Here is a 70,650-nt window from a genome sequence, read left to right as displayed (position 1 = left end):
CCTAAAATGTGAGTAAAGACTATAAAATGAACTCAGGCTCCTCATGAGCTCTAATGGAGACAGAGGCCTCTCACCTACCTGAATCTCATCAACTTTTCTTTTCTAAACATTTGTTGTTAAACACTGTCATCTCTTTTTGGACTTTCAAATTCAGTTCATAAGGTAGGCAAGGGAAGGAATCACATGAGACTGGACAGGACTGCGTCTCAGACTCCTGCAAGAAATATAATTATAATTTACCTTTCCATATTATTTAAGGTTTACAGAACCCTTTCCTTACAATAATCCTTGAAGTTGTTAGGTAAGCGTTATTATCTCTCCTTTAAGAATAAGAAAACTTGGGGCAACTAGGTGGCACAGTGAATAGAGAACTGGCCCTGGAGTCAGGAGGACCTGAGTTCAAATCCAGCCTCAGACACATAACACTTACTAGCTATGTGACTGTGGGCAAGTCACTTAATCCCATTGCCTAGCCAAAAAAAAAAAAAAAAAAAGAATGAGAAAACTTAAGGGGGGAGGGGAGAATGACTTGCCAAAGGACAGGAAGGAACAAATAATAATAATAATAGCTAGCATTTACATAACCCTTTAAAGTTTGCAAAAAACTTTACAAATAGTATCTCATTTGATCCTCACAACAACCCTGGGTGGTAGACGCTATTTATTATCCCCAACTGAGAATGAAGAGATTAGGTGACTTGCCTAGTGTCATGAAGCTAGGAAATGTCTGAGCCAGGATTTGAACTCAAATATTCCTGATTTCCAATCCAACACTGAGCCACCCAAGAACAAAGACAGGAAGGCGGCCAAGATGAACAACCCACTGAAATATCAAAAGATTCACCCTGAATGGAACCCAGAACCCAGAACTGAAAGTAATAGGGAAGCAAGTGGGGCAAAGTTCACTCCTGGAAGTAGTAAGCAAAGACTGATTTTTCTCATTGATTGTAAAAGTTGGTTTCCAATCCCTTGGGGTACCTGTTGATGTTTTCAGGTCTGGACAGATACTGTGGTTTCCATTTCTAGGAAAAATCAATTCAACCCATCAAACATTCAGTGCACCATGCTAGGCACTTGGGATACAAAAACAAAAAGAAAATAGTCTCTACCCTCAAGGAGCTTACATTCTACTGGGGTGAAACAACATGTACATAGGGAAGTATATAAAAAGTAAATACAAGGTAAGGGAGGTGGGTGGTGCAATGAATAGAGTGCTGGGCCTGGAGTCAGGAAGACCTAAGTTCAAATCCATCCTCAGACACTTGCTAGCTGTGTGACCCTGGGCAAGTCACTTAATCCTATTTATCTCATTTTTCTCATCTGTAAAATGAGCTGGAGAAGGAAATGGCAAACCACTCCAATATATTTGCCAAGAAAACCCCAAATGGGGTCATGAAGAGTCAGACACAACTGAAAAATGACTCAACAAAAAAGTGGGGGAAAGGGAAAACCACTACCAACTAGAGTAGGAGTTCTTAACCTTTTTGATACATGAAACCCTTTGATAGTTGGAGAAGTGTGTGGATCCCTTCTCAGAATAATGTTTGTGGCTTCCATTCATAATTGAAGGAAATGCTAAATTCCAGTTAGAGGTGACCGAATATATACATACATGCACACATAGATACATACATACATACATGTACATACATATATATTCATTTTTATACATATATATATTTTTCCTATCCAAGTTCATGGACCCTCTGAAATCTGTCCATGGACCCCAGGTCAAGAACCCCTGAACTAGAGGGCTCAGGAAAGGTCCCATGTAAGAGGTGGCACCTGAGCTGAGCCTTGAGGAAGCTCTGTATTCCAAGAGTTAGAATCAAGAAAGGAATGCTTCAGACTTGGGGACCAAGACATAGAGGTGTGACAGGAATGCTGAATTCAGGAACAGGCCAATCTGGCAGCAAAGTAGAATATGTGAGGGGGTGTAATGTGAAATAAGCCTGGCAAGGTAGGCTGGAGCCACGTTATGAAAGGCTTTTCATGCCAAGATGAGGAGCTTTTATTTTATCCTAGAGGCATGCATGAGGGAGTCACTGAAGGTTCTTGGGGGAAGGGAGAGGTTATGGAGTACAAAACAATACACATTTACCAAGCGCCTACTATATGCCAAGTACTGTACTAAGTGTTGGGGATACTAATAAGAAAAAGAAAAGAGGAGGGGTTGACACGGTGAAATCTATGCTTTAGAGAGATTATTTGGGCATCTCTGTGATAGATAGTCAAGAAAGGAGCCTGGTAGCAAAGAGTCCAATTAGGAGGCTTGCTGCAGTAGTCCATATGAAAATGAATGAATGAAGCATCCCACCCAATCCCAGACAATTAATAAGCAAACATTTATTAAACACTTAATTATATGCCAGACACAGCCTGGGGATGCAAGGACAAAAATGTAATAATCTCTATCCTCAAGGAGGATATATTATTTATATTCTATAAAGGAGGAAACAATACACACACAGGAGATTGGTGATTGATGATGAGGCGGGGGCGTGTTTGGTTTTGGAAGTTACCTGTATTCAACACATAGTGGTTAACATTCTGGGACACGGAGTCAAGAAGGTCAGGGTTTAAACCTTGCCTGGGCCTGGGCAGGTTATTTAACCTCTGCTTGCCTCAGCTTCCTTATCTATAAAATGGAGCTAATAATAGTACCTACTTCATAGGGTTGTTGTGAAGCTTAAATGAGATAGTATATATAATGTGTCTTGAAAATCTCAAAATATGTTATAAATGTTAGCTCTTGTCATTATTTAAGAAAGAAATTTTGAGGAGGGGGTATATTTAGGAAAGATAATGAATTACATAGTGGGCATGGTGAGTATGAGAGTCTATGGGACATTGAGAGAAAGATTGCTAGCAGTCAGTTAAGGTGTGAGACTGGCATGTGGAATAGAGATGAGGGCTAGATGTGTAGATCTGAGAAATATCTCCACAGAAAGATAATTGAAGCCATGGAAGCTAATGAGATCGCCGAGAAAGCACAGAATGAGAAGAGACAGTTTCACAGGATACTCACCTTAAAGGGAAGGAAAGGGAAGATGAGGCAAACAAAGAAATTTGATTTTTTTGTTTTGTTTTTCTTTTTTTTCCTTAATAGTATTTTTTTCCAATTACATGTAAAGATAGTTTTCAACATTCAGTTTTGTAAAATTTTGTGTTCCAAATTTTTCGCTCATCCTCCCTCTCCTCCCCCCTCCCCCAAGACAGCAAACAATCTGCTCTAGGTTATATACATTCGATTAAAACAAAGAAATTTGAGAAAGAGCAGTCACACAGGTCGGAGAAGCACCAGAAGAAGGAAAGGAAGAAGAGAGAGCATGTAGGAGGAATGGGTGGCCAACAGTGTCAAAAGCTCAAGAAGGATAAGGATAAGGAGTATTATATTTGGCATTTAAGTGATTGTTAGTAACCATGGAGAGGTCAGTTTCAGTCCAGAAATGGGATTGGAAACCGGAATAGAATGTAAATGGTTAAGAAGTGGGTGGGGCTTAAACTGAGTCTCAAAATAAAGGATTCTACCATTGGAGATGAGGAAAGAATGCATTCTGGGCAACGCTAAGCAAAGGTGTAGCTATGTCATGGGCCATGTCTAAGGACCATGCGCTTAAAAGTGAGTAGTGTTTGCAGTGTGTATAATTTGTGCACTTCTCAAGAATGAAATTCTGAAGACACAAAAAGGACAATTCTGATGAGGAAGATCAAGGGGGTTGTCTAAAAAGGTCCATGTGGATGCACAAGGAACTCACCAACCAATCTAGATGTTTTAAAGATGTGGTCAGAAGAGAGAAGCAAGGAAAGGTAACAGAGCATGAATACAGTCCTGGCACAGTCCTGCAAGAATAGTTCAGAATGAACTAAGTCTGGCAAAGACAAGTATATATAACCTAAAAGGGTTTTTTGTTTTCAGCTGTATTGTGGAAGAAAGGAAGATCCAAGAGAGGATAGCCCTGCTGTGTGGAGGGGGATGGGAAGGTGAGGACTGATCACAGAGAGGAAGCAGAACTTCTCCATTCTTTATTTCACTTGTTTTCCCTACCAGAGAAAGAAAGGGACTAGAAAGGACAGAACAAACATGGCTAATAGAGGGTTGATATGCTGGATAATTAAGGAGATAGTAATAAAGCACCTAATTAAAGTACCTATTTTTTTTAAAGGCAGCATGACACAATGGCTAGAGAACTGACCTCAGAGTTAGGGTGACCTGGGTTCAAAAGTCATCTCTAACACATACTGGATGGGTCACACAGGGAAAATCACTTAACTCCACGAAATTTTCTAAGACTCTACATTGCAGGACAATTGCCGTTTGGCATTAGTAGATGACGTTTCCTCACCTGGAGGATGATTCCATCCCTCTAAGAATGGAATCACAGGTCCACACTTTAAAAAAATGATTAAAAGAGAAGTTAGTGAACATTTAAAAAAGGAAGTAGTGATCCCAGCTTGGCGATCTGCTTCATCAAGAACAGGTCATGCCAGACTAACCTTATTTCTTTTTTTTGACAGTGTTACTAAACTGGTAGAACAGGGTATATTGCTGTACATACACATTACCTTCATTTTAGCAAAGTATTTGGTAATATCTCTCACTATTATTTTTTTGAGAAAAGATGGACAGATGTGTGCTAGATAATAGCATAATTAGATGGATTTGAAAATGGTTAAATGGCCAGACCCTCAAAGTAGGCATTTGGAGTGAGATTTCAGCTTAGGGGGAGGCTTATGGTGGAATGACCCCCAAGGATTTGTGCTTTGTTCTCCTCCACCAATTACCATTTTTATCCGTGTTTATCAATGATTTGAATAAAGGAATAGATGGCATCTTTGGTAACATTTTTTGTTGCTGTTGTTGAGTCATGTCCGACTCTTTGTGACCTCATTTGGGGTTTTCTTGGCAGAGATACTGGAGTGGTTTGCCATTTCCTTCTCCAGCTCATTTTGCAGATGAGGAAACCGAGGCAAATAGGGTTAAGTGACTTGCCCAGGGTCACACAGCTAGTAAGTATCTGAGGCTGAATTTGAACTCAGGAAGAAGAGTCTTTCTGACTCCAGGTCCAATGCTGCAGCCATTGAGCTGGCTAGAGGCCCCCTTGATAACACAGAACAATGCAACAAATCAAGTAATTGAGAGCTCTGAACTCTAATAGAGATAAATGTTTGAAGCCTTGCTCTTGGAGTCCAAAAATCAACTTCACAAGTACAAGATGGGGTAGACATAACTGGGAAGAAACATAATAAAAAGGTCAGGGTTGTAATCAGTCTGGGATGCTTAAAAACATTTTTTTTTCCCAATTAACAAGCATTCATTTTCTCTCCCTTCCACCTCACCCCACTCTGCCCCCAACTGGAAAAAAAAAGAAAAAAGAAAACCCTTACAACAAATATGCATAGTCACACAAAACAAATCCCCATATTGGCCATGTCCAGAAATATGTGTTTCGATCTGCACTGAGTTTAACACCTCTCTGTCAAGAGATGGGTAGGATTCTTCAGCATTCTTCCTCTGGAGGGTTGATCATTGCATTGCATTGATTAGAGCTTGTAAGTCTTTCAAAACGGCTCCTTTTTTTTTTAAAGTGTAGTTAATGTATATATTGTAAATATCAATTAAAAAAAAACAGTCCCTGCCCTCAGGGAGCTTACATTCTAGTGGGGAAGACAACCTGTAAATAAGGAACGACATACAAGGTATATGGAGAATAGATGGAAGGCAATCTGAAAGAAGCGTACCAGGAAGGGCCTGATGGGATTCTAGCTGAGTCTTGACAGAAACAGGGGGCAGAGGTGAGGTGTGTGGGGTTTGTGCATAGTGTATACATGGGAGTATGCATCGGGTGTGTGTATGGTGTCTGTGGTGCTGTTTGTGTGTGTAGTGTCTATGTGTGTATGTACAGAACGTGTGTCTATAGAACGTATTCATTTGGAGGTGTGTATGGAGGTGTGTGCAATGCAGCCATGCTGGGATATTTGTATATTACGAGCTAGTTGGTAAATAGTGGGGGTGTGGCCATGTCAGGTGTGTGCCCTGTGCCATGAAGTGGGCGTAGGGGGCGGGGTGGGGAGGGAAGAAGGTGTGCCCCACCTGTCTGGTTCTCCTGGTCTGGGACATGCAGCAAGTGGGTGGCTGTCACATGGGTCCTGTTTGTGGGGTAGACGCTGAGTGGGACCGGCGCCAAACCAAGTCTGCTTGTTCTGTTCTCAGCATGTCTGTCCTACCCTCAGCCTAGGGAGGCAGATCCAGCTACAGGCAGGCTGGGGAGGTAAGGCTGATCCGCAAAGGGGACACAAAGTGACAGCCACACTGATGGAGTTTTACTAGCTGGGTTACCAGGGCTGGGTCAGGTCAGGAGAAGGACTCCAGGCTACCTGGCTTAGTGACTGGCTGGGTGGGGTGCTCCCGGATGTCAGGCAGTAACTGGTCTAGGCTGTGGTTTCCCTATTCCCACATAAGCCTCTTAACACTCAGGACTCTCCCTTCCCTCTCTTGGGAACTCTTTTGCCAGGTGTGGCATTGAGGGGGTCTTTCTGTCACAATAAGCCTTCCCCTTTTCACTGGATGTGTTCCAGGCTGGAGTTGAATAAGAATAACAAAGAGAATTATCAGAACAAGGTACTTTTGAGACTATCTGGTTCAACCCCCTCATTTTTACAAGTGAAAAAAGTGAGAGAGAAGCAAAGTGACTTCTTTCTCAAGGTAACACAGCTAATAAGTGTCAGAACCAGTACCAAAACCCAAATCTCTTGAGAGACAGTCCAGTGCTCTCTACTATATCGATAGAGTGAAGACACATTGGTACCCAGCTTTCCTTCCTTCCTTCCCTCCTTTGCTTGCTTCTCTTTCCTTCCTTCCACTCTTCCTTCTTCTCTTCTTTCTTCCTTCCTTCCCCTTCTCTCTCCCTCTTTCATTCCTTCCTTATTTCCTTCCTTCCTTCCTCCCTCCCTTCCTTCCTCCTACCCTTTCTTCTTTCTTCTCTCCATCCTTCCTTTCCTTCTTTCCTTCCTTCTTTCTCCCTCCTTCCCTCCTTTCCTTGATTCTTTCTTTCCTTCCTTCCTCCCTCCTCCCTCCTACTCTTTCTTCTTCCTTCCTTCCTTCACTCCCTTCCTTGCTTCCTTCTATCCTTTCTTCTTCTTCCTCCCTCCCTCCCTTCATTCCTTTCTCCCTCTCTCCCTTCTTCCCTTCCTTCCTTCTTTCTTTCCTTTCTTGCCTCTTTTCTTTCTTCCTCTCTCCCTCTCTTCCTCCTACCCTTCCCTCTATCCCTCTTTCCATCCTCCCTTCTTCCCTCTCTCCCTCCCTTCTTTGTTTCCTTCTTTCCTTCCTTTATCCTCCTTTCCTTTTTTTCCTTCCTTCCTTCCTCAAACATTTATTAAGCACCACATATAATACAGGGGAAATAAGGTGCAAAACCCAGAAATGAGACATCACATGAAAAGAGTTCATGAGAGAGGTACAGAATGAATTTCTGGGTGAAATTTGAGAAGAAACTTTATTAGAAAAGGTGGCATGTTACAGAATCATAGAATTTCAAGGTTGGAAGGGATCTCAATGGCCACCTAGACCAACCCACACTGGAGCAAGAATCCCAAGAAGTAGTCACCCAGCCTTTTTGGAAGGTCTCTAAGTGAGGGGAAATCCACTCCCTCTAGAGGCAGCCCATGCCACTCTGGGCAATTCTAATTGACAGGACATTCTTCCCAACACCCAGCCAAAATTCACCTCTTCATTTTCGACCCATTGCTCCTATTTTTCTCATTGACAGCCAAGTAGAACAAGTGTAATCCCTCTCCCAGACGAGGGTCTTTCACACACTTAACTAGAGCTATCCCTCTCCCCTTGAATCTTCTCTCCAGGCTCCACATCCCCAGTTCCTTCAACCAGTCCTCATGTGGTATGATCTGGAGGCCCTTCTCTGGACGCTGGGTGCTTACCAATGACCCTCCCAGAAGGTGGTACCCAGAAATGAACAAAGTCTTTAGATGTCATATAATGAGGATGGAGTACACCAGGACGATTACCTCTTCAGTCCTGGGCACTAAAGCTTGGCCTTTAAAAGGTAGAGGAACATTCAACAGGCAAATAAGGGGAAAGAGGATATTCTAGGAGTAGGTCAAGGCATGAGCAAAGGTAAGGCTCAGGTCGTTTTCAGGACTGAGGAGCAACTAGCCCTTTTGAATGGAGTGTAGAATGAATAGAAAGGGAGTAGGGGTACAGGGCTGTGGAATTATCTATATCAATTCCCTATTTTACTGTTAACTTTGAGAAGACCTCTGAGTAAGGCTGGAAAAGTGGAATGGCACCAGATCATGAAGAGCCTTGAATGCCAGACACAAACTTTAATTTCTGTAGCTCTTTAAGGTTTACAAAGTGTTTCTCCCCTGCAGTGGCCCTGGGTAGTAGTTAATACAATTATTACTGCACTGTACTACTTTTACAAATGAGGAAACCAAGGCTCAGGGGAGTTAAATGACTTAGTCAAAGTCATCCTCCTTTCAAGGAGGAGTGTTGGGATTCAAACCCAGAATCTTTCCATAATGCCAGACCACAGGTCCCAAAGGAGCCATTCAAGGTGTCTGAGTAGAACAGCGACGTGACCAGCGCTGGACCCAGGGCTCCTGGGCTTTCCTTCCTTCTGAGCGACCTGCGGCTGATTTGGCAAACCTTGGCTGCTTCTCACCCTCTTGGCACACTCCTCAGAGTCTGGCTCACCGGGCTTCCTGTTGTCTGCCCCCAGTAGGTTTCATCACAGGAATCCCAGCCCCTACAGGGTCAATAAATCTTTCAAGGTACCTAGAGCTGACCTCCGGGCCCCAGGGCCAGGTGCTGGAGCAAGTCCTGGCAGGATTTCACAATCTGAGCTCCCTCCCACCTCCCCTTGCTGGAAGCTGCCCAGTCACCCTCTGGAGGGATACATGCAAAGCAGCTTCAGCAGAAGGGTTAGGGTTTATGGAGGTTTCCCAGGATCAGAGTATCTTATTTGAACTCAGATCCAAGACACTTTCCACTGTATCATGGGGTCATCACAGTATCTTAATATTGAAGGCTGGAAAGGACCTTAAGATCATCTGGAAAGGACGTCGGTTCTGGAGTCAGGAGACCTGGGTTCAAATCGGCCGATTACTACCTATAGGCCCTGGACGAATCACTTCCTGTGTTTAGACCTCAGTTTCCTGAACTGTAAAATGAGGAAATTGGATGCAATGGCCTCTGAGGCCCCTTCCAGTTCTGGAGCCATGATGCTATGACCTAGTCTGACTCTCTGCCTTGAAAGGTGGGGAAACTGAGGCTCGGAGAGGGGAAGTAAGCTCAGCCTCACGCAGGAGCCCATAGCAACTCTGAGTCCTTTTGTAACAGGCCTAATAATAAAGGTCTCACTCAGCTCGGCAAGAGCAGACTGACAACTTGGGCTCTCAGGATGCGTGCCCAAGGCACTTCAGGCATAGGAGAGGAGATTTCCCAGCACCCATCCCATTATATGTCTGCCCCTTCTGTTTCCTCCTATGTGGCAGGGACGTGCCCCTGACGCCTGCATTGGCACAGCCTGGGACAGCACTCCCTCAGGAGTCCAGCTCTACAGAGAGAGTGGAGAATGGCCTTCCTGAATCACTTCCTGGGGCTTCAGGGCGCCCAAGTATCCTGCAAGAAGGTTGACCAAGCTCCACAGGAATGATTGTGGTACCACCAGAGTTTCAAAACTTCAAGGAACTCCTGAGGACCTCAAGTCTAACTCCACATCACAATAGCCCCAACAAATGGTCACCTAGCCCCCAAATGAACATTTTCATCATTGGGGAACTCACTATCTCCCAAGGAAACTCATTCTACTTTTTGGCAGAAAAAACGAAAAGGTCTCCTTTAGGCTGAACCAAAATGGGCCCATTTGTAGCATCCTCATCGATTCTTGTTCTGCCTGCTGGTGCCTCACAGAATAATCTCTTTCCACTTTCCCGTGACAGTCCTTCGGACATCTGGAGACAAGGCTCATGTCTCCTCTATGTCTTCCCTTCTCCATAGTTAACATCCTTAATTTCGTCAACTGATCTTTTTATGATCTTATGTCCAGTCCCCTTCTCATCCTGGCCATCTTCCACCGGCATTGTTCAGGCTTTTCAGTGCCCCTGCTCAAATACAGTAGACAGAATTGCACACAGAGTCCCAGATGTGCTCTGACCAAGGCAGGACTATCACCTTGCTGATCTTGTTTAGGACATTATGCCTTTATTAAAGCAGTCTGAGATTATAGCTAGTACATCAGCCAAGCGGCGCAGCGGACAGAGCACCAGCCCTGGCGTCAGGAGGACCTGAATTCAAATCTGAACTCAGACACTCACTAGCTGTGTGACCTTGGGCAAGTCACTTAACCCCATTTGCCTCAGTTCCTCATTTGTAAAGTGAGTTGGAGAAGGAAATGGCAAACCACTCCAGTACCTTTGCCAGGAAAATCCCAAATGGGGTCATGGAGAATCAGAAACAACTCAACAACAACAAAAAAGATTGCACTAACATTTCTAGCTGCCACATCCTATTGTTGAGTCACAGTAAGCTCTCAGTCCACCAAAACCCCCAGGTCTTTTCATCTGAACTGTTGCCTAGCCATAGCTTCCCCATTCTTTCCTTGTGCAATTGATTTTCTTGAACCTAAGTGGAAGAGGTAGGATGGCGTAATCAAAACAGCATAAGATTAAAGTCAGAAGACCTAGGTTCAAATCCAGACCGTATCACTTACTTCCCATGCAACCACTGGCAAGTCACTTTCCATCTCTGCGGCCTCAGTTTCTTCCTCTGTAAAATGAGGAAATTGGGCTAGACAATATCTTAGGTCTTGATGATCCTGTGATTTTACCTTTATCCCAGTTAAGTTTTACCTTAGTGGTTTTCCTTCCATCTTTCTAAATGGAGACCTTTGAAGATATTGGTCCTATTATGTCACTGTGCTAGTTCTCTCTTCTACCATTCCAAATGCAGTAAGTGGGACTTCAGTCTGACTCAACAAAGTCATTATGTGTGCCTTATGTGTAAGGTTTCTGGGTAAGATACAAGTAGGTACAGATACAAAGACAAGACTTTGTCCTTAAGGAGCCTATTATTTAGTGGATAGAGGGCTAGGCCTGCAATCAGGAAGATCTGAATTCAAATATAGTCTCAATCACTTACTAGCTATATGACCCTGGACAAGTCACTTAACCTCTCTTGCCTCAGTTTCCTCAATTGTAAAATGGGGATAATGTTAGCAACGACCTCCAGGGTTGTTGTGAGATCATATCAGATAACATTTGTAAAGCACTTAGCACAGTGCCTGACATATAGTAGACACTGAATAAATGCTTGCTTCTTACTTCCTTAGTAGGGGAGAAAAGATATAGCACAAAACAGAACATGATATAGGAAGATCCACAAGAATACAAAGGATGGGTGGATAGATCCATTCTGTCCTGTGTGGGAACTTGGATTAGTGAAGGCCTTGGCCTTAGGGAAGAGGTGATATCTGAGCTGGGCCTTGAAAGAAAGGTAGGATTTCAACAACTAGAGATGGGGAGGAGAATGTTTCCGTGTTGGGGATCAGGATGAACAGAGGTACAGACGCAGGGGTGGGGGATGGGACAGAGTTCAGTGAGCAGTCCAAGGTTACCAAAATTTGAGTTTCATGTTGAGTAAAGTCATGAATCTGGAAAAGGAGTTTATAGAGCTAGGTTGTGGACACTTGAATGCCAGACTAAGAAGTTTTGCCAATAAAAATCATTTTTAAGTATTGAAATTGGATAGAGCCCTAGATTTTGAGTCAGAGAGCCTACAATCAAAGTCTGGCTCTGTTCCTTATTTTGCATGACCTTGGTCAAGTCACATAACTTCTATGGTCCTCTCTTCCCTCCCTTGTATAACGAAAGAGTTGGACCAGATGCCCACTAAAAATTCTTCCACCTGTAAATCCTATGATATACATTGAATAGAATTAGGGCTAGGAACAGACCCCTAGGGTTGCCCCAGAAAGCATCCTCCAGGGTGACATTGGCTTATCAATTCACTCTCTTTAAATGTAGTTGTCCAATCAGTTACTACTTAGTAATAAATAAGTAGCATTTGCCTTTTAATTCTGACTACTTCCAGATGATGCAAAGGTCTAGAGGTAAGAGAGCCCTAGCTAGAAGTGACTGACAGGCCCTTTGGGGTTGGCAGAGGTGAGGGAGGTTCTTGGCTAATACAGAACAGTATCTCTCATTCCCCCTCCTTCCCTATGGGATGGGCAGCAATCCCAGAGTTCTTGGCCCACACACATTACACCATCTTGCCCCTTGCTTCCCTGTAGGGATAGTGGGGCCTCAGCCATCCAAGTGTTCATTCTGAGATGCTCTGACTTTCATCTAACTCTCATTCCAAACAGGGCTAGGAGTTGGGGGGGGGGGGACAGAGAAGAAGAGGTAAAGAGAGCAAGAGGGAGACAAAGGGGGAAAGGAAGAAGGAGGAAGAGAGGAAGGGAGAAGAGTGGGAAGGTGAAAAGAGGACAAGAGGGAGAAGGGGAGGAGGAAGAAAGGGAGAGATGGAGAGGAGGAAGAGGAGAGGAGAAAATAAGAGGAAGAGGGGGGAGGTGGAAAGGGACAGAGAGAAGGAGAGGCAGGGAGAAAGGGGGAAAAGTAGGGGGGGAAGAGAGAAAGGAAGAGATAGAGACAGGAAAGACAGAGACAGATACCCACTCAGGGTCTCAGTCTTCTCATCTATAAATTTAATAAGTAAGACTAGATAATCTCCAAGATCACTTCTCAGCCCTGAGAATCCCTAGTTCTTTGAGGCAGGGGTCTGGTTGAGTCTTGAAGGAAGAGTAGATGAGTATCTTTGAGTAGTTACAGAAGCGAGAAGAAGAATTCCAAGTTGTGAGAAAAATATGAGCCAGTTCATGAAGATGGGGATTGGGATGTCAAAGATAACAAGGTCTCCCTTTCCCAGGACCTTGTTGGGCAAGGTGGTCTGGGTACAGTGATTTCTGAATTCTCTGAAGGCTGCCTCTGTCCATGGGGCCAGAAGAGTATTGGCTGGCTTTTCCAGTGGTGGGATGGTGAGGATGGGTGTACTGCAGAGAAAATTGGAGTAACGTTGCCTCCCCTTCCATCCTACAACTCCCTGCACATGGTTAGCCACGTTTCTTCATCACTAGGCCCTCTAAAAGCTAGCGGATTGTTCACAGACTTGATGAAAAATCAGATAGGTCCAGGCAGGGCAAATGGACACCATTCATTTTCCCTTTCTACCCTGCCTTCCTCTACTCCAGGCAAGCATAATATCTGAATGTGAAGGTCTTGGCTTGATCTATAGGGAGGCTGCTTCTGGTGGTTTCTAGTACCATGGGCACAGCTTTCCCACAAGGTTCCCTTCCTCATCTTTGCTGTCAGTCGGCAGCCTGTGTTTTGGCTCTCTTACCCAAGGAGGTGAAAGCTCTCCCTGAGACAGAGAGTGATCCATTGTGGGGGCAGACAAAGCACTGAGCTAGGAGTTAGAAGGCCCCGAGGTGCATTTCTTCCCCTGGGTTTGTCCTGCCAAGTTCCTTGGCCCATTGCTGTTTCTCTCTGGGCCTCACTTTCTCTCCTCTCTGTAGAATGGAGGTCATTGTCTCAACACTTTCTCTCTCTATCTTTTAGAATACTAGGGCTAGGAGGACCCTCTAGTCAACTGATTTTCAGAGCATCGCCTCGGGATTAAAGCTGGTCTACGAGGGTCTTCTAGACCCTGGATTGATCATAGCAAGGATTACATAATGGCACGCCTCAGACTTCTGTTTCTGGCATAAATTAACTAAGTCAGGAAAAGTTCAGGAGCACTGACTGGATCTGGAATCAGAGGTCCTGGGTTCAAATCTGTCTCTATGTCTTGTGTGCCTTTGGGCAAGTCATTTAACTTTTGTATGTCTCGATGTCTTCACCTACAAAAGGAGGCAGATAGATTCAGTGATCTCTAGAGCCTCTTTTAGTTCTAAGTCCTAGGAGCCTACACAACAGAGATAGTGACAGAGATAAGGACAGAAAAAAGGAAAGATGCAAAGCCACGTGAGGCTGTACATATTGCCTTCTGGTGAGACCTTAGCTGTCCTTTGACCTCTCTCAGTCTCTGGCGCCCCCTCCCCGCCCAATACCATAGGACTCAGAGTTGAGTCACTATGCCGGGTGATGACATAGTGCCCTTTACTGCTCAAGCCTCTGGCCCACCTAGCCAAAGCAAAATATGGCCTGAGGAGGGGGAACCTTATGATATTTACCCAGTTTTTTTTTCCCTTTAGCCACCTGCCCTAAACTCTAGAGTGCTTCCTCTCTGTCTACTGTCCTGAGTTCCCTGACATGTCCTTCCTTCCCTTCTCCAGGAGGCTTTGTGGTCCTGTAGTCCATACCTGAAGCCCTTCCTGCCTTCTCTCCATTCCATGTCCCCCAACATTCATGCAGTTGAGAGTCCTGCCAATTCAATTCTTCCCAAAATCTAATAATTTTTAGTAGGAAGAAAGTAGGTAAAGAAGGAAACAGGCATTTATTAAGTGCCAGGTAATGCACTAGAGCTTTACAAATATTATCTCAATTCTTATAACTACCCTGGGAGGTAGGTGTCATTATTATCCCCATTTTACAGTTGAGGTAACTGAGGCAGACAGAAGCCAAGTGACCTGCCCAGGGTTACAGCTATTAAATGTCTGAGGCTGGATTTGAACTCAGGTCTTCCTGACACCAGGCCCAGTGCTCTCTCTACCATACCACCTAGCTAACCCTAAAAGGAGCCTTATAGATCATCTAGACCAGCTCTCTCATTGTATTATTGGGGAAGCTGAGGCTTAAACAGTTGAAGTGACTTATTTAAGGTCATACAGATAATAATTCTAATGCTGGCCTTCTGACTCCAAATTCAGTGCCCTTCCATCATGCTAGCCTTCCAAATGTCTAGTCTAGCTATTCCCTTCTTTCTACTGCCTTGATGATCACCCTAAAACAGGTTCCCATGGCCTCTTACCTGCACTATTGCAACAGTATCTTAACCAGTTTCCCTGCCTTTAGCCTCTTCCTTTCCAATCCATCCCACACATTTCTGGGTTCATCTTCAGAAAGCACAGATCTAACCGATTCCATTCCATTCAACATGCAACATGCTTTTATTAAGCACCTGTTATGGGAGAGGCATCATGGCCTCCAGGATGGGGATCTGACCTCAAAGTCAGGAAGACCCGAGTTCAAGACCCTGCTCTGATACATAATGGCTATGACCTTAGGCAAGACCCTGGGCCTCGGTTCCCCATCTGTAAAATTAGGGGGCTGAACTCAATGCCCTCTAAGGTCCCTTCCAACTCTAAATCTATAACCCCACGCACCCCTCAATGCCCTTAAACAGCTCTAAGGCAATAAGCTGCAGAGCAGATAGCCAGCTGCCTTGGTAAAAGGAGTTCCTTTCATCAATGAAATCACAGGGCTGGTCCAAAAAATAAGAACAACAACATGCTAGACATTAGGTCTTAGCACTCTCCTGCACACTCCCCTTTCAGCTTCTTCTGAATTCTCTCACTGCCTACAGGATGAAATCCAAAGTCCATAGCCTGGCATTCAAGACCTCCCATAATCAGGAACCAACTTCCCTTTCCAGCCTTGTTTTCCAGTGCTCCCTTTCATATGCCCTATAAACCCAAACACCCCAGCCAAACTTCATTACTCACCATTATATGAGCATCGGACCCATAACTTGGAATGGGCAACTTTGGTTGAGGAGAATGATTGAGGAGGGGACAGGCAGAGGAAGGTGTATAAGGTATGAGCACTTCTATGTGTGGTCATGGTAGACTGGAGACAGAGGTAAAAAGAGTTGAGGAGGTGATGGAACGGAGAGGTCAAAGTATTTAGAGAGGGTAGGGTTAGGGCGGAAAAGAATTAACTTAATGAGGGGGAAGGAGATTGACCTGGAGATCCCCTGAGGACATCAGCAAGGATCTGGCCAGACTGGAGTGAACTGTCCAGGGTGGAGAGGTGATGCTGAGTGATGGGACAGGAGGGTCTGAAAGGGATTGTGACGTACAAGAAGTATGCCAACACTTCCTTATGGTCCTGATTGAAAGGGGAGGGAGGGATTGTCATCGTGAGAGAGGGAGCAGCCCGCCTTGGAGAGGATGCCAAGAGATGTGACATCTTCAGGGGAGAGATGTGCTTTCAATGAGCACCAGAAGATGAATCAAATGTGTGAGGAAGAAAACGAAGGTGATTAAGAGTTTGTTACCGATAAGGAAGGTTCCAGACATCTCAGTGGAACGGTGTGACAGGGACAATCAGGCGTGGGGGGAGATAAGGCTGGTCTGGAGAAGGATGAGAGTGTGGGGAAGGGGACAGAGGAAGGAGTTTTTCTCCAAGGCAGAGGGTGGTTCTGAATCACAGGGATGGGGGGAAGGGGAGTTCCCAGAGGCAGCAATTTTGCTAACCATGGTGCTCGGGGCATGCCCAGGACAGAGAAGCTCAGTCTACTCCAAGGTTCTAATTAGAATGGTCTTCTGCAGCCCCTCACTCTGAGCTGGAGCCCGCTTCTCTCCTGACATTATAGTGGGAGAGGGGGAGGATTATTTGTTTGACAGGAAACCTATCAGCTCTTATCAATCATTGACAAATATTTACTGAGTGTTTACTTTGTGTGGGGCACTGTGTTTGATACCAGACCAAGAAAGAACTAGGAGGCACGATCCCTTTCCAACAGTTTACTTTAGAGGAGGGGAATACTTTTTCTGTACTTCCCAATATGGCACAGGTCCCCAGGCCAGGTAGCATCAATAATTGCAGTCTACTGCAGTGGAAAGTCAGTCCTGAGAGAGGGCAGTGACCAACATGGGACCCTGGGAGGTGGCAGCCTGAGGCTAGTTGAATGGCTGGTATTCTCCCGGAAGACGGTAGAAATTATGCCACCCTTGGATGTCAAGGGACAAAACCCTGGTTGCCCTGTGCTAGTTCTAACTTTATCTGAACTGGCTTCTCCCTTTCCTGCTTCTCTCTCTTGCTCATGTTGTTCACTCTGCTCGGAACATTTTCTACCTCCAACTTGCAAGGCCATCTCTGACATGTAGCTATCTCTCGTCCCCCAAGGTATATTGGACCGATCATATTTTTTATTATTCTACATTCTTATTCTGCCTCATAACCCCTAACCCTGTTCTTCACCCTCACTGTGATCCCCAATCCTTTCACCTCTCAGATATTTCCCAAGTCATTATTCCTGTACTGGTTGTATTCTCTTTCCTTCCCTATGTTCACGGTGGTGAAGTGGTTCAGCTTTACACCCCTTTATTTATCCTTTCATTAATAAAGCCTTGCCAAGTCCAAACCTAGGGTTACTCCAACCACAACCTGCCTTCATTCCTTTCCACGTGTTGCTGAACAAAACTGGAGAAAAGAATGAAATCTTGCTGACTGGGAACACTACAAATTTATATTACATAATCTCAACTGGGCCCTCATTGTGGCAATGCAATCCTTTAATACCTCTCTGATTCACTCTCCCATTCACCACAGTGGTCAATCTTTTGTATCCCTTCCTAAGCCTCCCTCCCACCATCATCTCAGTCGAGGACTGTGTCTAATATTTCACCAAAAAATTGGAAATCATTTGCTGAAATCTCCCTCTCTTCCCTCCTCCTCATCTTACAACACTCAAATATCTTTATCCACTATCTCCTCTTTCACTGGTCTCATATGAAGAGGTGGCCCTTCTCTGTGTCAAGGCAAATACTTCTACACACATTCTTAATCCCATTTCATCTTCTCTTCTCCAGGAGACTGTTCTCTCCCTCTCTCACTAATCTTCAATCTCTTCCTGTCTACTGGTTGTTTCTCTGCTGCCTACAAATGCGGCCATGTCTCCTGCATCTTTAAAAAACAACATAAAACAAACAAAAACGCCACCAAACTAGCAGCAGATAAGTGGTGAAGTGGATAGAAGAGTGCTGGGCCTCGTGTCAAGAAGACCTGAGTTCAAATCTAGTCTCAGATACTTACTATCCTTGTGACCCTGGGCAAATAACTTAACCTCTGTTTGCCTCAGTTTCCTCAACCTTTTGTGGCAGGTGCTGCTATTAACCCCATTTCACTCAGAGGGAGGGGATTCAGAGGCCTGCTTTGCTGGGTTGTGAAGATCAAAGGAGATAGTGCTTGTAAAGCACTTAGCAGAGTGCCTGGCATGCACCAGGACTCAGGGGTGAGGAACCTGCGGCCTCGAGGTCCCATGTGGCCCTCTAGGTCTGTCAAGTTTGGATTCAGTCAAAGGGCTGCACTTGAGGACCTAGACGGCCACACGAAGCCTCGAGGCTGCAGGTTCCCCACCTCTAGATGATACATAAATGCTTATTCCCTTCTCCTCACCCCTACCCTACCCATCTCTCTCCTCTTTGTGGTTAATCTCTTTGAGAAGTCCATCCACACATGGTGCCTCTGCTTCCTAGTCTTTCACTTGCCAACCCTTGGAAATCTGCTTCTGACTTCAACTATCCAACCAAAAAGACTTTCTCCAAATTTACCAACAATCCCCTAATTGCCAGATCCAATGGTCTTTTCTCATTTTTCACCCGTCTTGACTTCTCTTTGGGCTTAGAAACCATCAAGTACTCTTTTCTAGATACTCCATTCTCTCTAGTTTTCTTGCCCCTTCTCACTCCTGCTTCTCTTCCTACCTGTCTGATCACTCAGTCCTCTTTGCTGGATCTTCATCCAGGTAGAAATGGCTAACTGTAGGTTTTCTGGCCTTGGCCTTCTTTTCTTTTCCCTCTAAACTACCTTGCTTGGTGATCTCATCAGCTCCCCTGGGTTCAGTTATCACCTCTGTGGAGATGATTCTCATATCTACTCTACTCTGATCTGACCTTAGATCTACGATTCTAGGACTCAGAGAGTGGGAGGTAGGGGGTACTCTGGTTCATAGCTTCCCCACAAGGAGGGTGATGGTGATGCTGGACCTCGATTATCCCGGACCTCTTATCCAGCCCTAACCTCTTTCTTGATGTCTATCATTAATTACCTATTGACCATCTCAAACTGGATGTCCCATAGACATCTCAAACTCGAGCCATCCAAACTTGAATTCATCATCTTCCTCCTCTACCCTTCCCTAACCTCCCTTCTTCTGAACTTCCCTAGTATCTTCACAGCATCTCTGGTTCCCTCCTCTCCCATCGCCACCCTGGTATAGGTCCTTGTCACCTGGACTACTGCAATAGTTGTCTGGTTGGTTTCCCTGCCTCAAGTCTTTCTCCACTCCATCCCATCCTCTGCTCAGTTGTCAGAGGGATCTTAAAGTGCAGGTCTGATGACGTCAACTCCCTACTCAACAAAACTCCCAGTAGCTCCCTATTACCTCCAAGATCAATTCTAAAAACCTGTTTGACTTTTAAAGCCCTCTAAAGCCAGACTCCTTCCTAACATTACAGTCTTCTTATGATTTATTTACTTCCAGGTATTCTACAGTCAAGCAATACCATCTGCCTTGCAATTCCTCACACATATAACATTCTACCTCTAGCAAGTGTATGTATGAAGTCACATTTGAACTCAGGTCTTCCTGAGACTTGAGGTCCAGTGTTCTATCCATTGTACCACCTAGCTTCCAGACTCCACGTACAAGTGAGTATGTTTGGGAAAGTATTCCCTGGCCTCAGAGAACCAGTTTGGAGTTCCAGTTCTGACATCTACTCGTCAAGTGACTATAGGTAAGACACAATCCCTCTGACGCTCAGGTTTTGTTTTGTTTTTCACCTCTAGAATGGGGAGAGAAATATTAGTACTAGCTACCTAACAATGTTATTGTAAGAAAGCATTTGTAATCCTTAAAATGCTATTAAAATGTAGAGTATTATTAAATGGACTGCCAACCTCTGAGTCAGGAAAACTTGGGTTCAAATCCCTTCTCTGATCCATGCTAACTGTGAGTTCGTCACTTGAGACAAATCAACGTCTTAATGCTTTAGGCTTTCTCAGAGGAGGGAGTCTGAAGAATCTGCATTGGTAAGGCATTTGCTCATGTGAAGTTCCCTGTCCAAGAATATCACCAGCCCAGGACAAGCAAATGCTCAAATGGCTGAGATCTCTCCAACAAAGCAGATGCTAAATGCATATATACATGTATATACATACATATTCATGTGTATTTATGTATGGGTGTCAGACGTGTATTTTTTTTAAGTGTGTTCGCCTGTAGGGTTCTTTTCAGAATCTCAAAGAAAATTATCTTTGTTTTATATGTAATATTACTGGGTGGAAGAGGGAAGAAGAAATAATAAAGAGGTAGGCTAAGAAGCACTTTACTTTTAATAGCCGGTTCTGCCAGGAGCCAGGCGTACAACTCAGAAATTCACAACTCCAAGCATGGGCTCTGTCCCACCCACCTCCTGCAGCTAGGTCAGAAGGAGGGGTGTGCCTAGGGCGCGCCAAGGGGGCAGCAGGATGGGGCAAGAGCCTCACTTGAATTAGTGTATTCCAAAGAGGAGGGGTGAGGGAGATGGTTCTAAGAATCTGCCTCTGCTAGGAGAGTGGGAGGCGGGGGATACCTTGGCCCACAGTTTCCGGACAAGGAGGGCGGTGGTGCTGCTGCTGGACTTCGCTTTCTCCATTCTTGCTTTCTCGGAGAGGCTGGCTGGCTGATTATTCTAGGACCGGTCCAGGTCTCAAATTCTGGGACTGAGTCAGGCCGTGTTTTCCCTCTGTCCCTGGGAGCGGAGCGAACTACTCTAATCGCCGGCTCTGGATCCGGTTCCTTAACCGGACCGCGTTTTCTCTGTGTCCCTGCGGCAGAGCCGGTGGCTGGGGTTTCAGTGCCTTCTAGAGCCAGGAGCCTGGAGCAAAGAGGGTTCGAATCTCAGAGAGGGAAGAGGCTGCTGTGCCATCGGAGAGCTGAAACCTCGAAGCCCGGTCCCAGACCCAGGACCCGGTGGGCTGGCAAGGAACGAGAGCCGGCGCCAACATGGTGAGTATGCCTGGCTGCGCCTCTGGACCGGGGGAAACGGTGCGTAGCAGCAGCACATCCCGCCCTGTCCCCGGGACCCTCAAGGAAGAGCTCCCTGTGTGACCTTGGACAAATCGCCCCTCTTCTTGGGGTCTGAGTTTCCCCGTCTGTAAAATGGGGTTAGCAGGAAAGGAGGAGGCTAGATTTAAGAAATCTTCAAGTACCCTTCCAGGATTCTTGCTTATTGAGGGTTTTCAGTGGCTCAGTCCCGCGGCACTGGCGGAGTGTTGCGGAAAGGGGTTTAGGATTCTGGGCTGCAGGGCTCTGTTGGGGTTCTCCCTTGCAGCCTCGACAGCCTCCAGCCGCTGGCCCCCGACCGCACTTGTTCTCTAAGAGCTCCAGCAGGATAATGGCTCAATCTGGCTGGCCAACCTTGGGACTCAAAGGCCAGCGCCCCCCTCTCCTCCCCAACCCCAGCCCTGGCTCAGCCCTTGGGACCATAGAAGGTGGGAGGGGCAGGGAAGAGCTGTATTATAGCCCAGGTCTGTTCACAGAGAGCAGCTGCTCCAGGAATGCGGATTGGTGATCCGGGGTGGCCCGTCTCATGTGTCTACCCATGGTCAAGTCTATTTGCATCCTGTGACACAGCCTTGGGGGGAACCCCATGCCTGACCTCGCCTTGCTTCCTCATCTCCCCCGCCAACCAGTCCCTAGCTCCCCAGGCTGAGTGGGAGGGAAGACACCCCCCTATAACCCCCTCCCCCCACCCCAGGCATAGTTGCTGAAAACCCCATTGAGTTCTAGATGATCTAGACTTAGAGCTAGGTGGGTCACCTTCACCTGGGTCTAGGTGGAAGCTGTAACGAAAGGCTAGGTGGGCTGGGACAGGTGGCCTGGCACACTGACCAAATTCTGCTTGGAGCTGTGGCTCCCTGTGTGGGAAGGTTTGTGAGGCTGTCCTGGGCTGGGCGCCTACTAGACCGGCGCAGACATGGGTGGGGACAGTTCCCTCCCCTGCCTCTTGGGGCTGGCCGTTTGGCTGGGTTACCTGCTGGACTTGCCTGCTGAGCCACCCCTTCCTTCTGGCTGTCCGAGAAGGGGAGTGGAGGCTGGAAGGGGTTGGAATTTCCTGGTGTGTGTTTGTATATGTGTGTATACACACATGCATGTACATGTGTGTATATTCACATATACACCAACGCACACATACATATGTGTATGTATGCACGTGAGTACATGCACACCCATACATATTTACAACCCCATCTGGTGTTCTATGCACACATAAATATATGTGCATATATTTACACATACACACATGTGCATATATGTATGTATACATCTATGTTTTATAAATATATTCCCTCCAAAAGCTGTTCTCCCCTTCCTTCAGGTAGCCCAGGATTTCACAGGTGAGGCTTTCTGCTTTTACCTAGTGGCTCTGGCTTGTGAGAGAGGTATTGGGAGTTCAGGGTCAGAGTGGGATATGATCTCTGTCCACTACAGGATCCCAACCAGAGCTCTGAGAACCAGGAAACTGTATTGACCCCATTGCTCAGATGGGGAAAATTAAGGTTTTGAATAATGAGACAGGTGGATGGTGGAATTATAATTCTGGGAGTTCCCTTCTTCCTGCCCCCATTCCCCAGTTCTTCAGCTAGAGACCCAAGGGGCTAGAATTCCCCCAGGGCATTTTTCCATCTCCCTCCTGGGGATTCAGCCTTCCCTGGCTGAGCAATAGATAAAATGCATTAGTATCACTTCATAGGCTCAGAATGCTTTGGCTGGGTCCCCAAAGAATACAAAAGGCCCCTACCCAGCTCAGGGCCTGGAATCTCTGTCTAGCTTGTCTGTGATCATAGAATCATTCTGGAAGGGACCTTGAAATTTAATCAATGGCCCTCTCAACCTTCTCCAGAGAGACCTGTAGGGAGGCAAGATTTACATTCTCTGTATCAAATGGGTGTCTCAGATACTAGGGTCTCTTCCCTCTTTGTCTTCATCCCCATCTTAACTAAGGGGAGGCCTCCTATCCCTTTTAGTCCTGGCCTCAGCTTCAAAGTCTGATGTGGGGGCTGTACTGTGAGGGAGATCAGGCAGCTGGCTGTTAGGATCAGTGTCCTTTTGAAGGGGCCCTACCCGCTTCCCAGCCCCAGCCTCATATCTGGAGCCACAGTGACATTCTGGGCCCCTGCCCAGCCCCATTCCTCTGGAGAGTGACATTCCCAGTTTCTCCTCTCAGCTTCACCCTCTTCCCCTCAGGCCAGAGTTGTATTTGCAAAACAATCCCTCCAGCAGGTGGTGGGGCCCTTCTGTGACCGAGACCCCCAGCCTTCTGTAGTTAAGGGGCTGGCCTCCTCCTATGCTGTCTCCCTAGCCCAACTTGGTCTCCCTGCTAAATGAGGCCTAGCTAGGAGTTGGGGTTGGGTGGGAAGACTAACTGAATGGTCTGTGATGCTCAAGATCTGGATTTGACTGGTCTTCAGGTTTAAGGGACCTTAGAAATCTGAAGAAATAGTGGAGACTCACTCCCCCAGTGAGTGAGCTCTGTGGGTCAGCTTTTGTCTCTCAGCCCATAGAAAGGTGCTAGCAGTGGGCATGGAGGTGGCTCAGATATTGTGTGTCTACCTCTCTGGGGGACTTGTCCTAGATGGAATCACTCTGACAGTGATGCATGTCAGAGATGGAAAGAATCCTGGAGACCATTAAGTCTAGCTCCTTCCCTTTGCAGAGGAAGAAATTGAGGACTGGGAGGGATTTGGCCTGGGTAATAATTTTGGCCTGGGAATGAATAGCAGAGTTTAGCCTGGAGTGGGTAGAGGGGACAGATTGGATTTGCCCTACCCAAGGAAGCCTCCTCTGGCTGCCTATGGGGACCATGAGGAGGCCCTGATTCACCTCCAAGGCTCCAGTTTACTCATCCTAATCCCAGGAGCTGGTCAGGAAGCTGCATTCTCCCTTCTTCCCTCCCTTCCTCCCCGCCCCCCCCTTTGGGTGGCTAATCCCAGGTTGCTCCCCTTCTTGCCTTACCCTGAGTTCTTAGCTCTGATGCCTCTAGGCAACAGCCTGGAATGTGTGTGTGGAGGGGGGAAGGTTTAGGGGGTGGAAGGTGGACCTCAACCAGCAGCTGAAGGCTTGGGGGAGGGGCTGAGGATATGGAATCCCTTTAAATTGAGGGATTAAACTGGCCCCCAGAGCTCTGCATTCCTTGGAGTTCCTTCCGTTCCAGGGCCTGCCCCAGAACTTGGACCACTCCCTGAGCAGGCCCAGTGGGGTCCCTTGGGGAGGACTGAGACCAGAGGATGGTCCTGAGACTGACTCTTTCTATCTCCAGCCAGCCCTGCCCAGTCCAGTTCAAGTCATCAAATCCTTACAGAATTCCTGGTGCAGTGGAATGGGGGCTGGATTTGGAGTTAGAGGACCTGTCAAATCCAGCTGTGCTACTCACTATTTGTGTGACCTTGAGTAAGTCACTTAACTTCTCTAGGTCTCAATTATCTTACCTCTAAGATGAAGAGATGAGAGTAGATGCCCTCTGAGGTCCTTTTCAGCTCTGTTCACTGGGGAGTATAGTATAGCAGACCCAAACCTTGTATGTTAGGAAACCTCGCTTTCTTCCCTGGCCTGGCTCTAGCCCCAGGGTGCGTGTGTGAGTGTGTATGTGTGCGAATGTGCACTCGGGTTACTTTCTTCATGCATGTGGCTTCGGCCAAGGCACTCTCCCTTCTGCTTCTGCTGTTCTATCTCTCATTTTCAGGCTCTTGGACTCCTGGACTGAGACCCGGACTCAGAGAATAGAGTATGGGTTGTCAGAATTAGAATCAAGGTTATGTGCCTCCCCCCCTTTCCTGCCCCACCCCGAGTAATCTTTTCCTAGGAACTCAGTGTCTGGACTAAGGGTGAGGAGGAATACCAGCACATGGGCCCTCTCAGGTAGTTGGAGCCTTCGATAGAGGGAGTCTGGCCCTTTTAGCCAACCAGAGATCCAAAGGATGACAAACTGACCCCCTTCCCTGTGAATCCCCTCTGGATGTTGTCCAGCTCTGGATGGGAAGCAAAAGTGGATAGGGTCTCGGACTCTGAGTCAGGAAGACTTGAGTTCATATTCTGTCTCAGACTCTTACTGAGTGACCCTGGGCAAGTCGTTTGACTTTTTTGTGCCTCAGTTTACCTATAAGATGAGAGAGTTGGACTTAATGTCCACTAAAGTCCCTTCCAACCCTACTTCTATGAACCAATGCTCTTTGATGCTGTGGTTGTTTGAAGAGAAACAAAGACACAGAAAAGGCCTAGGCTTGTGTGAATCCAGTAGAGAACGGAAATGAAGAGTCCTGGCCCCTGGCATGCCTTTGATCAGAGTCACTGAACAGAGTCACTTCGGGGCTTCCCCAGGCTCTGCCTCACCCTCTCTCTGCCCCTCCCTTCATTTCCACTCTCCCACTCAAGCTTCGCCCCCCCCCACCCCGGCCAACACCCCCAGCACCCTTGGTGGCTGGGGGGTACACAGGCAGGGGCAGGAATGTGCCTGAGGGTGACTGGGTGAATGATGCCCGGGTCATCATGGCCTAGGAGGCGGGGCTGGCCTGTGTGTGCATGCTTCTGACATGGAGAGTCTACTCTGAGGAGAACACAGTGGCTGACACAGTAGGCTTCTAAGAAATGCTTGTGAATTCAATGAAAAAGGAGTTGGAAGAAAACACTGATTTGGAGTCAGAACCTGGACTCAAATCACTGGGCTCTCTGCTGTGTGACCCTGGTCAAGTTACTTGCTCTCTCTGGGCTTCTGTTTCATTTTCTTTAGAATTAGAGGTTCAAAGTAGGTGATCTTCCAGGTTCCTTTTAGCTCTAGTTGCTGTGACCCAAAGCAGGAGATAGAACTCCTGGGTTCTTGTTCTATTTGCAGGAGGTACCTTGCTATATACACCAGCACCCCCAACCCCTGGCATGGCAGGGCCTCCCAAAATTCTACCCACAGTAAGAGGCCTGAGTAATAGATGGGAAATAAGGCCCAGAAATAAAGAGGGAGATTGGGGGGGAAACCTGCTTCTCATTGCCTCAACTCTCATCGGGACCAAGACTTTTCTGTTGTTGTTGTTTTTTGTTTTTGTTGGACACTGGAAAATGAGGGGTGGGGGAAGTCCCCTGGGTGGGAGGAAGAACAAACAGGTCTTTCCCCAAAGTTTGTACCTTTGTTTTTTTTTAAAGGCTTTCAAGTCCCTGACTTGGGGGTGGGAGCTCATTGATTCATAGATCTCCACATACATACATTGTCTTTCAAAAAGACAAAAGCTGGAAATGGTTCAGGAGAATGGAGCTTGGAGTGGGGTTGGGGGTGGGGGGAGCTGGCTTTGTGTGGGGGGATGGGGAGGAAGGGAGGATCTGGAAGCCCATTAGGGGACAAGCTCCCAGGTGCATGGCCTTCTGTCCTTGAGTGAGTGGAAGCCTGGGGTCTGAGGAGCTTAGGGTTCTGTGTGTAATTGTTTTCTTGTGAGGGTGGCATGAGTAAATAAGTACCCCCCCCAATACACGCACACCTGCTCCGGATGCCACTGCCCATTGTCCAGCTCCATCCTTCCTCCCTCCAGGCCCTTCCTGTTTGTGTCTCTCCAGCTGTGGGACTCAGGGCCCTACCCCCTTCCCTAGGCTTCCCTTGGGGCCCTTCACCAGGGAGGGTGAAGGCATGGACTGGACTGTGTCTGTTTCCCTATACGATGTTCTTCTTCTCTGCACCCCTTCCCCCGCAAAGCCCTTCTGCCCAGCTTTAGCTGGGTCCCAGAAGGAGAAGAAAACAGAGGTCAACTCTGCAAGGAGCAGGTCTAGGCTCAGAGAGAACCCCCTGCCCACACTCCTACCTACTCCATTGTGTACTTGGACCTCTCCTGCATGGGGGTGACAGGCCCAAATCTAGTCTCAGGTTTTCAAGGGCAGCACCTCCTTCCCCAGCCCCCCTCCAGCCCCTCAGAGTGGATCCAGCTTAGAATATGTAAGGGGGGGAGAAGGAGCATAGGGAGGGAGGACCACAGGCCCTGGGAGTCTTGTTTGTACTTGGTTATTCCCGCTGGCTAGGATGTACTTGCCGCAGGGAATGGGCAGACATGGTCAAAGGCCTCCCCCTCTGTCACCCACTCATGACACTCTGGATTTGGGGGGAGGAGGGAATTTGGATCACCAAGACTTGAGACCTAGCTCTGCCTGGTGTTGGGAGGGGGTTTGTGAGTGACAGAGTGGGTGGGGGCACCTTTAGCTGCTGGACAGAGAAGCTGCGCTCTGGAATGGTGGCATTGTGGGCCAGGTAGGCCAAGCTTCTCAGGAATGGGCAGAGAATGGCAAAGGAGTTCTATAGTCGTTAGGGTGAAGTCGTACATAGCCAAGGGAAGTGTCTGCCTTGGAAGGGGTGGGGGGGAACGCCCGTCTGATCTTGCCTGTGGTTTTCCCAGAGCCGGCCCTCTCAGCCCTGCTGAAGCTTCATGGCAGCAGCCCAGAGACCTCCCCGAGCCAGTGACACTGCCCTCCACGCCATGGGCAGCGTGGGTAGCCTGCTGGAAAGACAGGACTTCTCCCCTGAGGAGCTGCGGGCTGCCCTGGGCAGCGCCCGAAGCTCACGCCAGCCCGATGGGCTCCTTCGGAAGGGTTTGAGCCAGCGAGAGCTCCTCAGCTACCTTCACCTGGCCAAGAAGGACTCCAAGGCCACCAAACGCTGGCCATCAGGGGGGTCTCACCGGCAGGGGGATGATGACCACCATAGCAACTATTCTGGTCTCTACTACCGGGAGCACCCCCGGGGGGCTGACTTCACTAAGACTTCTCTGCCTGAGCGAGGCCGCTTTGATAAGGTGAGGGAGCAGCAGCTGGACGCTGCTGGATCCGAGAGATAAGAGTGGGAGGAAAGAGGCTTCTTCTCTGCTTGCATGGCTGAGGGAATTTCACCAATAAGGAAGAATGCCCAGGGCGTGATGCTGAGACAGGGAAACAGGAGGCTCCACCTCTGGGGGTATCCACTCCAAGCAGCTGGGTGGGGGAACCTCTGAGAATGGGCAGAGGAAGCATGAACAAGGGCCCTTTTTCCTCCCTTTCTCCATCCAGTGTCGTATCCGACCCTCGGTCTTCAAACCAACGGTAGGTACAGGAAAGAGCTTCCTGTCCATGCAGAGCCTGGCAGCCCACAAGGGCCAGAAGTTGTGGAAGAGCAATGGTAGCCTCCATACACTTGTGTGCAACCCACCCCTGAGCCCTGGTCCCCAGGCCAGCCGTGCTCGGGCCCAGCTGCTGCAGGCACTAAGTCTGGACGAAGGTGGCCCCGACCCTGGCCTGTCTGATTCCTCCAGTGGCGGCAGCGGCGGCCCTGGCCCCTTCAGTGCCTCTGTGGGACACGTCAACCACCTTGGGGGCTCCCTGGACCGAGCTGCCCGAAGCCCTAAGGAACAGGCAATGATGACTGTTGGTGAAATGGGGCCATTGAGTTGCCTGCCCGAGCCCCCACCCCCCTACGACTTCACTTACACTGCTCAGATAGCCCAGGACTCGGTGGCCCTGCGGCAGGGCCAGCCTGGGGTTGGGGGACTATCGGAGCTGAAAGGAGGCCTCAGTGACGATGATGGCCCCAGTCCTTTTGCACAGGTGAGGGCCACACCCCCCAACCCTCCTCGGGCAACCCGTCCTCCTCTCTCTCACCATCGGGGCCCTACCCTCATGTTCTCTCCTCTCTTCGTCTGTTCCTCCCACCAGCCTCCCTTTCTCTTGCTCTGTTGGGATGTGTGGGGATTTCCGGAGAGCCCTCAGTCCTCAGGAGGGCTGTGTCCATGTCCAGGAAGGGAGGTTTGTGCCTGTGGTCCAGTCTCCCCTGATTCCCCGATCTCTCCCCCAGGAGCTGGAGGACAGGCAGCAGCTGTGGCTGGCCGAGCTGAAGCGGCTCTATGACGAGAAGCTGCAAGAGATGGCCCAGAAGGCTGAACGGAACGAACGGAGCCTCCAGCTACAGCTCTTCATGGCTCAGCAGGAGCAGCGGAGGCTGCGGAAAGAGCTCAGTGCCCTTCAGGGCCTGGCCAAGGAGCCTCCACACTCCCCGGAGAGCACCAGTCCCAGTCTGGAGGAGGAGGCCAAGTGGGAGGTGAGGGGGAGCTGGCAACCAGCAGTTACTGGAGGCCCAGCCCAGAACAGCCCCTGACCAGGGCTAGAAGACTGTGACTGAGATTCAGTGGTACCTTCTGTTAGAAGACCCGGCTCTGTTTTGAGGAAGGAATACCAGTTCTAGAATTAGATGTCTTGGGTTCAAATCCAGCTCTGCCATATGTTACCTGTGTGACTTTGGACAAATCATGTAGCCTTCCTGAGCCTCAGTTTCCTTATCTGAAAAATGAAGGGCTGGACTCGATGGAATGAGAGACCTCTTCCTGCCCTATGTCTGTAATCCTGATTCGGTCACCTCTAAGGCTCCTTCCAGCTCTAAATTTCTGAATCTATGAGCTGTGTGACCTTGAGCAAGTCACTTCTTGCCTGGTCTGTTTTTTTCTCCGTAAAATGAAGGGTTGGGCTAGACCAGGAGCTCCCAGCTTGGTCTGTGTGTATATATACCCCAAGATGGTACAAGAAGCTTGTCAAGGTGGCATGGGGAACATTTGGTAAATAGTCATATTATCCCATTGAAATGAACATATTTTATTTCTCATGTACACATGCATGATAAACTCCAGAATTTGTTTCCTTGTACATTCTCTAGGGGTTATTGGAAGGTTAACTGAAAGCCAGTGGGCATGGTGCCCAAAAAAGTTTGGGGAAACCCATGTTCTAGGTGGTTCCTTTCAACTCTAGATCCTATAATCCAATGATTCTTTAACCTAAATATCAGGTGGGGAGGAAGGAGCTAGGCTGAGGGAGCCATGTACCTGGGGAGGAGGGACAGGGGCAGGAGTAGCTCCTAAAGGTAAAAGCACACCTACAAAAGGTGGAGCCTAGAGAAAGAACAGCTCACACTTCTGGGGCGCTTCAGAGTTTACAAATCATTATTTACAACAATCCCGAGAGAACTGCATTACATTATCCCAGTTTTACTGATGAAGAAACTGAGGCCCGGAGAAAGGAAGGCCCCTCCAGCTTCTAAGTCAGAGAGAGCTCTAGAGATCCCTCCTCCTTTCATTCTCCCCACCCCCTCCTCTCTGATCCCATCTTCTCTAATGCCTCCCTCTTTCTCTTAGGTGGGTCAGAAGACCTCAGAAATCTCTCTGTTAAAGCAGCAGCTGCGGGAGGCCCAGGCAGAACTGGCCCAAAAGCTAGCCGAGATCTTCAGCCTGAAGACAAAACTGCGAAGCAGCCGGGCCCAGGCCGAGGCCAAGGACAGTGAGCTGGCCCGGCTCAGGGATACCCTCTGCCACCAGAGCCCCCAGGATGACCCAGGCCCAGGAGAACTGCCTGACGGGGGCTGTGAAACAGATGATTCCAAGAGCCAGGGACTTCGGGGGGAGGTGGGCAGTGGTGGGGCAGAGCGGCTGTGGACCGAGCTGCAGCGGGAGCGCCAGCAAGGCCGGGAACAGGCCCTGCTCTTTGAGCAGGAGAGGAGGACATGGCAGGAGGAGAAGAACAGGGTCCTGCGTTACCAGCGGGAGATCCAGGTGAGCTACATGGAGATGTACCACCGCAATCAGGCTCTGGAGCAGGAGCTGAGGGAGCTGCGGGAGCTGAGGGCACCACAGGCGCCCTGGAGCCCAAGGCTTGAGTCCTCCAAGATCTGAGTGATACTGGAGCTGAGTAGGTGGCTGCCACAGGACCCCCCAGGGATAGTCCTTGGAAAAAGTTGAGAGGGTGCCCCCTTCTCTCCCCATTCCTCTGCAGGGTCCCAGGCCCTGAGGAAGGATAGGATGGATAGCCCCATGCAGGGCTAGGCCAGGCCTGGGAGGAGGGCTTCCAGTGTGGGCACTGCCCTCATTTTGGTGCTTGGAAGCAAAAGCTCAGGGGTGCTTTTCTCCCCCTTCATCATATGTCCATGTGTGTCCCAGCCATGCCAAACCTAACCACTGCCTGGATTGGCTATGTGATCTTCGTCCCAGGCCCAGTGAAGAGGCTGGGAGGGTTAGAGTGGAGCCTCCCATGATACAGAGCTTGGTGGGGGAAGGGCTGCAACAGGAGAGGGAGCCTGGAGACCATGAGCCCCTGTGTCGTATCCTCCCTGACTCCCCATGAGCCAGCGTGAGGAGGCTTGGACACAGGTGCCTGCCCCTCAAAGAATAAAGCCATGTTTTGTTTTGTTTTTTAATTGGAGACTCTGGTTGCTTTGTTGAGTCCTATTTATGTCAAATGGTGTCCAGGAGGAGTATGTTTTGGAGAGGGTGAAGAAAAGCCTTGCAAAGACTCAGGTGGGGGGACAGAAAACCTAGCCCCATTTTAGACCCCCCTTTCCTGTCAGGATTTGCTTACCCTCAGGTAGGCCTGAATCCAACTCCACTGGGTTACGGCAAGGAAGGCATTTCCCCAGGCCTTGCTGGGCTTCTGGGCTTCTGGGCTTCACTGATTGATTCTCCTACCTTTCTGGTCTAGGTGAAGAAAGAAAGCCTCTCCATAATCCTACTTAGACATGGATTAAAAAAAAAACCCAAAACTTTATTAGGGACCTAAGGGAGGAGGTGTAAGGGGAAGTACTAAGCAAAAGAGTGATAGAAAGAAGTCCATGACCAAGTTTACAAAGGCACAAAGTCATTCTGTCCTTTGATGGTAGTTGATGTTTCTATGGGGACTCCACTTTCCCCTCCCCCCATTAGCAGGCAGCCCAGATGCATTCCGGGGCACCTGGAGGACCCCAGCTTGATGTGATATCCCTCGGGACTCAATTTCCTCCTTCCCACTGATGGTGGGCTGCTCTTCTACAGCACCATGAGGATTCCTAGGCCTTGACATTGGTCATTATCTTGGGACCTCCAGGCCTCTCCATCAGCACTGTAGCTGAATTCTCTGACAGTATTGTCTTGCCCACTCAGGGTGACCTCTTTGAGAGCAGGGTAGGGGGTGGAGGAGAAGGTTGCTTCTTCTTCTCTTTGTGTCCCACATAACAAATACTTTTTCTTTCATTAAGGTTTAGAAAGCCCATTATCTCCCTTGATCTTCACAAGACTATTATTCCCATTGTACAAATGAAGAAATTGAGGCTCAGTGGCTCCATGGTCATCTATCTTTCCATGCTAAAATAGCCTCTCTGACCTCGTCTCAGTGGAAGAAGGAATTTCGGCCCTTATCTGGACCAGAAAGGCATTTCCTATAAGACAGACAACTCAATTCAGTTCAACCATCCTTTATCACACACCTACAGTGTGCAAGACAGCCTGTCTTGGACAGAGTGCTGGGTTTGGAGACAAGAAAACCTAGTTTCAAATTCTGCCTCTGACACTGAGACTCTGGGCCAGTCCCTTAAGAAAAATAGCTCACATTTACGTAATGCTTAAAAGGCTTGTGAAAATGCCTTACAAATATTATCTCACCATCCTCACAGCAACCCTAGGAGGTAGGTGCTATTATTATCCTCTTTTTACAGATGAGAAAATTGAGGCAAACTGTGACTTGCCCAGGGTCACACAGCTAAATGTCTGAGGCTGGATTCAAACTCATTCTCCCTGACTCTAGGCCCAGTGCTCTATCCACTTCACCCAGCTGCGTCTAGGGGCATGTGGCCACTCCCTCGGAGCTCTCGACTGTGTTATAGACTGTCTGTGTAGTTCTAGTGGGGGTATACAAGTTCCTCCAAAGGAAATTCCCTAAGCTAAGGAAATCAGAGCTCTAATACTCTACATGCCAGACCTTGGGGATAGAAGGACAAAACCAAAAAACCAAGAAAACAAAAAAAAGCGTTCAAGGAGCTTCTATTCGATTGAAAGGCATCATGATGTCCCAGACAGAGTGTTGGCCAGCTGGGAGCTGTGTGACCCTGAGCAAATCACTTAACTTCTACGATCTTTGCTTTCCTCATCTGTAAAATGGGGGTAACACTGGTAATACTCACCTCAGAGAGTTGTTGTGGGGCTCAGATGAGCTCATGTGTGAGGCATTTCACAAACCTCAAAGCACTAGGTGAATGTCTGCTAGTACGATTTTTATGCCTGGGGCAGGGCAGAAAAGACTGACATCAGCCCTTGCCCTGTGGAGCTGGATTTGGGTCTATTTATAAGAAAATTAAATTCAGGAAACATATGCTAGGCAAAGGTCTGGCGGTCAGGTGGGCCTGTTCTCTCCCTTCCACCCAGACTAGGTTTTTTACCAATGGTAACAGCGGCACGATTTGGTTGGCCAGTCCTGGTGAAGTACCCAGGGCCAGATGGTGGAGAGGGTTGAGGTGGCTTTGTTAAAAGGGAAAAGGATGAGAGTGTATGTGTGTGTGGGGGGCCCTCTGTAATGGGATCTACACGCATAGGGTGAGCTGGGAGTGGGCTATAGAGAAGGAAAAGTCAGTGTGTCTGGGGGTGGGTGTAATGTGGTATGTATATAATAAGGAAGTATGTGGGGGGCCCAGCATATGTGTATAGAGCTGAGTATGAGTACATACTAGGGCGGGGTCCAGCTTTTTTGACATTTGCTTTCCTCTGGGGTGGAAGGACAGCCTGACCTTGCTTTGAGGGATGGAGGGTGGGGCGGGGGGGGGGGGGTCCTGGGAACTGTAGCCTGACTGCTCTCTGGAAGATGGAAGCCCGGCTGTTTTGAGGCTGTTTGTTTTGTGAGCATTGAGTTTTGCAGCATGTCCCCAGCAGATTTCAGCGTGTCTCCTGAAATCATCTCGAAGGCACCAATGTTGACAGGGTCCAGGGACTTCGTTGGTCAAGCCTGACTCATTGGCTCAATTTCTATCCTTGCATCTAGTGATACCAAGAATGTTAGGGGCTTCAGCTGGTCCAGCCATAACTGAAGGACATGGCCCTAAGACAGCAGTGTAAGCTCAGTCCTTTTCTTGCCCGGACTCCCACAGGGTCAGAGGGGAAGGCAGGGCAGGATGAGCTCCAAGGTGCCACCACCCCTTCACCAGCCACTGGCTCCTTTTCCAGGGTGGTGGCTGGCTCAAGCTCTTGGGCTCAGCACCTCTGCTGGGGCCCAGGCCTCTTCACAGCTTCTGAGTACCCACAGCAGCTCCCCACCCAGCAATTAGTGTGCTGGGGAGTCGGGAGAGGGCAGAGGGAGGCGGCACCAAAACTTGGCAGAGGAGCCAGAAACCAAGCTCCTGCCTGGCCCAGATGTGGTGGGGGTGGGGCCCGGAGGGGGTGGGGCAGACAGGAGTTGATGGGTCTCAGAAGGAAACTTGATCTTCCTTAGCTCATCTGCTGCTCAACAAACCTGCCGAACCAAAACAAGCCAAATCAGCTAGAGATGTTGTGATGGGTGAGTCCAGGGTAGAGGTGGTCTTGGACCAGATTTCCTGATATCCTATAGCTGCCTCTCTCTCCCAAGGCCCTGACTTTTCCCAGGTCTCCCTCCTTTCCCAGCCCTCCCCTTACAGACTCTTCCATCCAACACAGACCCAGGGCTTTCCCAAACCCCAACTAGAGTTGGGAGCCCATGTCTGCTCTGGGCGGGGACTATGTCTTATCTTTGTATCTCTCCCAGCACTGAGTACTACTATACTTAGAAGATAGTTGCTAAATGTTTGTTGAATGAATAAATGATTGGCCTTGGACCTGAATGGAATGATAAGAGTTCATATGGATACAGTGCTTTAAGGTTTATAAAGCACTATACATATATTATCTCATTTATTTTCACAATAACCCTGGGAGGTAGGTGCTGTTATTATCTTCATGGTGACCCTGGGCAAGTCACTTAACCTGTCTGCCTCAGTTTCCTCAACTGTAAAATGGAGATAATAGAGGCGCCCACCTCCCAGGGTTGTTGTGAAACTCAAATGAGATATTTATAAAGCATTTTGCAAACTTTAAAATGCTATATAAATGCCAGCTAGTATTACTTTACAAATAAAGAAGCTGAGTCTTAGGGAGGTTAAATGACTTGCCTTTGATTAGGTTAAATATCTGTGGGGGGGATTATAGCCCAGGTCTTCCTGCCTCCAAATCTAGAACACTGTCCACTGTGTCACGCTACCTCGCTTGTCTTTCTCCTTTCTCTTCTTCCAAAGGTCTTTATTTCCTTCCTGCATTAATTTCATTTTAAAACAATTTTATTGGTAGCTTTTATTTTTGTACTACCAAGATTTCTCTCAATATTTCCCATCCTGTAGAGCTATTCAATATAACAAATAATACTTTTATTTGTTTTTTTTTTGTTTGTTTGTTTTGGCAATTGGGGTTAAGTGACTTGCCCAGGGTCACACAGCTAGTAAGTGTCAAGTGTTTGGCCTGAGGCTGGATTTGAACTCAGGTCCTCCTGAATTCAGGGCTGGTGCTCTATCTACTGTGCCACCTAGCTGCCCCTAACAAATAATATTTTTAAAGGAAAGGAGGCAGCTACTGTCAGAATGGATAGAATGCTGGATCTGGAGTTAGGAAGACCTGAGTTCAATCCGACTTCAGACACTTATTAGCTGTGTGACCTTAGGCAAGTCAGTTAACTTCTGTTTGCCTCAGTTTCCTCAAATGTAAAATGGGAATAATAATGGTCCCCACCTCACAGGGCTCCTGTGAAGATCAAATGAGATAATAATTGTAAAGTGCTTAGCACAGTGCCAGTATATAATACATATGAGCTAGCTATTATTAGTCTTAGGCATGTCTGTCAACATCTGGAAAGCCATATGGGAGTCTTGGTGGTCCCAGGGGAGCCACGCAGGAGCAGTGCTTTGTGAGGAATGACTCACTGGGGGGGGGGTGAAAAAGAGGAAGAAGAGAAAAAATAAGAAAAACCAATCAATCCATTGAAAAAGTTTGGAAATATATGCAATTTGACACACTCATGGAACCGTCACCTCAGGAAAGAATTGGGATAGGAGTGTCTTCTCCTGTCTCTTCTTTGGGGCCATGCTTGTTTTTTGTAACTTTGTATCAGCATCTTAATGATTGTTTTGTGGCTGTTGTTCTTTCTATTTACATTGTAGTCATTGTGCATTATTTGTTTGGCTCTGTTTACTTTTCTCTGTATCAGTTCACGTTGGTCTTCCCATGCTTCTCTATACTCATTCATGGCTTCTCATGGCATAGTAATGATATTATATCCATGTACCACAGTTCATTTAGCCATTCTTGGATTGTCAGGCATCAATTCAATTTTATCTAGCATTTAAAAAAATTAATATTTCCGCCCCCCTCCGTTACACATAAAAACAATTTTAATTCTTTTTTTTTCAAATTTTGAGTTCCAAATTCCCTCCCCCCATTGAGAAGGCAACCAATTTCACATAGGTTATACATGTGTATTCATGCAAAACACATTTCCATATAAGTCATGCTGTGAAAAAAAGACAGACTAAAAAAAAAAAAACCAAGAAAAATAAAGAAAAAGTATTTTCGATCTGCATTCAAGCTCTACCAATTCTTTCTATGGAGATGGATAACACCTTTCATCATAAGTCTTCCAGAGTTGTCTTGGATCATTGTATTGCTGAGAATAGCTAAGTTACTCACAATTGATCATGGTATAATATTGCTGTTACTGTATAAGATGTTCTACAGGTTCTGCTCATTTCACTTTGTATCAGTTCATGTAAGTCTTTTCAGGTTTTTCTGACAGTATCCTTTAGCAAGCATTTATCAAGCATCTACTGTATGAAACCGGCTGTCTTTGGTGCTGGCAATACAAAGATAAAAGATAGAAGTCCCTGACCTCAAGGGGGTTACATTCTGTTCCAGAAGCAGGGACCCAATTAAATTAGCCTGGTTCATAATGGGCTCCCCAGAAGGTTGACAGATGAGGTGTCTGAAATGTGAGACAGCCCCACAATAAAGCCATCCCCTGAGAGATTACCCTTACTGTGTTTTCTAGTTAACCTTGCTAGAACCTCTACTCACTCCAGAAAGCCACACATCCAAACCCCAGCCAAGGGCATAAGAGCATAGATAATTGGAAGGACTTCAGAGGTCCTTGAGGCCAACTCTTTCATTTTATACATGAACAAACTGAGGCCCAGAGAAGGGTTGTAAGTTGTAAGAGCTGGGATCAGATCTAGGTCCTCTGATTTCAAATTCATTTCTCTTTTCTGCTTTACCTCTCTAGGCCTCAGTTTACTCAGCTGTAAAAATGAAGGGTTTGAACTAGATAATCTCCAGATTTTCTTTCTGCCTTAAATTTCTTAATCACACCCTACATGTAAGGCCCTGTCCTGGGTGTTAGAGGAGATACAAAGATAAAAAAGCCCCCTTCCTGCCCTTTGGGACTCACAGTTTAACAGCTGGATACAGATCTCTCTTCAGTGTCTACTGTCAGGCAGGACCAGTTACCCCCGAAGAGAGAAACAGAAGCCAGGGTATTTTGAAAAAGCTGATGAGGTCATTGCTGCTCCCCTGGCTTTTCCGGTCTGCCTCCTGTTTGTTTGTTCATCTGTCCAGCCTGTGTTCAGGGCCTGGGCCCCTGGGGTGGTGATTCCTTCAGCTTTGGGACCTTCTAGGTTCACACACCCCCAACAGTGAGTCATACCCCTCAAAGCACTGCTCCTGCTTGGCTGGCCTGGGACCACCCAGGCTCCCATACAGCTCTCCAGATGTTGACAGATATGCCTCAGGTATTTATTGCATTGTCTCAGAATAAACCTCTGGCTCTTGGGGTGAAAGGAAGAGCTGGGTTCCTGTGCCCCCAGCTTTAGGTATCTAAGATATTGATTGGGCTGTGAGGCCCAGGACTCTGCCTCCATAGTCCCTTCTCCACAGCACCCACTCAGTCCTGAGCCAGCCAGTAAGTGAACGACTCCACGGGAGAGACAGACTCTGAGTGGGAGAAAATTATCATTCACTTTCTCAGTCTTCCATTGCCTGCATCCTGGTGAAGAAAGAACACTGCCCCCGGATTTGCTCTGTTAGGCACACATGTACTGCCCACATTATGAGGAAGTGTGGGGGAGTCAGGGAGGGAAGGAGGCATCTAGGCATCTCTGGAGTTCCTAAAAACTCTGAGGTATACTTTCAGGCCCACCTTGGCACTCCACCCTGGTACTCTTCATCCTGGCATTCAAGGCCCTCCACAACATGTTCCAACTATACCTTATCTCACACTATTCCTTTTTGTATGTTCTGTGTGCCCCCTAAACTGAATTACTCTATATTCCCCATGTTTCTTTAAAAAAAATTTTTTAAAGTCTTTGTGGTTTGGGTTTTTTTTTTCACTAGAGTTATTTTTCTGATACCAACCCACAAATGCATCCTTTCTTGTGACAACAACAAAACCCCCAGCCAATCAAAACTCACAACCAAAAAAAAAAAGGCTTATTTATGACAGTTTATGCAAACTCCCATACCTGTAGTTTCCTACAGAGAGAAGGGAAGAGTGTTTAGCCATCTGATCTAATTAGATAACAGGCATGAAGCACTTTGCAAAACTTAAAGCACTATATAAATGTTAGTTACTATTATTATTATCTGTTCTCCATCCCCACTCTTGATTCAGTTCAATTAAACAAGCTTAAATGCCTGTTATGTGCCAGGCACCATATTAGGGAATAAATAAACCAAAAAAAGAGGTTCCTACCTGCCAAGGAAGCACTTACTCCCTACTGGTAGATACAGGTGTTTAGAAAATTAGATGCAAAATCATTTAAGGACCCAGAGAGCACCAACAATAGGGGGAATTGGGAAGTTTTGCCTAGCAGGGCTCACCTGAGCTGAGTCTTGAAGAAAGTGAAGGATTCTGGGAGGTGGAGATGGGGAGTGAATACTTTCCAGGAATGGAGGGGGAGATGGAATGCCACATTTATAGGAACATATAGGCCAGTTTTACAGAAATATAGAGTGTGTAAATCAGGAGGCAGTCTCTGGAAGATAGGAAAGAGCCAGATTGTGGAGGGCTGATATTAGGAGAATAACATCATAGGTCTAGTGTCGAAAAGGACCTCAGAGAGTTCCCAGTGCCATCTTCTCGTTTTACAAATGAGGATTATAAGGCCTAGAGAGGTGAAGTCTTTGTTTAAAGTCATAACAAACTGAGGAGTTATCCTCAAGAAGCAATAGGGGGTTACTGAAGATTTTAAAAATAAATTATTTTAAAACTTGAAGCAGATAGTTGCTGATGAGATCATGAAGAGAAGGAGGTGGAGAAAGAAGAAAAGAGGGTCTAGGACACAGCCTTGGAGAAACTTGTGGGATATAAAAGATAATATAGCTTGCTTTTGCATAATAATAATAGATAGCATTTATATAGTTACAGCATGCTAAGTTTTGCAAAGCACTTTATATATGTTACCTCATATGATCTTCATAACAACCCAGTCATGTAGGTCCTATTTTTTTTCTTTTACAGATAAAGAAACTGAGTTGATGGAGGTTAAATGATTTGCCCAGGTCACAGAGTTAATAAATATCTGAGTCAGGATTTGACCTTAGAGCTTCCTGAATCTAATGCAGATACTCTATCTACTTTACCACCTAGCTGCATCATACTACTCTCCAACCTCAATCCTCATCCCCTGCCTAAAATGGACTCCACTCCTCTCTGTCCTTCATATCATATTGAAATCTATTCTTTCCTCCAAAACCCAACTCAGATATTACTTCTAAAGCTACCAACCCCTCCCAGTGTGCTTTCTGGAATGCCTGCTCCATAGGTAACAAACTCATTTTCACCTTAAATCATTTTCCTTTCTCACTTCATTATTTTCTGACTGTCACTGAGACCTGGCTCCCTGTTTCAAATCTCTCCCTACTCTAGCCCATCTTCTACTCAGTGGTCAAATTGACCTTCCTAAAATACAAGTCTGACCATTGTTGTTATTCAGTCATTTTCTGTTGTGTCTGACTCTTCATTTGGGGTTTTCTTGGCAAAGATACTAGAGTGGTTTGCCATTTAGTTCCCCAGCTCATTTTACAGATGAGGAAACTGACCATGTCACCCTTCAATTCCATAAATTCCAGTGGCTCCCTATCACTTCCAGGATCAAATATAAATTCCTTTGTATATCATTCAAAGCCCTTCATAACCTGGTCCCTTCCTATCTTTCCTTATACCTTTCTCCTCCATGTATTTTGTCATTCAGTAACCTCTAGACTCCAGATATTTTCAAGGGTTGCTCCTTGTACTTGGAATACTCTCCCTTCTCATCCCCGTTCCCTGACTTCCCTATGTTCCTTCAAGTCCCAGCTAAAATCCCATCTTCCACAAGGAGCCTTTCCTTCATCCCCCTTAATGATAATGCTTTCTCTCTATTGGTTACCTCCAATTTATCTCAAATCTATCTAGTCTGTATGTAGTTGTTTTCCTGTTATGTCCTCTATTAATAGACTGTGAGCTCTTTGAGGGTAGTGACTGTCTTTTGCCTTTCTTTTTATCCCCACTGCTTAGCACAGTGCTTGCACATGGTATGTTCTTTTTTCTTCTTTTACTGAGGCAATCAGGGTTAAGTGACTTGCCCAGGGTCACACAGCTAGAAAGTGTCAAATGTATGAGGTACCATTTGAACTCAGGTCCTCCTGACTCCATGGCTGGAGCTCTATCCACTGCGTCACCTAGCTGCCCACATAGTACGTTCTTAATAAATACTTATTGATTGATTGACTCTTCGGCCAGTGACTCTGGCCTCCATACTTCCCCCCCACCAACACACTCCATCTCCCAACTCTGGGTGTTGTTCCTCAAGCCTGGAATTCTCTCTCTTCTCATCCCTACTTCATGACTTCCTTGAAATCCCAGCTAAAATCCTATCTTCTACAAGAAAATTTTTATTTCCCTTAATCCTAGTGCCTTCTCTCTTTCCATTATTTCTAATTTATCCTGTATGTATCTTGTTTGTACATAGTTGGTTGCATGTTATCTCCCCCATTAGACTATGAGCTCTTTGAGAGCAGAAACTGACTTTTTTTGGGGGGGTGGGGGGAGTCTTTTGTTTTCCCAGTGTGAGCTGCAGAGTGTGTACAGTACCTGGCACATAATAAGTACTTTAAAAATGCTTATTGAGATTGTCTGGCTTCTATGAAATCTTTCCTGATGTACCCAGACGAAAGTGATGTTCTCTTCAAATTTCTTCTCAAACTTTGTTTGTAACTCCCTTTGATTATATTCACTCTCCTTTGTACCATAGTTATCTGTGTACCTCTTGTATTAGATTTTAAGCTCCTTGACAGCAGAGTGACATATCACACCTATCATTGTACTATCCTCAGCTTTAGCACAAGATCTTGTTCAAAGTAAGTGATACAATGTAAAAGGAGTAATTGAATGGATTATTCCTAGATGTTGGTTTAGAAATTCTGTCCTGTCCCAGGTTCATATGAATCTCCAGTGCTGTTTCCAAAGGGGTGGGACTGGGTAGAGACAGAAAACTTGGGGTTAGGGAGAGAAAAGGGTGTAGTCAGGAAATGGCATTATAGAATAGAAAACCAACGGCATAGGATGTCCATGGAGGGAATGGATTATACAATGGGCGATGGAAAGAATGGCATCGGGGATAGTGGATGTGACATGGGTTGGGAGAACAGAGGACTTGGGCTGGGACGATGACATGGGGATGTGTTATGGCCAGAGGAAAACAGGTGAGGACGGATAGGGTTCGAGGGGGACAGGGGACATATGATGGTTTATGGAGATGCAGAATGCGGTCTGGGATGGAGAATGGAGGACGGGATGGAGGATAGTGCACATGGGATAGGAGATGGAGGATAAAAATCCAGGACACACGTGATGCTCTTTTTGGTGCGGAGGCTGGAAGCTTCTTCCCCAATCGCCGCCGCTAGCCCCCCCCCCCCATCTTTCTGCTTTTTCACAGCTTCAAGTTGGGGCAGTGCAGTCCCTGCCCGGTTACCATGACTACACAGCCCTCTTCTGCGGGTGTCTGGGACCCGCTCTTCCTCTGGAATGGTCCAATTTTCTGGTCTCTGTTTTGGCGTATCCCACCCCCCTCCAGGTGGATTCATATGGTTTAGTCCCACTCTCCCGGGGCCGTTTCCATTTCTCTGAACCGGAAAGGGGCTAGTCGGCTTTTGGGAGGGTCGGAGCAGCCTCTACCCGCGCCCAGCATGCGGTGGACGGCTCCGTGTTCAGTATGTAGCACCGAGCACCCCCCCTGCGGAAGCCGGCGCAGTGGACGAGTCCGAGACCGTCGTAGCAACCGTCTCTGCTTCCGGTTCTGAGCTGACAGCGGCGCCGGAATCGGGCCGGGGCTGAGGTGGGCCGAGGTGAGCGCCCTCCCCGACCCCCGAGGCTGAGCCGGGCTGGCCAGGGGGATGAGGCGGTCCGCAGGGGGCCGGGCAGGGACGGCCGCATTGTCCAACAAGGCCGGGGCCTGCCTGACCCGGGAAGCGGGGCTGGGGCCTGGGGGACCGGGGATCCGGGACTGGGGGGGGGGGGGCGGGGGGGGGGGGGGACCGGGGGGGGGGGGGGGGGGGCAAAGCGAGGGAGGGACCTGGGCAGGACGCGGCGGTCCCGGATGACCCTCGGCCTTGCGGCGGCCTCCAAGAGCCCTAGGTCAGAGTCGGAAGACCCTGTGTCGGGGGTGGGGGAGGGCTCCTGCCTTCGCACATCCTTCCCTCAGTTCTGTGAGAGGGAATCTTAAGAGACCCTCGAGTTCAGCCTCCACATTTTATAGTTGGGGAAACTGAGGTCCAGAGAGTGACCAAAGTCATACAAGGTTCCCGGCCTCCCGTCTTGCTCCGCACCTTTTCTCTCGTTTGTATCCTCTTCCTCTCCAAGACACTCAAGACTGCTCAGCAAGTGCACTTTAGATGAGTCAAGCTATTAGCAGATCGAATTATCAGCCATTTAAAAGGCATAAAAATCACACTCCCTATAATGACCTCAGTCTTAGTGTTGGGGTTGGTTAGGCCCAAAGAGGGTCGAATGGAGACCTGGCCAATTCTGGACAAAGTATGTGGAAGGACAGGGTCTAGGTGTTTGTAAAGACAAAAAGACCCCAAATAGGGAATTCCACAGTCCTAGAATGAGAAATGAATGAATGAATGAAAAAGCATTTAAATACTTACTATGTGCTAAATACATTGAGTGAGATTGTGAAAGCAGTAACAGTGTTACAAAATCACAAGACCTTAGCGCTGAAGACTTTAGAAATCTGGCCCAACTGTTTCCATTTTAAATATAGGAAAATTGAGGCCAAGGAGAGGGGAAAGAACTTTCCCAAGGCCACAGATGGAATCAGAGGCTGGCCTAGGACTAGAACTTGATTCTTCTGGATGTCAGTCCAGAGCTTTTAGGTAATTGGGGTGGGGAGGTGAAGGAGCAGATGCTGGGAGTTACTTGTAAAGAGTCAGAAGTTGAAGGTGTCTAGGGATTGTGGAAATGTTACTCTGTAACAGGAGGGAAGAGTGTTGGAGATCTGGGCTTAAAACCTGGATCCAACAATTACTAGCTTTGTGATAATGTATTTTACCTGTTTGAACTGCTGTTTCCTTGGTTGTAAAATGAGGATTATAGCACCTATAACTTCTTATTCGTGGGGTAGTTGTGAATAAATTGTTATGCAAACTTTAAAGGGCTATAGAAATGAGGTATTTATTCAGAAGCGTTTATTATGTACCCATCACAGTGTCTTACAGTGTTTAATAAATAGTTATTGTGTTATATTGAATTGAAGGGATCCCTCATAATAAAACTGAGGGGTTCATGTTTGGGTAAGAGGTTTCTTGGGGTTATGTTATAGGTGGCTGGAGAGTTTGGATTCTAGAACTGAAACTTTCAAAGACAAATGGCAATGTTGGAGGCTGTTGAAAGCAAATGAGAAGAAAAGGCAAAGAGTACATTCAAAGTCCAAAATCCTTGAGGCTGAGGACTGGATTGTTTTTGTATTCCCAACTCCCAGTACAGTGTATGTGTTTTAGTAAGTGTTTGTTGAATTGAACTATTCGTGTTTTCTTTAGGTTGGGGGCCCAGAAATGGAGCAGTGTGCATGTGTGGAGCGAGAACTTGACAAAGTTCTGCAGAAATTCTTAAGTTACGGACAGCACTGTGAAAAGAGCTTAGAGGAGCTGCTGCACTATGTGAGCCAGCTGCGGGAGGAACTCACCAGTGCAGGTAAGCACTTTCACTGCCTTTGACCTCCGAGATGAAGTGTGCTTTCATTAATACGTGTTAGCTGATTGAGGTTGTCACTGTTGGGGCAGCTAGGTGGCTCAGTGGATAGAGCACTAACCCTGGATTCAGGAGGACCTGAGTTCAAATCCGGCCTCAGACACATAACACTCACTAGTTGTGTGACCCTGGGCAAGTCATTTAACTCCATTGCCTAACCAAAAAAATGCGAACAAAGGAGGTTGTCACTGTTGTGGGCTGGGGCCAGTGAGGAGGTTGCTTTCCTGAGACTTAGTAGCTATGTCTCAAAAGGGATTTGGCCAAGCCTTAACTTACCTATTTCTTCAGTTGTCCGGGCACTTGAAGGCAGTAGTATACTAGTATGCCTAATTTGGGAATCAAATAGAAGCAAAAAAGAGAATGCAGTAGTTGTGAAGGATTGCCCACATAGATCAGTGTAATTTCACATTTATGTTTCTACGTCCTTTCAGTAATAATAATTCATCTGTTTATAACCCTGATTTGAACCCTCAACTTCCTTTGGTCATAATGACTCATATAATATTTAAAGGTTTACAAAAACTATTTTCTTTCCAACTTCCTACAAAAAATTTGCCACTTAAATGTTCCACTGGCACTTCAAATTCAACATGTCCAAAACTGGTTTTATCTTTCTCCTTAAACTCACTTTTCATTCTTCACTGTTTTTGTCAGTGGCATCACTCTTCACTATTTCTCTGATGTTTGAAATCATAAGATTGTATTTTTGGCTCTTCCCTTTTGCTTACCTCTCATATCCAGTTAGTTACTGGCTTTATTGAGTCTATCTCCACAACATCACTTGTATTTCCCCTCTTCTATTCCCACTTCTTCCACCTACCTAGATTATTGTGATGACCTCCTAACAAATCTTCCCCCTTCCAATTTCTCTTTCATACTGATGCCAGAATAATCTTACTTATGCATAAATATGATTATGCTGTGCCTCTGCTCAGAAATCTTTAATGATTCCCATTGCTTACCAAGTAAAGTTTATATTTCTCTTCCTTCCTCAAAGCCTTTAACATTCTAGGGACACCCTACTTTTCCAGCCTTATCTCATATTCCTTCCACAAACTCTAAACCTCATTTGAATTTTTCTCTGCCCACCCAGACAAATCCTGCCCTTTCCTACCTTTCCACCTTTCTTCATGCTATAACTTATGTCTGAAATGGTTCACCTCTTCCGTTTGCCTGTTAAATTTCTACTCATCTAACTCAAATGCAGCCTCCTGTAGGAAGTCTACCTGTTTTTACTGCCTTTAACCCAATGTAGTGTTTTGTTTTATATTCTTCTAATGCACTGACTGTATAATATTATGTATTGTACTTAGATCTGGAAGCCACCTCTCTACTTCATAAAGGTCCAGAAGGGTGAATCACAATTCACCTTGTGATTTTTTTCTCCTCCATATGTTTTATGATATTTTCCCAGCATTTTGGTAATTTGTGGACCTGCCTTGTCTTTCTAGCTATACTGGAAACCGTTGACAGCTACTATATGAAAATAACATCCGTAATTCATTTATGTAGCACTTTGAGGTGTACATAGGGATCATGGAATCCATAGATTTAGAGCTGGAGAGAACTTTTATATTGTTTAGTTCAACTTGCTCATTTTACAGATGAGAAACTGAGGTCAAAAGATTTTTTCCCCCCAAGAGACATTAAGTGAATTTCCTAAGGATATGGAGGTAGTGAATAGCAGAGGTAGAATTTGAACCCAGGTCGTCTCCAAATCTAGCACACTTTCCACCATACTGTATAGTCTCTTGCACTTTTCCTTACCATATTTCTGTGTGATAGGCAGTACAGGTCTTAAATCTGTTTTACGGGGAAGAAAATAAGGGTAGAGAAGTAAAATGACCTGCTTATGGCAACTGTCAGCCACAGGCTCTGAACCAGATCTCCCAATTCCAAATCCATTGTTTTCTTCAATACACTGTTGCCACTTTTCTCTGTTTTCTGTTCCTTGGTCAAGGCTTGGGTCTCCTAGGGTTCATAGCTTGGCATTAGGCCCTAGATGTAGCAGATGCTCAGTCAATGGTGGTTGATGGGAACGAGAGAGCAGTTTTGTCCAGTGTATTCCACTCCTTTGAAGCTTCTTCACAAGTTTATTAACATTAGACGCATTTGTTACATTCATTACTTTCCCTCCTTGTATCATGAAGGGGTCTCGGCTGACAGGAGACAGATGGGAAAAGACAGGGCAACTTCTTGTTCAGGCAGGGAAAAAGAAAAATGGCCTGTGTCAGAGCAGGTTCCTGCCTGGGGCCTCTTTGTGACTCTGGGCATTCCTTCTGGAGTGATACCCTGACTTCATCCTTGTTTTGTGCTGTATAGCTCTTCAGGGGACGCCTCTCTCAGCCACACTTTCTGTAGTGATGTCTCAGTGCTGCCGGAAAATCAAGGACACAGTGCAGAAACTTGCATCAGACCATAAGGACATTCACAGCAGTGTTTCCAGAGTGGGCAAAGCCATTGACAGGGTAAGTGCTGCTTTCACCTTGAAGCTCAGTGTCCAAGTTGTCATTTGTAGTAGGAGATACACACAACAGGAACTTAAAAAAAGTTTCTCAAATATTAAAATGAATAAGATGCAAAAAGGCCTGGTTCAGAGGCTGGGGAAAGTAGGTTTAACCATGAAAGTCTCTGGTCCTTTTCCTCAGTGAACTCTAGTTACTTTTCCTGCATATACTCTGGGTTGAGGGGTTTGGAGTTCTTAGACAAAATTACGGGAGCATAAAAGAGGAAATGAGAGGGTTGTTGGAGCTGTTAGTGAAGGGAAGGTGCACCTGGCTGAGAGGATTCAATAGGCTCTCTCCTCTTCTTGTTATTAGAATTTTGATGCTGAGATTTGTGGTGTGGTCTCCGATACTGTGTGGGACTCTCGAGAGAAGCAGCAGCAGATTTTGCAGATGGCAATTGTGGAGCACCTCTACCAGCAGGGCATGCTGAATGTTGCTGAGGAATTGTGTCAGGTACTGAAGGCTTCTTAAAGTATCTTCCAGTTAATTTGGATTGGAGCAGATCTGAGGGTATAGATAAGAAGGGAACGACATAGCTGGGCAGAGGTAGAGATTCAGTTCTTAAGCAGTTGGTAGAGTTTCACCACAACCTAGGCTTTAAGTATCCTTCCCTCCAAACTTATGCCCATCTCTAATGGCATCTAACATACAGAATGCATGGAAGGTTATATTCGCCCCTAATGTGATCTGTTTCTCCCCAGGAATCAACTCTGAATGTGGACTTGGATTTTAAGCAACCTTTCCTGGAGCTAAATCGGATCCTGGAAGCTTTGCATGAACAAGACCTTCGACCAGCTTTAGAGTATGGAGGAGGGGAGGGTTGCCATGTGGGATTCATGGGCTCCTAGTTGGGATTTGTAGATCTAAGACACTTTTAGAAAGAGCCCAGGCTTTGCAATTGGGAAACTAGAAAGGAAGTTTGGGTCCTAACTCTTAGAAAGCCAATTCTCTAGCTCTGGGCTTGTCACCTAATCTTTCTGAGCTTGTATTACCTGAAGAAAGTGCTTTGCTTTGTAAATCTCGTCTTGCCTTTGCTGTTCAGCATCTAGGTCCCTAGCACTGAATACAGATGACATGCCTGTTACCTTTATTTACCATTTCAACATGACGCTTCTGATCACAAGCGCCTTCCTTTGGGTGATAACGCTAATTTGTCAAAGGCCTCATCTTTTTGTTACTTATTTTTTCCTGAATTATAGCTACCATCTCAGGGTATTCTCTCTGGGACACAGCTGAGTATTGAGGTAACCTATCTTTCCTTCCCAGCTGGGCCATTGCAAATCGGCAGCGCCTACTGGAGCTAAATAGCTCCCTGGAGTTTAAGTTGCACCGACTGCACTTCATCCGTCTCCTGGCAGGGGGCCCGGAGAAGCAGCTGGAAGCCCTGAACTATGCACGGCACTTCCAGCCCTTTGCACGGCTGCATCAACGGGGTGAGAGTGCTGAGGATCCAGGGGACCAAGAACCTAGCAAGGAGTTGGCTGGTGGGTTAGGAGTCCTCTGAAAATTAGCCCCTGATTTCCTCACTAGACCTTAAAGTGACAGGAATGCCAATTTCCCCCTAATTACTTGTTCCATTTCATTTTCTACTCAAAATAATTAGGACCCACCTCTATTCAGGGACCTGGATCTGTATGGTGTAGTGGAACTAATGCTGCATTTGGAATCAGAGGACCTGAGTTCAAATATTACCTTTGCTGCTTACTACCTGTATGACCTTGGGAAAGTCACTTCTCTGGGATGAAAAATGAGGGAGATGGCTTAAATTCCCTTCCAGCTCTAAACCCTCTGTTCCCAGGACTTGGTATAAAGAGGAGGCTATTGTATGTAGGTGTGGTGTTGGTCAAGCTCCCAGCATTCCTAGCCACTTCCTGAGCTGCCTGTGTATTGCTTTGCAGAGATCCAGGTGATGATGGGAAGCCTTGTATATCTCCGGTTGGGCATTGAGAAGTCTCCCTACTGTCACCTCTTGGACAATAGTCACTGGGCAGAGATCTGTGAGACCTTTACTCGAGATGCCTGTGCTCTTCTTGGACTATCCGTGGAGTCCCCCCTCAGTGTCAGGTATAGCTCAGTTCTTTGGGGACAAGTGAGAGAGGAGAGCCCAGTTTTTTGAGTAGTAATAGGACCTGGGCTTCCCTGTCTAGAGACCAGAGGACCATAGATTTACATAGAATTTAGAGCAAAGCTTCCAGGATCCTATTTAGCTCTAGAAAAGATTGCTTAAAATCCAAGTCCATATTTAGTTGACTTCTGGGGAGAAACAGACCTGAGGGGCATATATATGATTTCTTTTGTTCTTATTCCCCAAATTGAATCCTATGTTATTGCAGAAACATCCCATACAATAATTGCCCTGGACATTGTAAATATTTTGTACTGATAATTCTTGACCTTGCTGCTGTGGAGGGGGTGTATACTTTTTAATTTCCAGTGGTTTTTCAAGTACTGTTTGGCTTCCTTTTAGTGATCTTTTCATTTACACCTTTTGTCAATGTGTATTGTTCTTTTGTCAGTTCCCTCATTTTAGAGGAAAGTGAGGCTCAGAGGGGAAGTGACTTGCCCAAGATCACGCAGCCAGTAGGTGGCAAAGCTCGAATTCAAACCTAGGTCTTGTGACTCAGAGCACTAAGCTTTTTCCTTTCTGCAGCTTTGCCTCTGGGTGTGTGGCACTGCCCGTGTTAATGAACATCAAAGCAGTGATTGAGCAGAGACAGTGCACGGGAGTCTGGAGCCATAAGGACGAGCTGCCTGTAAGTCCTGGCTGGACATGATAGGGTGGCAGCTACAGGGAGCAGAGGGGGATGGAGCTCAGCGCTGCCTTTTCTTAACAGATTGAAATTGAACTGGGCATGAAGTGCTGGTACCACTCTGTGTTCGCCTGCCCCATCCTTCGCCAGCAAACTTCAGATTCCAATCCACCTATCAAACTCATCTGTGGTCATGTCATCTCTAGGGATGCCCTCAACAAGCTCATTAATGGAGGAAAGTAAGTTTTATTTTACCTCCTCTGAGAACGTGAACTTACGGTCATCTGCGTGTTAGATAGTAAGTGTGGCATAAATTCACTTCGACAATTGATTAACTGTCAACTGTATGCAAGGCCCTTATGCCAGGCACTGAGAATTAAATGTGACATAGGTCCTACTCTCAAAACGCTTTATAATAGGGGAAGGACAAGTGCACCAATGACCTTGATAGAAAAGAGGGAGATTCAGGCAGAATATTATGAAAAATTCAAGGAGGTAGAGCATCTGGGCTTCAGTAGACAGAGTTGGGGGGGAAGGAATATATCAGTCCTCCAGAATATGTGAAGATAAAATAGTATTAGATAAAGCTAGAAGAGCAGTTTGGAATCAGATTATGGAGAGACTTGAATGCCAGGATTATATTTTTATTTTGTGGGTGGTCTATTGCCTGTTTTTGAGTAAAAGAGTAACATCAGAACAACGTGTTAGGGAGACTTCTTGTTGTGGAGGCTGGATTAGAAAAGGAATACACTCAAGGTAGAAACACCAGTTAGCCAGGCGGATCAACTGCAGTATTGACAAATATACTATTTCTGTTTCTGGTCTCTGAACCTTTGCTGTTTTCTTCTATCCTCAGACTGAAATGCCCTTACTGCCCTATGGAGCAGAACCCAGCTGATGGCAAACGTATCATATTCTGAAAACAAGGAAGTCAGCTCATTTGGTAAAGGGGACTTTCCCAATGCCTCGGCTGGCCTTTCATAGGGTAGATGAGACCCAGGGATGGAGATGCCGTGATAGCCCCTTTCCATGGTGTTTTGAAATGCTGGCTGAGAACAGCACTCCGTAGGAGTTGGGGAGGCAAGGTCCTTTTGTTAGCCCCAAAAATCTGTGTTACAAAGGAAGATCTGTGGTTTGGGGGTGTTTCTTCACTCTTTGGCTGTTGTCTGCTAAGCAGAGAACTGAACTCCAGTGGATGGCTGCACTTTGGGCACAGACATTATCCCTGCTTCAGCACCTCTGATGCCTTTCCTTGTTCTGTTCTCCCTTCCGAAGCCCACATCTTACATGCACTCCTGTGCCAGTTGTTTTGCTTAGTGTCAGTTTGAAGTAGCAACAAATGTGTAACAACAAGATATATTTCTCCACCTCTTTCCCCTTCTGTTATCTTGCACTGCAGTTTGTGTATTTAGATCTAGCTCTACAACCTTAGGCCAGCCCAGGTGTGGTGCCAGCCGCTTACTACTGTACAGTGTTTCAATTGTATTTACAGGTTTTACAATGTAAATAGTCTAGGTAGACTTGGATGCAGCTGTTTTATAACTTTGAACAAATAAATCACTTGCCTTCTCTGTAATTGCTTTATCTTTGCATTTCACTTAATACCAAAGATTGGGGGTTGCATGGGTAAGAAGACTACCTGCTGGTCCATGGGCTGCCTCACATCTGATTTAAGAAAAATCAAATATATCAATAAAGCTAAAGAAAAAAAAAGCTTTTAGCAAAAAGGTATCAGTACCAAGAGCTCAGTTTTTAGGGCAGAAGGGATGCAAGCAACCTCTTCTGTTGAACCTTTTCTTCCTTGGAAGGCATGTCAAGTTAGCTCTGTATGCAGGTATGAGGTGACCTGATTTTAAACAACAAAGTTGGGATCCAGCAAGGTGCTATGATGCTGCCAACAATTGTTACATTTACTATGACTTGGGTTTGAAAATCTATTTCAAGCTGTGTACGTAGGTGTCCTGATCCCAATGGTGGGTAGAATGATTTGGGACCCCTGTGGCAAGGAGAGAAAATGGAGTGGGGGGTGGGGTGTTAGGTTCCAGCAAGACTCTGGGAGTCAGAGCTCTCACTGTTAGATGAGTGGGAGCTGAATGGAGGCAGAGGCCTTGCTCTGTGGCTTGCTCATTTTAGAGGTGGGTGGATTAGTCTTTCACTATGTCAGCATTTTCCTTCTGGGAGGGCCAGTGTTCCATTTGTTATTGTACTTGGAAAAAAAAATGAAACCAGCGCCCTCCTACCTCCCCCTCAAAATACTAGAAGTTATTTTTTCGAAACTTTATTTCACTGCTTTACAGTAGCAAACAGCCTTGACAACCATACTACTGGCCAAAGTTCTGTGAAATTACTGTTTGAGCTTTCATAAAAAAAAAATCTCTGGGAGTGCTAGTGGGGAAATGATGGAGGGCCACCTGCTCCTTGGAGGCATAAGGAAGCAGTTTGCTCATACCAGTGTCTTTTGCAGTCAAGAAGGGTCTCCTAAATAATCTTGGACATGACACTATTTTTCTTTACAAGGGGACTGGAAGAGACTCTACTTCCTCCAGACAGTCATCATATGTAGCCTGGTAGTCCTCATGTGGCTTAATCATGATCACACAAGTTGGGCGCTTAGAGCCGGCAGCTGCTCCCAGATCCTGTAAGGTGGGAATAAAAGAAAGGCCTAGTTTTTCTTCAAACTTCTTTAAAAACGTTATTACTTGCTAAGTAACTTTAAATAATGACCATGACAACTCTGAAATGCCTTTTCAGAGGTTCAGGAATAAGCATACCAGGACTGAGCCAGAAGACGTAGCATCAATTAACTTTATTCTATTCCTTTCTCTAAAATATCTTCTCATTTTCACATGCTTTTATACTGCTAGAACAGGCAATACTGCAGACAACAACTACCAAAAAAGTTCTTACCGTTTTTGAGGGAACATAGGCATATGGCATACTCAGATCCTCACACATAATGGGGAGATGGCAGTATACCTCGATGGGTAGTGTGTCCCCAGCCAAAACCATAATCCTGTAATGAAATGAGTCATGTTTTCATCTCCTGACAGAATGAAAATCTCTTAACCTGGAGTATCTCCAGTCAAGAGGTTTTTCTTAAGGGCAGGAACAGAAGGTGGTTAGGGCATACATAATTCCTGGGTATTATGCTTGTGAAAAGTAGTGCAGTGGACAGAGCACTGGAATTAGCCAGAAGACTTGGCTAATGGTTCGAGTTTTGGCCCTGACTTTTGGGACTTTGAACAAGTTATTTTTCCTTTCTGGCTCAATTTTTCCTCCTTCTGAAATTCATCGGTTTGGGTTAAATACTAACTCATTGCTAGGCAATGTTATCAAACCACCCCCAATATATACCTTTTTAAAAAAAAAAAATAATTTGTCTCTCCCACAATCCCCCACCCCCATCGAACAATAACAAAACCCATGTCACAAGCACTCACAGTCTAGCAAAACAAATTCTCACATTAGCTGTGTCCCAAAATGAATGCCTCTCTCTACATTTTTAGCTTTTGTGCAGGAAGCGAGTCGCATTTTATCAAGCTTCTGGACTTACAGCTTATCACTGCATTAACCAAAGCTCTAAAGTGTTTCAAAGTTGTTTTTCTCTGCAATGTTGTTTTCAAATAAATTGTTATAATTTTGCTCACTCTGATAAGACATTTGCTTGGTAATTACCAGGGATTAAGTTTTATAAAGTAAGGTGATATACTTAACTTCCTCTGACAACCAAAACATTATATGCCTTTTTGGTGACAATTTGACTTGCAAAATTAGTGATCGACATCAATGTCCCATCTTCCCTGCTAGACTGGGGAGAACAGGATGATACATTTAGATATCTGAGGCCAACCCCCACTTTTAAAGATGAGGAAGCTGATGCTCAGAAGATTTAAGTAACTTGTTCAGAGTCACAAACTAGTTAGTGTCAAGGCAGGATCTGAAAGCAAGTCTTCTTGGCTATAGATTCAAGCAGTACTGACTAGTCCAGGTCACCTCTTGTGGCTTACTCATCTGTGTATTTCACACAGTAGGCACTCAATGAATATTTGACAGCAGAATGGATAAAGGAACCAAAGTCTTAAAGTTCTAATTTGCTTACCTGGGTGGAATGCAATATTACTAAATCAGGCTTGTTTTTGGAGGAAAAGGCCTTACAGAAATGCCAGGCAATGAGGAACTTACATGGTGATACTAATCTGAGGCAGCTAGAGGGTAGAGTGCTAGAGTTGGAGTCAGAGAGACCTGAGTGCAAATCCTACCTCAAATGTTAGCTGTGGGACCCTGAACAAGTCATTTAACTTCCTGCAGAATAAATAGCACCTACCTCACAGGGCTGTTTTGAAGTTCAAATTAAATAGCCTACGCAAAAACCTTTGCCAAACCATAAAATTCTATATAAACGTTAGTTTTTATCATGATTAAGAAGAAGTGGTAGGGAAATCCATGTCGTCAGCTCTTACCCCTTTTCTCCTTTGTTAAGGAATTTCTGAACTTCCTTCACTCCTCGCCGGATCTGCTTCTGCTTCACGGCTGGAAGGATTGCAGGGGTCAGCTCGGGCCTGCGGCTCCAGCCCGGCCTCCCCTTCTTTCCCCCTTCCTTCCCCCTTCGGCTTCCTCCCCTTCCCCCCTTCTTCCTCCCCCCGGCTTCCTCCCCTTCCCCCCTTCTTCCTCCCCCCGGCTTCCTCCCCTTCCCCCCTTCTTCCTCCCCCCGGCTTCCTCCCCTTCTCCCCGGCTTCCCCTCCTTTCCCCACAGCCGCAGCCTCTCCACGCTCCCCAGACCACCTTTCTTGATGCACTTGTACAGCTTCCGAGTCAGGCGGCGGGACGCCAGGGGCTGCGCGATGGGGTTCAGGTTCGACAGCATCTCCTCGTACGTGCGCTCTGGAGCCCCGGAACTCTCCGGCGCCGCCTCCGACTCCTCCACTTCCCTCTTGACTTTGGTCATCTCAGCGGCACCACCGGCGACCGAGACCGCAGGCTTCTGATCCTCCCGAAATACGAGCGAGCCACCACGAGAACAACTTCCGGGTTATGCAGCCGCGCCCCGAGCGAACTCGGCGAGGTCACGGTCTCCAGGCAATCACAAGAGAGGCACCGGGAAGTTCCCGCCTCCCGCCCCTTCTCAACCAATTGTGGTGGCGTCTGGATCTCGCGGCTGTGGCAGTGGGCCGGATCTCGAAGGCAAGATGGGCAGGAGGGCGGGCTCTGAAGCTCCGGGAGCCCGGAGGCGGGGCTTGAGGAATGGAGGAGGGGCCAGAGGGTTGGGTTCGAGGCGGAGTCCAGCGTGGAGGGAGTGGGGAGGAGGGAACGGAGTGAAATGAGGAATGAGTCTCAGGAACAGGCTTGAGTTGTGGAGTGGTGGAAAGTGCTGGTGCGGGTCAGTGCTTGGGACGGGGGCAGCAAGCAAGCCACTCCCAAGGAGAGGAAAGGATGGCATTCTGGGACCTGGGAAGGGGAGAGGCGGAGCTCTCAGTCATGAAGGGGCGTGGGCTCTGGACCCGTTTAGGAAAGTAGTCCTGAGACGGTTTCCCCAGCAATGGCGGGGAGGAGGCGGTGCCAGGAGGTGGATTGGGACCTGAAACGCCGAGGGGGGCGGTGTCATGGGTGTTCGGGATGGGCGGGGCCTTCAGGCGGTACCTGGGGAAGTATAGGGCCTGAGGCAGTAGGGGGCGGGATCCCGGAAGGGGTGGGGCCTGCAGGAGAGCCCTGGGAAGGGGATAGGGCCCTGAGGCAATAGGGGGCGGGGTCCAAATGGGGGCGGGGCCTTCAGGACGTGTTTGGAGAGGGATAGGGCCCTGAGGCGATTGGGGGCGGGGCCTGAGGTCAGTGACTGAGGAGGGATTGGGCGCGGTGGGAAGTAGGGGGCGGGGCTCTGAGGGGGTTGGGACTAGTTGTGTGTTAGACTCATCGCCGCGGTGCTGAGCTCAGGCGTCCAGGGTCGGTGGCTAGCATCTGCCTGCTTAAGCCTTGTTGAGCCGGGCGTCTGGGAGATGACAGCTCTTCCCTCCCGAGTATCCTTCTTGGCCTCTTCCTCCCGGCACCCTCTGCCATTGGGGCAGGATGAAGTAGCGTGTTTAGAAGTGCCCCCGGCACCTCTGCGACCTGCTGGGTTGGACTTGCCCGGCGGGTCTGGAGCCCTGAGCGTCCTCCCTTCCCGGCCAGAGCCCGGAGCCTACTGGAGTGCCTGGGATTGGCTGAGAATATGGGGTTGTTAGAAGTCCTATCCCAGTTCTCCGCCACTTATGCCCCGTGGCTTCAGTGTGGGTTTGTGCCCCCGAACCCCGAAAGGAAGTTTTCCCGGTCCATTTGGCTTTTCGTGGTTTCCCGGTCCCAAAGAAAGACGCATCAGTTGTTTGTTTCTTCCCTACCTGGAAGGGGCTGTGTCTCCGGGTCAAGACCGATAAAGATGCTCATCACACTTCTTTTCACCACTTTGGGTAAGTCATATTGCTCCAATCCCGGCTTTGCCGCTTATTGTTTGAGCGAGATTTAACGGTTTTGTGCCTCAGTTTACTCATCTGTAAAATCAGAGGTTGACAAGATGGCCTCTGAAGGTCCCTTCCAGCGCTAGGCTGTGATGCTAATTAATGATGTCCCAATACGAAATTAACTACTTCTGGAAGTACCGAGTTGTTGGTTACTTATTAGACTTAAAAGGTTATGAGATTGTATGATCCCCCCCCCCCCGTTGGGGGTCAAAATTGGATTAGCTGACCACCTAGAGCCCTTCCAGCTCTGTATAATGGTGTGAAGTCATTGTACTTGTGATGCCTCCCCATTCTTTCCAGTCAAGGGCAATAATAACTAACTAGTTGAAAAATATGTATTAAAAAAGGGATTGTAAAACACTTTACTAGCCCAGATATTTTAGGCTAGAGAAACATTAATGATGGGAAACGTAAAGGTGGAGTAAACCCGCTGTATATGGGAAAGTTGAGCTATATTTCACATAATCATCAGGCATCCTTGTGGAAGAGGTCACAAAACATGAAGCCTATGAATAGTGTGCTTGCCACATAATAGCTACTTAAGTAATGAGTTGAACCGAGTAGAAGGTGAGAGGGTCAGTCCAACTCGACTTAGTTTTATTCAGACACTTATGGGCTGATTGTTAAAGATGTGTAAAAACCTTAAGTGTTTTAAAGCCTTATTAACTAGAGTCTCTTTTTTCTCTACCACCTAGGGTAAAAAGAAAAGTTGTGGGGTTTCACAGGAAAGGAGAAAGGGGGAAAGCAAAGAAATGAAGGTTTAGGCAAAGACTGACGTTTTTGAGTCCTGCTATTAGCTTCATTGTGGTATAATTTTTTTCTGTTTTTGCTTATCTCTTTAATTTATCCATGTATAGCTATATGAATGAATATTCAGGCAAAGGAATTCCTTGGTTTATAAAGACATGCTTTAGGATGCTTTTACAGGAGTCTGCTATGGAAATTTACCATTCTTTGGTATAAGAATATCTTTTTTTTTTTTGTGGGGGAAGGAAGGGGGCAAAGCTCCTTATACTATTTAGAAAGTGCCTTGCTAGAGGATTTGGGGAATGAGGAGAAGAGTATTTGTACTAATATAATTCAACTAGCTGGGGCTTTCATGGGTATAAGTTGTTCAACCATTTCAATTATGTCTGATTGTTTGTGAACCCCATTTGGGATTTTCTTGACAAAGATACTGGAGTGGTTTGCCATTTCCTTCTCTAGCTCATTTTACAGCAAAGGGTTAAGTGACTTGTCTAGGGTCACACAACTACTAAATGTCTGAGGTCACGTTTGAATTCAGTTCTTCCTGAATCCAGGTCAGGGGTTTTATCCACTGCTACTCACCTGCCATAGGTGTGAGTACTTCTATTAGTGCGTATCAAAAACCTCATCAGCTTTGTACAATCTTAATGAATTGATATGGCTGAAAAAATTAATTCACTAAATAATGGGTCAACACACTGTGGTGTTGAGCTTTTCTTCAATTACTTGTCTGATGATTGGCAGACAGATACAGCTTGGTATGACTTACCAGAGGCTTGAACTCTGTTGGCATATAGCTTTGAAAAACTCAGGATTACCTCCTCTGGTGCCTTATTATGACACAATGGACTTTAGTGAGGGTGAGAGGAAAGATGAGGAAGCACTTTTTTGGAAGTGCTAATAAGGTGGTGAGAAGATTAAGATTGGTCTTGTACCATTTATTTATTGATCCAATTTACAATTACCCGCAACTGTTTTTGTCCTGTTGTTCCTTAAGTCACGATTCGTTGTCTCTGAATTTTGTTAAGAATTCATTTGGCCTATGATGGGTTAAATTTAGAAATCTAGCTCCCCTGCTAATCACTGATCTGTTCTTGCCTCAAGAAATTTAGCTGACCTTGGGGGATGCTTGTAAACATGAGAGTTCCCACTAATATCTTCATACCACCAAGCTATCCTTTAAGGATGTCTGGTTTGTTATCTTGTACCTAGACTGCTTGGGAGGGAAGGAAGGGGTTGTTGCTAGTCTCCATTGCCAAACTTCCAACCAATCCTGTTGTCCCCTGCAGCTCAGCTCTGTAACCAATCACTTTGCCCTTGATCATATGAGGTCACCTACCCTGTTCTGTTCATTGTTCTGTTTGTAATCCCCAAACCTATAAAAGGGCAACTGTTCTTTTGCTCAGGGTCTTTGGCATAAATAAAGACAATCCATTGACACATTTATTGACAGGCAGCATGCCCCTATTTAAAAATGTTATCTTGCGTAGAGAATTGCCTCAGTTTACCCTTTTGTTAAATTTCAGTAATGACAGTGGTAATAATTGCTGAGGTGTATAGTATTATGTGGTTTACAAAACACTTCACATAAGTTCTCATTTAATCTTCACAACAAAATTGTGAGGCAGGTAGTATCTTCAAATAAGGAAAATGAAGGGCTCATCTAATAATTGGCAGAACTGGCACTCAAGCCCAGGTCTTATGACTCAAATCTAGTATTCTTTCTGTAGCTGCCTCTTGAGAATTAGATAGCCAGCTTCATCACATTACTGAATTATTGGCTCTCTTGGTCAAGAGATGGACCTGACACTTGGACCAAGGACCTTCCATATCATCTTGCTGGGAAAATCAAAACTTAGAGATAAGAAGGAATTAGGGAACTGGAAAGTATCTGATTGCGTGTGTGTGTGTGTGTGTGTGTGTGTGTGTGTGTGTGTGTGTGTGTGTGTATGTGTGTGTGTGTATGTATACATACCTATATACATACATATATATATATATATAATTATCTTAAGTGTAATAGTAGTCGTTTAGGTAAAGGTGTTCCTTGTATGGATTGAATAAAAAGCAACACTGTAGGCTTGCCCTGATGTCACATTTGGGATAGAAAAGAAGTGGGAAAAGGTGGGAAAACAGTGATGCATTGATGTGGAAGCAATAGGAGGAAAGTATTTTAAGGAGGAAAAAATGATCAATGGCTGGGAGATCAAAATGGTCTCACACTTTTGGAATTGGAAAGGATCTCTGGGAACATCTAGTTTAAGCCATACCCTCCCTAAGAAACACCACTACAACATATCTGACAAGTAGTCATCCAGATTAACTTGAAGACCTCCAGTGATGGGCAAGCTCCCTTCCTTCTGATGACTCATATTGAGCTTGCTTCCTACTACAAGTCCCAGATCTTTTTCAGAAGAACTGCTATCGAGCCACCCTTCCTCCATCTTAAACATGTGAAATAATTTTTGAAAAAATTTAAATGTAAGTCTTTACATTTCTCTTCACTAAATTTCATCTTATTAAATCCAGCTTAATGTTCTATCCAGTTATCCAGTGTGTTAGTCATCCCTCTCAGTTCTATGTCATCTGCAAATTTGGTAAGCATACCATTTATGCCTTTATCCAAGTCATTGATAACAATTTAAACTGTCCAGGACCAAGTCCCTAGGGTCTCTCCACCCAGTTTGATACTGAATCATTAATGATTCTACTTTGGGTCTAACTATTCACCCAGTTCTGAAGCTGTGTAACTGTACTATTGTCTAGCACACATTCCTCCATCTTTTATATCAAAGAGCATGAGATATTCTCCCCCCCCCACATATATAAAGTTTTATTTAATAAGCTGTATATATAGATATAAAAATTGTGTGTATGTTTCTGTGTTTGTGTATGTCTGTGTGTGTAGTTAGTCTGGCATGATGTGGTCTTGCTAAAGCCATGTTGACTCTCTCACCACCACTTCCTTTTCTAGGTGTTCACTGATCAATCATTCAGCAAGCATTTATTAAGCACCTCCTATGTGCCAGGTGTACTAGGTGCTGGGAATAAAGACATGTAACAAGAGGAGATATGTACATAAATAAGTGTATCTGGAAGCTGGGCAAAATGGGAGCAAGGTAGTTTGGGGAGGCTTAGCTATAGGGTTAAGACTATATATAAAGGAAGGAAAGTGAGACTAGAACATAGGGGGATGGTAGGATTGCAGCAGGTTTAAGAAGGGTGAAGTAATGTATTCATCATAGGTGAAAGGTTTGAAGATTATGATTAGAGAGAAGAATTTTGGAATTCAGTATCATAGAAGTGCAACATTTATGTGTTACACGGGCAAAGGTGTGATGCCCAATCCCTTTGGGTGACTGAGGTAGAGTAGATGTGAGAATAGGGGAAAATGATATTCTAGGATGTTTAAAGGGAGGGAAATACACATGAATATTGAAGTCACCAAGAATGAGGTCAAGACATATGGGGTAGACAAGAAGACTGTGAGTCAAGTACTAGTTGAGAAAGGAGGGAGAGGAACCTGGAGGTCACTGATCCCAAATCAGCAGGCATGTATTAAATATCTATTATGTGCCAGGCACTGTGCTTAGCGTTGGACATACAAAGACAAAAGAAAAAAAATCCTTGCTCTCAAGGGGCTTATATTTTACTAAGGGGTAGGAAGTGGAGAGGGGATGCAATGTGCAAACACACACACACACACACACACACAGACACCCAACATGCAAACACGCATACACACACACACACACACACACACACACAAAAGATGAGCTGAAGAGCAAGACAACATCAACCACAAGGGCACTGGGAAAAATTTCCCATAGCATATGGCATAAGAACTGAACTATGAAAGAAACTGTATTTTCTTTTTTTTCTGGATAATTTAATAATTTTATTAATAAGACCAGCATGTTATTAACAAAAGGATGGTCATTTGGCTGTCTCTCTTAGTTTTTTTTTTAATTAGTTAATTTATTTTTAGTTTTCAACATTCACTTCCATAAGATTTTGAGTTTTAAATTTTCTCCCTCTCCCACTTCTTCCCCCCCCTGCACCCGAGATGGCATACAATCTGACATAGGCTGTGCACATACATTCATGTTAAGCATATTTTCCCATTAGTCGTGATGTAAAGAACAATTAGAACTAATGAGAGGAACTGTGAGAATGAAGCAATGAAACAAAAGAACAAAGGAAAAGGAGAGCAAATAGTATGCTTCCATCTGCATTCAGACTCCGTATTTCTTTCTCTGGAGGCGTGGATAGCAATTTCCATCATGAATCTTTTGGAGTTGTTTTAGATTCTTGCATTGTTGAGAGGAGCTAAGTCTATCAAAGTCAGTCATCCCATAATGTGGCTGTTACTGTGTACAGTGTTCTCCTGGTTCTGCTCACTTTGCATCAGTTCATATAAGTCTTTCCAAGTTTTTTTGAAGTCTGCCTGCTCATCATTTCTTATAGCACAATAGTATTCCATTACATTCATGTGCCACAACTTGTTCAGCCGTTCCTCAATTGATGGGCATCCCCTCAATTTCCAATTCTTTGCCACCACAAAAAGAGCTGCTATAAATATTTTTGTACTCCCCCAAACCCCTCCAAATACCTGCAAAAATGGCTTTAAACAAATTCTAAAGCAACAGAAAAGACAGAGTGAAACAAATTTCCAGCCCAAGACAACTGGATGGTTGATTGGAAAGGTCTATCATGCTGGGCGGAGAGAGGAACGCAGTTCAGCTTGAGCGTGCACGTAAAACAGGCTTCAGTGAAGCTGGAGCAGGCCTCAGAGGACTGAATCACAGGCAGCTGTGGTGGTTTCCAGACTTCTCAACCCACAAACGCCAAAGAGAACTTAGAAGGTCAGTGGGAAAAGTCTGTGACCTCAGTGAGAGAGAAGCTTGATTCCAGCCCCAGTCTCCAGTGCAGCCCTGGGGCAGCGGCTGCTTCCTGTGCTTCCAGCCCACAGACTGAGGGGGAATTAAGTGGCTGATCAGAGGGGGATTGCAGGGATCTCTTTGCCAGTGCTGAGACAGGATTCTCTTGCTTTGCTGTGCTTAGATCTGGGTCACAGTTCTGGGTGGCAGTCCTGGGGTGAAGAGGAGTGCTGGCGTGGTGGAGCTTCACTACAAAGTGATGGTGGAGAGGGAATCCTCCTCATAGTTCCAAGGCAGAAAAGAGTGCTTGTGGTCACTCATAGACCAGAGCACCAGCCAGGAAAAGAGTAAACACCTCGCCCTTGATCATACCACCTTGGAAGAACTGAAAATTTACAGGTCCCTAGAAGTATCTCTGAAAACAGTTGCACAAAACCTTGGGACAGTACATTCCCCACACTGGAAGCAGACCCCTACCTTAACAAAGAATTTATAATTCAAGTAATTGACTGGGATCATGAGCAAACTGTGCAAAAAAAGTCAGACCATAGAATCTTTTTTTGGTAACAAAGAAGATCAAAACATACAACCAGAAGAAGACAACAAAGTCAAAGCTCCTACATCCAAAGCCTCCAAGAAAAATATGAATTGGTCCCAGGCCATGGAAAAGCTCAAAAAGTATTTTGAGATGCAAATAAGAGAAGTAGAGGTAAAACTGGGAAGAGAAATGAGAGTCATACAAGCAAATCATGAAAAACAAGTCAACAGCTTGCTAAAGGAGACCCAAAAAAATACTGAAGAAAATAACACCTTAAAAAATAGCCTAACCCAAATGGACAAAAGAGGTCCAAAAAGCCAATGAGGAGAAGAATGCCTTAAAAAGTAGAATTGACCAAATGGAAAAGGAAATCCAAAAGCTCACTGAAGAAAATACTTCCTTAAAAATTAGAATGGAACAATTGGAAGCTGGTGACTTTAGGAGAAATCAAGACACTGTAAAACAAATTCAAAAAAAGGAAAAAATAGAAAACAATTTGAAATATCTTATTGGAAAAACAACTGGAAAATAGATCCAGGAGAGAGAATTTAAAAATTATTGAACTATCTGAAAGCCATGATCAAAAAAAGAGCCTGGATATCATCTTTCAAGAAATTATCAAGGAAAACTGCCCTGATATTTTAGAACCAGAGGGCAAAATAGAAATTGAAAGAATCCACCAATCACTTCCTGAAAGAGATCCCCAAAGGAAAACTCCTAGGAATATTGTAGCCAAATTCCAGAGTTCCAGGTCAAGGAGAAAATATTGCAAGCAGCTCGAAAGAAACAATTCAAGTATTGTGGAAACACGATCAGTATAACACAGGATTTAGCAGTTTCTACATTAAGGGGCTGGAGGGCTTGGAATATAATATTTCAGAGGTCCAAGGAGATAGGATTACAACCAAGAATCACCTACCCAGCAAAACTGAGTATAATCCTTCAGGGGAAAAAATGGGCATTCAGTGAAATAGAGGACTTTCAAGCATTCTTGATGAAAAGATCAGAGCTGAATAGAAAATTTGACTTTCAAATACAAGACTCAAGAGAAACATGAAGAGGTAAACAGGAAAGAGAAATCATAAAAGAGTTATTAAAGTTGAACTGTTTACGTTCCTGCATGGAAAGATGATATTTTAAACTCATGAGACGTTTGTCAGTAATAGGATAGTTGGAGGGAAAAAATTATATAGATAGTTAGATAAATAGAGGGCACAGGGTGAGTTGAAGATGAAGGGGTGATATCTGGAAAATAAAATTAAGGGGTGAGAGAGGATTATACTGGGAGAAGGAGAAAGGGAGAGGCAGAATGGGGTAAATTATCTCACATAAAACAGACAAGAAAAGGCTTTTACAGTGGAGGGGAAATGGGGGAATGTGAGAGGGAATGAGTGAATCTTATTCTCATCAGATTTGGCTTAAGGAGGGAATAACATACACACTCAACTGGGTATGAAATCTATCTTACCCTATAGGAAAATAGAGGGGAAGGGGACAGGATAGCAGGAGGGCTGACTGGGGGAGGGGGTAATCAGAAGCAAACACTTCTAAGGAGGGACAGGATTAAAAGAGAGAATAGAATAAATGGGGAATGGAATAGGATTAATGGAAATATGATTAGTTTTTCACAACATGACCACTATGGAAGTGTTTTACATGACTACGTGTGTATAACCTGTATCGAGTTGCTTGCCTTCTCAGTGAGGGTGGGTTGGGAGGGAGGAAGGGAGAAGTTTTAAAAACAAATGCTAAAAATTGTTTCCCCATGCAACTGGGAAATAAGATATACAGGCAATGGGGTATAGAAATCTATTCTGCCCTACAGGAAAGTTGAAAGGGAAGGGGATGGGGCGGGGGAGATAGAAGGGACGGCAGATTAGGGGAAGGGGTATTCAGAATGCACACCATCTTGAGGAGGGGGGAGGGACAAGATGGGGAGAAAATTTGGAACTCAAAATCTTGTGGAAGTGAATGTTGAAAACTAAAAATAAATAAATTAATAAAATCTGAAAAACAGTACAAGCAAAAAAAAAAAATAAAGTCTTACCCAATCTGGCCCCAACCTACCTTTTCAGCCTCACTCCCCCCTTATACGCTGGTGGTCCAGCTACATGGGCCCAATACACCTCACACGTGGCATTCCATCTCCCCTCTCCTTTCCTTTGTATTTACTCCCTCATCCCTGTAATGCATTCTCTCCTTACTCTCCCTCTCCCATCATAGAATCGATCTGTTCCTTTTAGATTCACTTCGTGTCACTTTCTGCATAAATTCTTCCTTAATTCCACTCAGTTGCTAATGCTTTCCCTTCCAAACTACCTTGTATTTACTTTGTGTGTATATATATCATGTATGTATATCTACATATAATTAATTATTAATTTTATATTTATTCTGTATATTTTATGTGAACTTACTGTTTCTCCTATTAGAAGAGCTCATTACAAGTAAGGATTGTTTCATCTTGTATTTGTATCCCCAGCACTTAGCACAATGCCAGCATATAGTAGGTAGGCACTAATAAATACTTGATTGATTCATATCTCCATTGCTTAGCACAGTGCCTTATACATGGTACATAGTAAGTATTTAATAAATGTTTGAATTGAGTAGTTGAAGCATTTGACAAAATCTTATTTGCATTCTTCATTAACAAAGAGAGCAGAGACCAAAATGATAGTGCTATTCGATGAATTCAAAGCTGGTGCAATGATTTCACCACAAAGAATAGCCAGTAATGGTCAGTATTAATTTGGTGAGAGGCCTTTAGTAGCATGCTCCAAACATCTTCCATTGACTGTCCATTATTTAATATTTAATGAGACTTGATAATCCCATTGTGCTCTTGTCTAGTTTAGACCATGTCTAAAGTATTTTGTCCAGTTCTGGGCAGATTTTTATAAAGACATTGATAAGTCAGCATTCCTTCTGAGGGAGGGTGGTGAAGGGATTGGAGAACATGACATGAATTGGTTGAAGGAACTGGAGATGTTGATCCTGGTGAAGAGAAGACTTAAGGAGAAACTTGATATTATATGGAGAAGGGATTAAACTTGTCATCTTTGATAACAGTAGGTAGATGCAGAGGCATATTTAGGCTTCACATAAGAAAAACTGCCAAGCAGTTAGAACTGTCCAAAAATGGAATGGGCTTCTCCAGGGGGGTAGTGGGACTCTCTCTCACTAGCAGTAGGTGTTACAGCAGAGACTGGATTAGCATTTGTTGGGAGTGCTGAGGTAGGGATTATTGTTCAGGTCTGAATTGGCCTAGATTGTTGGAGTAGACAGTTTCTGAGGGCCTTCCAACTCAGAAATCCTGTGATTCTGTAGGTACTAAGGTAGATAGGGGAGGGGATCTGAAGTTGTATAAAAGAAAGATCAGCTAAAGAAATTAGGCATGTTTAATTTGAAGAAGAAAAGGCCTAGAGGGAGTTCCTATTCATTGGAGGCATTTAAGTTGAGGCTGAATGACCAATAATCAGGGATGTTATAGAGGGAATGCTGCTCAGTATGGTTTTGACTAGAGCCTTCTGAAGTTCCTTTCAACTCCTGAGATTATGTGATTTTAAGACCTGGCATTCAAGTGGAAAGAAACTTGGTCAGTGTATTAGAAATAAACACTTATTCTTTTGTAGTCTTATTGTAGTAGGCATTAGTTGTGGAGATTGACAGAAAGTTAAATTGGAGTTTGATTTGATTGATTACAATAGGTCTCTCTAGGGATAGCTTAAAGCCTTTTTAAAGTCCTAGTGAGAAACCTGCCAAGACTGTGAAGGCCATGCCTAAGGAAAACAAACAAACACATAGTTATGTCAAACTGGGAATTATGACCAGACTTAAAACTCCCATAGAATGAATGGTGGTGGGATAACTAGTTGGCATAGTGGATAGAGCACCAGACCTGCAGTTAAGAGAACCTGAGTTCAAATCTAGCCTCAAACACTTAGTAGCTGTATGACCCTGGGCAAGTCACTTAACCCCAATTACTTAAAAAAAACCCAAAACATGAACCCCCCCCAAAAAACAAAACAAAACAAAACAAAACAAAACAAAACAAAACAAAACCCATAATGAATGGTGGCCCTTTCAACTTAGCTGTCCTGTGCTCATCTAACAATGTCATAACTTGTATTTGCTGCATTTTTCTGCTTTTTGGATCCTTCTTAATTCTAGTGCCTTACCTCTGTCGATTATTCCAGTTTTATTCCTGTAAATAGCTTGTTTATCTACAGTTATTTTCAAGTTGTCTGCCCCATGAGATTGTGAGCTCCTCAAGAGCTATCTTTAATCTTTCTTTGTATCCCTATCTCTTAGCACAATGCCTGACACATAGTAGGAGCTTCATAAATTTTTATTAACTGATTGACTCACTGTATCCAACAGTGTCCCATCTGGTACCACAAAAAGATGTTTTTTTTCAACCCCATGTTTGGCCTTGGAATTTGACTTAGGATCATAGGAGAAAGTACCTTAGAGATCATCTAGTCCAACTTCATTTTACAGGTGAAGAAACTGAGGATTAGAGAAATGAAGTTATTTGTCCAAAATAAAACAAGCTAGGGAGGTAACTGAGCTGAGGTCTTCTAATCTTTTGAAAGCTTTGTGTCTGTTGCCTTGCTTATGCCCAGTTATTGCTGGTTCTACTTGGTTTCGGTTCTAAATCTTAAAGAATCATATGTACAAAAATATTCTCTCTAGCCAGGTTGTTAGGTAGGCTCCATAGCAAATGCCTGAGAAGGACTTTTTCCTGTTCTAATACTTAGGACTCAGTTCGGTATATTATCTCCAATAGCCTCCACGTTCCAGACTTTACACTGAGTTAAGGCACTTTTCTTGGACTTCATGACAGGGCTCACTCCTCTTAGAAAGCAAAAGAATCCTTTAGCTAGAGCCACAGTTTGTGGTTGAAGACCAACAAAGAATGTTCCAAAACTTTGACAGCCTGTCCGTTGGAGAGGTTGGCGGGTTTGCTGGCAACTGGTCCTTTTCATAGCTGGCAAATAGTTGAAACTGTTGAACATTGTGTCCTTATCATAGTCTGTTTTCTTCCTTCCTTCCTGAAAATGAGTGGGTTACTCAACTCTCATTCACCAGATTCATTGCCACGGTGACTGTTTAATACTATAGTTGGCATTAATAATATGTATAGTACTTTATGGTTTATTAAATGAATAGACTGTGATAGACAAACTACATTTTCTTTTCTGATAGGGTTACTAAACTTATCAGAGCAGGGGAATGTTAGAAATACAGTTTACTGGATATCAGCAAAGCTTTACAATGTCATTCCATGGAAATGGAGATGTGGACTACATGATAATATAGTGAGAGCACTGGACGGGAGTTTGGAAGGCCTGAATTTGAATATTGCCTTGGATGTATACTTGCTGTGTGACCCTGAGCAAGCTACTTAACCCTCTCAGTGACTTTAGGCTACTCTCTAAGACTAAGTTGTAGTGAAGGTGCCAACCAATCTTGGTAGAGAGCATTTCCTCACCAGGACTTCCCTGCATTACTGAATCACAGGTTCATTTCTTATCCCTCTCCCCATATGAAGGCACAGGGAGTATGCTTATCAAAGTGATTTAAATCAGAGAGGGACAACCAGAACTTTGGATAACCGAGTCAGGATTCAAAAAGATCTTGACAGGCTAATACAATGGGTAGAATCCACTAAGCTGAAAATTAATAAGCATAATCAAACTTAATAAGCATAATCAAACTACAAATCAACTGTATGAGTGGTGGGATGGGGGAGGGGGAGGAGAAGGAAGTTGGCATTCAGGCAGTAGTTTCTATGAAAAAACAGGGTTTTAGTGAACTACAAGATCAACAGGAATCAGGAATGTTATATGATAGTGAAAAAATCTGGTGATTTTAGGCTATATTCAAAGAATGAAGGTGTTAGTACTTACAATATTGTGTTGGTTCTGAGTTCTGCATTTTATTTTTTTAAATTAATTTGTTTATTTTCAGTTTTCAACATTCACTTCCACGAGATTTTGAGTTCCAAATTTTCTCTCCATCTCTCCCCTCCCCCTTACCTCAAGACTTCAGATTACCCCTTCCCCTAATCTGCCCTCCCTTCTATCACCCCTCCTCCCTTCTTTTATCCCCTTCCCTTTCTGTTTTCCTGTAGGTTAAGATAGATTTCTATACCCCATTGCCTGTGTATCTTATTTCCCAGTTGCATGTAAAAACAATTTTTAACATTTGTTTGTAAAATGAGTTCCTCATTTTTACGTGGATATTGGTGATCTGAATTGTGTCTAAAGGAGGTCAACCAGAGTGGTGAGGGGATTAGAGAATATGGCATACATGAACTAATGATGTTTAGCCTAAAAGAAGAAAAGATTTAGAGGTATATAATAGCTGTCTTGAGATATTTGGAGGTTACTTACTCAATGGGAGAGGAATTAGACTTGTTCAGCTTGGCCTCAGGAGGAATGGATTACAGCTGTGGAGAGGCCAATTTATGCTGAATGCAAAGAAAATTTCCTTCCAGTAGAGTTGCTCCAAAGTGGAATGTGCTGCCTTGAGAGACTGTAGGTTCTCAACCATTAGAGATCTTCCAGCAAAGGCTGGAAGGATGATCTCTTATCAGGGATTTTGGCAAAGGAGCCTCTTATTCAGGTATAGATTGAACTAGATGTCCTCTGAGATCCTTCTGAGATTCTCTGATTTGGTTAGGGCAGACATTGTTAACCCCCTTTTCTGAGGAAACAGGATCCCAAAAGATATATGACTTGTACATAATCCAATGGCTCGCAAATGGCAGAGCTTGGGCTCATAGACAAGTCTTCTTATATTGACTTCAGTGCTTTTTTTCTACTACATCACATTGTCCTTTCCATTTTATTTTTTCAGTTGCTAAATAAAATTGTCCCCAATGAGGATTTGAGGGTATATTAGTAAGGCTCTATTCCAAGAGGCCAGTGTATTTCCCTAATGCTTGTGAGTGATCTCACTGGGCTACACTCCCACCCTGTGGCTCTGTTTGGGATTACTGGGATGCCATAGTGCCTTACTCATATTGATTTTTTACTTTGTCTCAAAAAGGTGGATCAATGATGGTAAGAGTTCTTCCTTACTCCTCAACCCCTGACCCTTGGCCCTTGATTTAGATCTAAATAGGAACTTTTGTACCAGAGAGGAAACTGCATATGTATAATTTTATTACTATCAAACTAATGGCTAAAGCCTCTGAGAAACTGAAAGTGATTTCAGAGACATAATAATACTTGAATCTCAATACTAGGGATTCCCTTTGGAGCTGTGGCATAGAAACATGCAAAGGTGGGAAACATCTTTTCATTCAGGGGTCTTTAACCCACAAAAGAAATTAATTCAAAACTAGATTCGAGTCAAAAATCAACTTAGGTATTTAAGATGGAGCTATGCTTTTGTCAATGTAAGTATTCCCTTTACTGACTAAATACCTCTAGTATCTCATCCTGTATGATTTTTATCTGTATTTTCCCATAAATTCATCATGAATGATCTATCTAACCTTCCCCTCATTCTCACTACTGTTACTAACCTGCCTCCTTTGTCCACAAGTAAATATAAAATAGATATAAACTTATCTCCCCGGCTTCATTCACCATCTTCCAATTTAACATGGCTAGTTAATGGATAGAGCACCAGCCCTGGATTTAGGAGGACCTGAGTTCAAATGTGCCCTCAGACACATAACACTTACTAGCTGTGTGACTCTGGGGAAGTCACTGAACTCTAGTTGCCTCACTAAAAAAACCCAAGAAAAACCAAACAAAAACCAAACCCATGCATGGCTAGTTAACCCTCCTTCAACTTGGAGCCTTAGAGAGCTTCCTGGAATACTGAGAGATTTGCTTAGCATCATAAAGCCAGCATGTGTCAGAAGTAAGCCTTGAACCCAGGTTGTTCTGGTTTTTGAGTACCATTCTCTTTCTGTCTCTCATGCCCCATTGCTGTTCACTAAAAGTGCTCTTTATTTACATACTAAAACTATGTTTTATTCAACACATCTTTTGAGTGCTATGTGTAAGTGTTCTGTGCACTGTGGGAGATTCAAAGAAGAATAAAATATGATGCCTTGTCCAGAAGGAAAACTAAGGTATAGGCAAATAATTGGTAGAAAGTGAAAGTTCAGTAAGAGTGGTGCAAAGTGAAAAATGCTTTGTGTACTGGAAGGAAGGAGAGAGTACTTCTGGCTGGTGGATCAGGGAAGGCTTCATTAAGGAGGTATTTGAGAAAAGGTGGAAATGAGACAGGGGCTCATTCCTCATTGCTAGGTGGCGCCATAGTGCATAGAGCCCTGGGCCTGAAGTCAGGAAGACTCATCTTCCTGAATTCAAATCTGGCCTTAGATACTTCCTAGCTATGTGACCTTGGGCAAGTCTCTTAACCCCGTTTGCTTCAGTTCTTCATTTGTAAAATGAGCTAGAGAAGTGACAAACCACTCCAGTATCTTTGCCAAGAAAACCCCAAATGGGGTCACGATGAGTTGGACGTGACTGAAATTACTGAACAAGAAGAAGAAGAAGGAATGAGACAACGGGCGCCTAGAAAAGGCAGGAACATTACAAGCAGAGATGGGAAAGTGCATAGTGTTTTTTGGGGAGGGTAGTCTTGAATCTGGTTGGGGAAGCTGTGTGCAGTTTACAAAGGTCCTCAGATATCAGGCTAAAGACTTTGGA

The 70,650-nt window shown here is 45.4% G+C and overlaps 2 protein-coding genes across 3 annotated transcripts; one reads left to right on the top strand and one right to left on the bottom strand.

Moving 5' to 3' along the window:
• Positions 1 to 20,410: 20,410 nt before the first annotated feature.
• Positions 20,411 to 50,892, top strand: RMND5B (required for meiotic nuclear division 5 homolog B). Of its 2 annotated transcripts, XM_027867039.1 has the most exons (14): positions 20,411 to 20,950; positions 27,367 to 27,762; positions 28,013 to 28,546; positions 28,794 to 29,036; positions 30,121 to 30,534; positions 43,849 to 44,002; positions 46,382 to 46,527; positions 46,879 to 47,019; positions 47,268 to 47,368; positions 47,833 to 47,999; positions 48,465 to 48,630; positions 49,217 to 49,319; positions 49,401 to 49,555; positions 50,173 to 50,892. In XM_027867039.1, the coding sequence occupies exons 2-14, from the start codon at positions 27,397 to 27,399 to the stop codon at positions 50,234 to 50,236; spliced, it is 2,754 nt and encodes a 917-aa protein (XP_027722840.1). In that variant the 5' UTR covers positions 20,411 to 20,950; positions 27,367 to 27,396; the 3' UTR covers positions 50,237 to 50,892. The 2 variants fall into 2 exon arrangements, with proteins under 2 accessions (XP_027722840.1, XP_027722841.1); XM_027867040.1 differs by lacking the exons at positions 20,411 to 20,950; positions 27,367 to 27,762; positions 28,013 to 28,546; positions 28,794 to 29,036; positions 30,121 to 30,534 and adding an exon at positions 42,050 to 42,153.
• A 686-nt stretch (positions 50,893 to 51,578) lies between these two features.
• NHP2 (NHP2 ribonucleoprotein) lies at positions 51,579 to 54,358 on the bottom strand. Its single transcript, XM_027867041.1, has 4 exons — positions 54,099 to 54,358; positions 53,777 to 53,846; positions 52,224 to 52,329; positions 51,579 to 51,952 (listed from the first exon to the last, which is right to left on the bottom strand). Exons 1-4 carry the CDS (start codon positions 54,259 to 54,261, stop codon positions 51,827 to 51,829), a joined length of 465 nt encoding a protein of 154 aa, XP_027722842.1. The 5' UTR covers positions 54,262 to 54,358; the 3' UTR covers positions 51,579 to 51,826.
• Between the last annotated feature and the right edge of the window lie 16,292 nt (positions 54,359 to 70,650).

The sequence above is a fragment of the Vombatus ursinus genome, unplaced genomic scaffold (assembly GCF_900497805.2).
Source record: "Vombatus ursinus unplaced genomic scaffold, bare-nosed wombat genome assembly UNPS02014785.1, whole genome shotgun sequence".
Classification (NCBI taxonomy): domain Eukaryota; kingdom Metazoa; phylum Chordata; class Mammalia; order Diprotodontia; family Vombatidae; genus Vombatus; species Vombatus ursinus.
This window is presented reverse-complemented; position numbering and strand designations above follow the sequence as displayed.

Excerpts from the sequence above, each read along its gene's own strand:
- RMND5B (XM_027867039.1), top strand. The coding sequence starts at position 27,397 with ATGGCAGCAGCCCAGAGACCTCCCCGAGCCAGTGACACTGCCCTCCAC. Across the intron at positions 28,547-28,793 it reads GCCCCAGTCCTTTTGCACAG|GAGCTGGAGGACAGGCAGCA; the intron begins GTGAGGGCCACA and ends TCTCTCCCCCAG. Across the intron at positions 49,320-49,400 it reads GCCATAAGGACGAGCTGCCT|ATTGAAATTGAACTGGGCAT; the intron begins GTAAGTCCTGGC and ends TTTTCTTAACAG.
- NHP2 (XM_027867041.1), bottom strand. The coding sequence starts at position 54,261 with ATGACCAAAGTCAAGAGGGAAGTGGAGGAGTCGGAGGCGGCGCCGGAG. Across the intron at positions 53,847-54,098 it reads GTACAAGTGCATCAAGAAAG|CCGTGAAGCAGAAGCAGATC; the intron begins GTGGTCTGGGGA and ends CAATCCTTCCAG. Across the intron at positions 51,953-52,223 it reads CCTATGTTCCCTCAAAAACG|GATCTGGGAGCAGCTGCCGG; the intron begins GTAAGAACTTTT and ends CCCACCTTACAG.